The sequence below is a fragment of the Amia ocellicauda genome, chromosome 11 (assembly GCF_036373705.1).
Source record: "Amia ocellicauda isolate fAmiCal2 chromosome 11, fAmiCal2.hap1, whole genome shotgun sequence".
Lineage (NCBI taxonomy): Eukaryota > Metazoa > Chordata > Actinopteri > Amiiformes > Amiidae > Amia > Amia ocellicauda.
The window spans coordinates 23755091-23816038 of record NC_089860.1 but is presented as its reverse complement, the minus strand read 5'-3'; the positions used below and the strand labels follow the sequence as shown (position 1 = coordinate 23816038).

Below are 60948 nucleotides of genomic sequence, written 5' to 3'. Positions count from 1 at the left end.
AGGAAATCATGGTGGAGTATTGAGCGCGGTGCTTCCTGTCTGTAAACTCCGTGGGTTGACATGGGGAAATCCTGAACCCTTATCGGCGCCTGATCAGCTCATCTGCTTTTCAAGCATTGCATCGCTAGGTTTCGTCCAGAAAACCTCACGGCTATTCTGATCATATTTCATGTGATATTATTTGAAGTTATTATGCAAATGAATGCAATCAAAACCTAATAGTAATACACACTTTGGAACAACAATGTTCTGTTCTTCTGTCTCATAAAACCAGTTTTATTTCGAAAATCAGCAACCATCCCTGCATGCATTAGCCTTGGGGAATCTGTACAATTGCGAGACCATTTTGTAAATGTGAGGTGGAGGAATTGTGGTGTCACTTAACTAGGAGTGAAATGCAGTAGTTAGATATGAATTGTATTTTTAAGTATTCACTTCCTTATTTTATGTAATTTCTTAACTCTGGCATTGGGAGGAGACTTTGACAAAATAAACATTCCACAGATAAATCAACACATCAGTAACAGATTAAACATATATACGAGTCGGGCATGGTAACCCTCCTAAACACAGCCATCGAGAGCATCTCACTCAGGCCTCGGGAAAACACTGCAACCGCACAGTGGCTTCTCTCACCCTCCCCGCCTCGAACAGGTGCTGTCCTGCTGTTGGAAAAGGACAAGAAATGGCCAGGGTTGTTTTGCTTCCACCCACACATGCCCAATGCTTAAAACTGGACAGGTCTGAAAGAGTGTGTGTGTGTAGAGTGGCAGTGTCTGAGTAATGCCTCACAATACCAGAGTTGTTTGGAGGTTGCCAATGGCAGATCATAAATAAAACAAACAGTGAATTTAAGATTGATACGTGAACAATGTGTGCCTTTTCTTCAGCAGTGTGCAGTAGGCATTAGCAGAGGTCAGACATTTTAGCAGATTCATACCTGTCAACACTGAGTGATGAAAAACCTTCAAGAAGTGCTCCTTCTGTTGACTGAACATCAATGTGTACACCCTCCGACAGGGTGCTAAAATCCCCCTCAATCTTAAGCAATCTGGTCTGAGGTTTGGACCATTTTGCTGTGATTAGCCTCACACTGAAACACTTATTTGAAACACTGGAGATTTATACCAAAAAGTATATTGCATACATGTACAAGGGGTCAAGTTGGGCGAGATGTGGGCTAATCGAAGCAAATACATTCCCCCCAGTAAAGATCAGACAAAACCCAATGTTATTTTGCAGCCCTTGACTAAAAACGCTACTGACAACTAAAGGTGAAGCTACAACCGAGGGAGGGAGAGGGGGGAAGGTGGGGGAGTTGGGTCTTTATGGTTGGTCTTTACCAGTAAAGACTCAGGTAACCCCCTTCCCCTGAACCAGATCCCCTGGGAGGATTCCTTGAACTGCACTCACATCTAATGCTCTGTTGCACGCTGCCAGCTCCCGATCGAGTGCTGTTCCTCAAATTAGCATCAGAGTTCTCTAATTCTTCATCAATCTTTACCTAGCTGGAAAATCCACAACACAATTGCAAGAAAGCATTACATGAAAGGTGTATGGGAATACCCCAGCTCTACCTGTGAAAATGAAATGCCATATGCAGTTTTCACTCAATGGCAAGTCTATGGTGTTTTAGAATGAGCACAGACCTACCTGCTGGTCACTGTCCAGCCCACATCCCCCACCCTGCACAGTGTGTTTGCTTGCAGAAGACTGAGCATTGCCCGTTATTCGCCTATGAAGTGCTCCTGCCCACAGTTCCCCTCACATGACTGGAGGCTTTGAGTCAACAGTGATCAGATGATGAACTGGTGAGTGGTGGCTGTCATGGGGAAGGTGAGGGGAAATTAAAACAAAACAAAAATAACAGATATAGGGAGTTTTATTTCTGGTGAAAAAAAAAGTCTAACTGGTAGAGCTTCACTTGCCACTTGCAAATGCACATGTCCACAGAGCTTGATTAGAGCTATTGACCTACTTGACCAAACATAATGGTGTAAAGTGTGTCAACTGTAAGTTTCCCTGGATAAGGGCATCCGACAATAAATAATAATAATAAAATAAAAAATTGGTTAGTCCAAGACAAGCTCTGATCTGGGTGTGTAAATTCACCCTGAAGTGTATCAAGTTCGGGGTGTGGGCGTCTTGCTCAGATAAATACATTTGGTCACTGGAGTCGAGGGCAAACATTTCCTGGTTCTGTCGGTTTTATGTTTGTAAAGTATCTGTTCTCACATTTCTGGTTCTACTCGTCCTCAAATAACAGTTAATCATCTGGTGAAAAGAGAGAGAGGGAGTGAGAAAAAGACGAACTGGCTCACTCCTCTACTCATTATGTAAGTACGTAAATAAAACAAGCAAGCAAACAAAACAACAAATACTGTCAGTGTCACTCCAGAACACTACAAAGCATCGCATTAGGGAAGCAGCTTGACGTTATTTTATTAACCACATTTTTTGGTAATGATTAAAAACATTGCTGTTCATAGCTAATTTAAAATTATGCTGGCTGTATCAGAGAATGACCTTTTAAAAACCACAGATGAGCATAGCTCAGAGCCAGAAAGAGGATGCTGCTCAGAAAGCAGACGGCTTGTTTTTCGAGAAGTTGCTCTGTGATATTTTAATACTATTTTAACACCTTTCAGTTGCTGTTATTCCCAGAAGTGTTGCTGCACGGCATAAAATGGGGGGAAAACAGCAGTGTACTGTTCTGTAGTTAATATCCCACAAATCATACATGTAATTCAACTCAAACAGATTAAAGATTTGGTTGAATTAACTAGGGGATCACAATATTAAAAAATTGAACCTTTGAACTGGCTTTGAAATTCTGTTTTTATTATTCAGATTTTTCTGTTTTTTTTAAGTCTAAATATCAATTAATTTGTAAATATATGTATATATCATATAAATATGAATATCAACTACAATCTTTCTCCATTTTCCATGCAGTTTTTACCTGATGCCTTAATAAATACTGATGATGACGACTATATTTACCAAGGTAAATTATACTTTACCACGTGTTTACCACAGTTTACCACAGTACACAGTCTTGTGGGTGACAAAAGCCTCACAGCCTCATATTTGTCTCTCTTGCACACGTATGACATTTCTAGTTATTTTACGACATTGGTCTTTTTGGGCTCGTATTTGCTTATGATGAATAGATTACAGCTTAATTACTGGAGGCGAATAATAATAATAATAATAATAATAATAATAATAATAATAATAATAATAATAATAATAATGCATACTTATACTAACATATATACTATCAGGGACATAGTATTATGCTACTGCCACCTAAACTATGCATACTACTCCTAAACTAAATTATACTGTTACTTCGTAAAACCGTCAACTATCAACGATATTAACCTGCATACTTCCATAAAAATAATACATAGGCCTATACAGTAGCCTATATCATGTATATCAGATGTACTGTTACATGCAAAATATTTTCAGATAATAATAATAATAATATGAACTATTATTATTATTATTATTATTATTATTATTATTATTATTACATAAAATGTTGATAATATTAGTATTATTTATTTACGCTTCCAAGTAAAAGCTTTGCAATTTCATAGGTTTGTCTGGACTCTTCAGGCAGGTTTTTAATTGCCTTCGTGCTCCCCCTGCAGGCTGTTTTTGGAAGCACAACGTTTTAAAATCTCCTTACCATCGTATATTGAAATTGTACATAAAGCAATTTCCCGTCATCAGATCTTCAGTTCATCTACCAGACGCGAATAGTCGTTATATTATTGTTATTCTGTAGCTAGGAATCAAAAATATAACCCGTTTAGTATCATCATTTTAAATATATATATATATATATGGGGGTGTCGAAGTTAGAACAATTCGTAATAATTTACAGGAAATAAATAAAGAAAAAGTAAGAAAGTAGGTCAGAGGGGAATGAAGGGCGATATTGGATTTGCATTATTCCAAAAAGTGTGTGGCTGCGTTCACCACACGCATACTTTGCACGTCTGCGCAGACTCTGCGACAAACCTGTACAACCTGCGTGAACTCAGCCGGAAAGACGTCACCGGGTCACGCATCCGCAGGCCAACAGGAACTGCGCAGGCGCAGAAGCGGCTTCAAAACAACCAACGAGCGCTGTGTGACAAAGACGCGTTTCAACCAAAGACAGAGCTCCCTGCAAGGGCAGCGCCACCTAGGCAGGGGGTGTGAATCGCCCTGAGTCATGTCATGAAGGATCTTATGAATTGTATACTAGAAATAGCAAAGTACAACAGAAATATTATATTTTAAAAATGGACAATTCAACAATAAAATAATATGCATGTTTTAGTGGCTAACCTAATTATGTGCATTTGTGAGTTGCACACCTGGCAAGGAAATCCATAATAATACATACAAAATGTTTTACATGTGTATTTCTTTCAAATTACACATTTAATGTGGATTCGAAACCAGCGTAAATATAATACTCCCGTCTGCAATCGTGAACGCCGCCTGTGTGCTGGGGGTGACATGCGCAGTTCTTATGGACACCACAGCATATGTGCCAAAGCACGCAAGGGACTATGGGACAGCAGCAGGACAGTCTCTTATTATGCTAACTTTACTCATAACAGTCTGCCAGAGTGCATATTGACGCATTGTATATCGCAACAAGATTGTGTATTGTTGCTGTTCTCCTATTGATTGAGTCACATGGGTAGATGGAGAAGTAGAGGCGGAAGAGACAGTCGATGCGTGTTCAGTGCCGACTGTTTGATTGCTATAACTATATAATATCTATCTTCTATACTGTTGTGCTGGTTCTGCACGCTTGGCCGTCATGAGTGGCTGGTGGTGCAGCTGCATCCTGACACTGACCTGCTTGTCTGCTGTCGTTGAGTCCAATTCCGCTCAGGTCGACAGCGCTCCGCCCTCTAAAATAGGTATGACTGCCTGCTGTTGGTCTGTTGGTCTGCTAGTACTCGTTTTTGTTGTTGTCTGTTGGTGTTAAGATTATGATTTGCAACCTCCGACCAGGAAGTGCAGTGCATGTCTGAGAGAGACCATGCATGCATGTGTCCAATGCATTCATCGGCACTGTTGCTGTGGTATTCAGTTGTGTCTAGTGTGTGTCCTGAATGCAGAGTCTGTCAACATCAGTGTTTCATGCCTTGTTTGGGGGGAAGGGGGGGTATCACACGAGAGAAACTAAAACAATAATGGCATCCACATTTCTCATGTATTATCATTAAACCAGTTCCTGCCAGAGTCACGTGGGTTTGTGCACCAATACAAGCTCAGCTTTCTCACTGACTGGGTTCTCTCCCCCTACATGGTGCTGATAAATAAATGCAAACTCAAACACATATTGTATGTACTGATGAGATCTCTCTCTCTCTCTCTCTCTCTCTCTCTCTCTCTCTCTCTCTCTCTGCAGCCATAGTGGGCGCTGGGATCGGAGGCACAGCCACGGCTCACTTCCTCCGGCAGCACTTCGGGCCGGAGGTGCGCATCGATGTGTACGAGAAGGCCACGGTGGGGGGGCGGCTGGCCACCGTTACTGTGAATCACCAGGAGTACGAGTCCGGTGGCTCCATCATCCACTCCCTCAATCTCCACATGCAGGACTTTGTGAAGCAACTGGGTGAGTCTCCGTCACTATCGCAAAATCTTTTGTGTCAATGTATTTTGTGTGTGTGTGTTTGCGTTATGAATATCTGTCTGTCCATTCATCCCCACCCCTGCAGGGCTCAAGTACCGTAAGAGCGTGGCGGGGAAGACGGCTGTGTTCAATGGGGAAGAGTTCATCCTGGAGGAGACAGACTGGTACCTGCTGGACCTGTTTCGCCTGTGGTGGCGATACGGCTTCAGCTTCATCCGCCTGCAGATGTGGGTGGAGGAGGTGATGGAGAAGTTCATGAGGTGAGGGAGAGACGGAGGAGAAGGTGGGCGGCCTGTCTGGGGGTGCGCTCTCTCCTTCCTTTTCATATTTTTATCCCCCCTCCTCTCTCTCTCGCCTCCCCCTTTCTGTCTCCCTGATGGGGCACAGGATCTATAAGTACCAGGCGCATGGCTACGCATTCAGCTCTGTAGAGGAGCTGCTGCAGTCCCTGGGGGGCTCTGCCTTCATCAACATGACGCGGCGCTCAGTCTCGGAATCGCTGCTTGAGCTGGGCGTGTCTCAGCGCTTCATCGACGAGGTGGTGGCCGGCGTCATGAGGGTCAACTATGGCCAGTCTGTCAGCATCCCTGCCTTCGTAGGTACGAGGGTGAGGGGAGGGGAGGTAGGGAGGGAGAAGTGGGCATGGAGTTTCAGAGCTGCTACTGCTATATTAATGTACCAATGCTTTGGATCTTTTAATTTTGATTTTATTTTTTGTAATGTGTTAATTTCTTGTTTCAGGTCTGTCAGTCTATTCAGAACTATTTAAAAAGCTTAAACAAGTCGTGACATCGCATCTGTGATCATGACCTATGACGTGATATATAAATGCAGCCATTGACTTGTCCTCTGACCGGTGCTGTTGTGCTCCCTCTGTAACAGGAGCCGTGTCTCTGGCCGGAGCCCAGGCCAATCTGTGGGCAGTGGAAGGCGGGAACAAGTTGGTGTGCTCTGGCTTACTGAATGCAGCCAAGGCTAATCTAATAAAAGCGAAAGTCACAACTATCTCCCCTCAAGCAGCAGGTGTGTGCCAGCAGGATTAACCTCCTCACATTTTGCACTGCATTGCTTTGTTTTGGAGGATGTGTCTTGCAAATACAGAAGGAATTAAAAAAAACAAATAATGATGAGGGATTAAGATTTCCTAGATTGGATATTTGTAAACCTTTTTTGTATGGTTTAAGTTTTGTTTGTTAAATAATTAGAACACATCCTGCTCTTGATTGTATTTCATAATCTAGGGAGGTCAAGAATATAAGAAACCAAACTCTTCATCTGCTGAAAGTTCCTGATTTGCACTTCCACACACTTCTCACACTGTAAACACATTTGTTCTTTCTCTCTGGAGGCGACGCGTTCCAGTACCGGCTGAGTTACTCGCCCGTGGACGAGAAGGGGACGGAGGAGGGTGCGGCGGCCGCGGCGGAGCTGTACGACATTGTGGTGGTGGCGACGCCTCTGCAGGTGAACGGCACAGGCCTGTCCTTCGAGGGCTTCGACCCGCCCCTGCCAGAAATCGGGGGCTCCTACCACCACACGGTGGCATCCATCGTGCACGGCTACCTCAACTGCTCCTACTTTGGCTTCGCGGACCCCAAGCTATTCCCCTTCGCCAGCGTGCTGACCACCGATACACCCGGGCTCTTCTTCAACAGCGCCGCCAGCATCTGCCCCGTCAACATCAGCGCCGCCTTCCGCAGGAAGCAGCCCCAGGAGGCGGCCGTGTGGAAGGTGTTCTCCCAGCAGCCCCTGGACAAGAAGGAACTGAAGAAGCTGTTCAAGTCCTACTACTCCGTCCAGGCCACCGACTGGCAGGCCTACCCGCAGTACGGCACCGCGCCTGGCCTGCCCCCGCTCCTGCTGCACGACGGCCTCTATTACCTCAATGGCGTGGAGTGGGCGGCCAGCGCCATGGAGATGAGCGCCATGGCGGCCAAGAACATCGCACTGCTCGCCTACCACCGCTGGAACCGGCAGCTGGAGATGATCGACCAGAAGGACCTGGTGCACAAGATCAAGACCGAACTCTGACCCCAGTGTGAACATGCAGACAAACCTAGACACAGGCACATACACACACACTCACACAGGCAGACACAGATGCACACATTCACACAGGCACAGGGGGACTGAGGGAGGGAACTGCTAGACAGTTGGGAGAGAAGGAAACCCAGGTCAGGCAGATGGGCGAAATTACGAAATTAGTAATTTGTCAGACTGTACAGGGAACAGAATTTGCTTAGGTTCTCCTTTTAGTTTTATTACTCAGTCAGCTGATTAACCCTTTATAATATGAAAGGTCACAATTGTTTCCTTCATTTGATGTAAGAAAATTGCATATGGCACAAACCATCAAGGAGCTACACTCAAACGGTAAAGTAACAGGAAAAATAGGCCGGAGTGTAAAGGGTTAAAGAGAAAGATGCTGCTTGCCAGCTGATCTACATGGCTAATTTACATTGCAGTCTGGTGTTACTGCCAATCAGACCATGGTGAGCTTCTGTACCGTGTAATTCAAAAACATACATTTCAAGAATCGGTGACAACTTGTTCCTTTGTCAAGTATCCTCACCTCAACATGAGCATAACATTTCAAATAAGAGAAAAATGAATCTATTCCTTTTCTTTAATGCATTAACAATCATTTGGCCTAGCGTATATATAGAAGCCCAGTGCGTGGAAGGAGAGTAGCTATGATCATGGTGGCGTTTTCACAGAATCGCAGGTTGTGTTTTCGTTACCTGTAATTTTTCAGCAATTTAGAATGATTGTGTATGTAAGTAGCACTTTATCAGGCAGAAGATTTTTCTGTAACTGTGTTAGTTTTCTTGAGCCTACAATATTATTTTTTCATGATTCTCTAACCCAGCTTACATATGTATTTTTGTGTGTAAAATGACTACTGAAATTAAATTTAAGTATGATTTATTTGAAGGAAAATCACTTCGAAGAATTGATATGTCAGATTGTCAGTAATTTAAACATGTTCTAATTACAGGGTACTCGTCCGCACTCTGCCTGTACTTCTGGCATTGATGCGGACAAACATTTTTTATAGGCAGTTTTAAAGTATTACTGACTGCATTTTATCCTGGTAAAATTAATAAAAGTATACAATATTATTTTGGGGCTAAAGGGACTCTTTTAGGAGTGATTGGCGAATGCAGTGACAAAGGAAAGTGCTTGAATAAATGGAGAAATGGTGATACAGTTTCAGCATTTATTGTCTCAAGCGTAGCAAAGATCACAGGTTTGCAAACATTGGTTTCCGTGGAAGACGATACTTTGGCTATGTGACAGTTTGTTTCACTTCTTGAAATTAACATGCTTTTTAAATACATATGCGAAACGAACAACAAACTACAAAAAAAAACATTTAGTGCAAGAATATCAAAAGTTTATGATCTGAATCATATACGCGAGGGTGCTCTAACGCTCAGAACGCAGTGAAACCCCCTCCAAAATATAACCCACTCCTCTTTGAGCACCACGGAGCTTGCTGGTGTTCATTCTGTGTGGCATTTCTGCGTCTGCTCTGGACACATTTCCGCTGTGAGGACCTTCCACCACTGCACTACTTTCCCTCTCGCTGTAGTTTAGATGCATTAGAGAAAAAATAAACAACAGCAGCTGGACCTTGATAATATCATAATTGGAAGCCCAAAGTAAAGCATTTTATAATCATTGCTGGAGCACATTGATACAAAATGAATTGTGTGTTTATATAGATCTAAAAGTAGAGCTATGTTTCTTTATGCAAGGAGTAACAAAGTGTTTCAAGTTAGTCAGCAGATATTAAAGGAATGTCAGACTACTAAACAAAGTGAATGTTCTGCATACTTACTAGCCCTTAAAATAGTCTCATTTATGTTAAAGTATAATTGTTGCCAACTAGAGGAATTGTATCCCTTAATTTTAGCATTTCCAAGTGTGTGCTCGACTTTCTAGTGTGTCGATTGAGTTATTTGTTGCACCTCTGGTGAAAACTGAGTGTGCTGATGGTGCAACTAACTTTTCTTGGTTTGACCAACTTGCTCTCTGTTAGTGACCTACTGTATTTTTATTTTCTTCCTACATCTTTGAATTCAGTCGTCTTTGAGGGGGTGTAGGAGAGGAGGATGAGGGATAGGGCACCCACCACAGAGGTGCACTTTTACTTTTGTTTTTAGTCATTATTGCGAGTTCAGTAGATTAGCTGCCTTAGCTTTCATGGATTATAGAACATGAGACCACAGGGTCTGCCATTGGCCCGGGGAAGAGCCATGCCATTTTTTTATAATAAAAATATTGGGTATTTCAAAGGCTGGTGAGAGCTAACTCAATTTTGTATCCAGTACTCCAGTTTAAGCAAGAGGGGTTGTGACTGGCTCTGTGGGAGCGACCTACTGAAGAGGAAGGACTTGTTGTGTGGTATTTATGATAGTGTGTGTACGGAGGGTGCATCTGTTTGGTCAAGCCTGAAGCAAGAGTGAAGCGTGATTGGGGGTTGTCTTCCACCCGAACTGTAGTTTTAAACTCCATTTAGTGTCCAAAGGGAAAGCTTTTTTATTTTATTTTTTCTGTTTCTTGGAGTGGCCCAACAACTGTCACCGTGTCAGACAATACAGGTGCAGCCCACCGCGATGTACTCCACCACTGTCCTGTACTCCGTGCCGCACTTCTTCTTCTTCTTCCTCCTCGGCTTCTTGCCCCTCTTGTCGCACAGCAGCCTGCGCACGGGGATCTTGGTGTAGATGGGCACGCTGTTCATGGTGCGGTCCTCCTGCATGGTGAAGGGGTTGATGCAGCCGGCGCATGAGCACTGGGCTTCGGGAATGTCCACCGGGATGCGGTTCTCGTCGTGGTTGATGCTGAGGTTGTGAGGATTTCGAAAACATGATGGTAAAAAATATGACCATAGGGCAGAGGGAAGGGGGTAGGGAGGGATAAAACAAAGCATTTGTTCTTTATATACATGTGAATATGTACAAATACATCTGTATGGGTAACCAGTACATCTCTGGGTTTGACCTCTGCACCTCTAGTGACTGCCTCAACACATTTCAACTGGTCAACCTTTTGGATCAAGAGCAAAGTCCACACTCTTCAGTAAATGTCTTCAGGTGTCGCTGTAGCACTAGGTTAGGAAAACAAACTTTGGATTTTCCCTTGAATACAGTTTAGGGGGATGTTATGAAAGTACTTGTGTTTGTTCTTTTTAAAACCCTGGGAATTGTTGCAGTTAAGCTGGAGCAGCAGTTCATTACAGCAGAATCAGAAGCACCTGAAGACCCAAGCCAGGCTGACTGCCACACCCTCCTCCACCCGTGCCCATTCACTCAGGTGTGCACTGCGCACTGGCAACTATCAGCACCACACCTGAATCAACATGCATTGCCATCCTACTTAAATCTATAAAGTATACATATACAGTGTATTGTGTATGTATACATATGTGTGTGCGCACGCCCACTGATAAATGGCTAGAGTATACACCATTGAAAACAGAACCACAGCACCAACAATACAACAATAACCAAACTAAAGCACATTTTTTGCTTTGACGGCAGCGGTGACGGGCTGACTGACCTGTACGACCAGGGAGACAGACTGCGGGTGTTGGACATCCACAGGCGCCGGTCCACCGCACACTTGTTCTTGGACAACGCCGAGTTGTTCAGCACTTGCGCCACCATATCGCCGATGCTCTTCTCGTAGTCTTCCTCCCAAGCCGGCTGCGTCTCGCCCGTCGCCAGGTCCACCACCGGCTTCACCCCCGCCAGGACCGGGTCCGGGGAGATGTTGAACAGGGTGCCGTTTTGGCGTCCCGGTGGGGCGCTCTTGTCCTTGACGCGCCCGGGCCTCTTGCGCGCTGCCCGGCCGTCCTTGCGCCGCTCCCGGGACTCCGCCAGCAGCACCAGCGCCGCGGACAGCAGGAGGACAACCACCAGCAGCTGGAGCCGAGGGGACAGGGGGACAGGGGACAAAAAGCAGTGCTTTATAGTGGGCAGGACGTGCATAGCATCCATTAACATCAAACCAGGTTTACTTAATCAGATGTGGTACATCATGTTCAGGTACATCACCATTTGGTAAGTTTCTTTAATATTTATATTTTCTTCAGGTATTTTTTTTCTTCTACTTCTTCTTCTTCCCCAATATGTTACGTTTAATTCTCTCATCAAAAAATACACATGTAGCTTATAACAGCCAAGACGAAATATATAGCAGTTAAATAGCCTACAACTTGCACCTGCATTTTCGTAATCTGATTTCAAGTTTTAAAATCCCCAGGTATTATTTCACATTTCTGTGGAAACCACCCGCATAACGGTTGGGGAAGTGGAACACATCCTAAACAATTTCCCACACACAACACATCAGAAACAAAAAGGAAATACACACTCACCTCGGGCTTGCGAGCGCAGGTCATTGTAACGCGGTGGAAACTATAGGGAGATTAATTCGGGAACAACTGAACATCAATCAATCGCTCGTAGATCACAGTTCCAGCATCTCGAAGCGCTTGCCTCGAAACCGGGTAACAAGAAAGAGGCGAGGAAGTCCAAATACAATGTAAAATACAATGTGTTAATAGTTGTGACCTATGTATAAGATATGTGACTGCCAATATGTCTTGGTGCGCAGAGGAGCGCTTCGCACGCAGTGTGCCTCTGTAGTGACAGAGAGCAGTGTTGGAGAGGGGAAGAAAGAAAAAAAGATGCACATTAATAAGTCAATGGAACTAATCCCTCTGAACCACGTGGGCTGTGACACACTGACTTACTTCAACCCCCCCATAAAAAAGCATTGAAGTGACTGAACTGTTTTTATAACCCATGGGGGCAAACTCGTTGGGCTGCCCGTTTACATTCCATAACAGCCTCGTCGTTTCCCACAGTTGGGTCACAACCAGAGGTTATTAAAAATGTTTTGTACCCGGGGCGGTCACTGTTTCATCTTTGGTGTTATTCGTTGTTGGTATATTGTGTTGCTGTTCTGTCCTGCACTGCCCCAAGACCACGATCCTTCCAAACTCCAGAGCTTATTTTAATTACCTACATTCTACAAGGAGAGTAAGAAGGATTGTTGCAATTAATATTCAAATAAAATGTAAAAAGCTTGTTGTTTGAAAGCGGCCGATATATATATATTGGTTTGACAAGAGAAGATAAACAATATGGAAGTATATAGAGGACTTAATGCAAATGTTAATGCAAAATGGAAAATCATTATGCAACCCCAAATTACAAAATATGTTAATTTTCTCATTTCGAGGCTTGGCTATTGTTCAATTATTACGGACTGACATTTTCAAAATAAATTAAGTTCCATGTTTATTATTTTAGTTTTTTCTTTATGTTTTAGGTTTCGCAATTGCCATTTGGCGCCTTTTTGTATAAAACCAACACTCACTTTTAATCCCCAAAGTCGAGAAAGGGAAATAGTGTTTGTGTTTTATATTGTCATGACCATGGATGGCTGGGGGGTGTTCTTTATATGATGTGTTCTTGTTTAGTTATGTTTTTGTCTTTCTTTCTTCCTTCCTTCTGTCTTCCATTCTTTCATTGTATTTTATTATTTTCTCAATACCGCCTTTCATGAAGATGAATCTAAACCTCCTGATCCGAGACAATGGCGCACAGACCAAACAAATACACCCCAGGAAACGCCCTTTTGGAGAGACTCCGGTGCATTATATGTGTATCACAAGGGCTTTTTTATGCCCTAATCCGGTGCAGGCCTGTGTCTGTGTGACCCTTTTCAATGCGTGTTGGCTGGGCTGCTGTTGACACAGCGCACTAAAGAGCACCTGCTCAAAGATCCCAGTGTTTTTATATCAGGGCCATTTGTTTGCATGTTCTTGAACTTTTCTCATCCTGAAGAAACCCCCAGCACACAGGTGACCGCAATAAATTGCCTCACACAATTTTTATCCGTGGCTTTGAACAAGCGTGCAACAACAGTATTCCCATTTCCTACAATTAAATGTAATTATAAAAATGCTACTATTAATAAGGGTATGCAGAAAACCCTGAATTAGTTCTTTATGATGTTTATTGTGTTTTGCTTTTGTGTCTGCTTCCTTGGGGGGGTCAGAGGCCTTCAGTTTCATGATTGCAAAGAAGACCGCGATCCTGTTCAGCATTAACCAAGACCCCGCGTCATTCTGCACCTGAATCGGAGCCAGTCTTTATACTGGCTGTCTGCATGGCACAGTCTTCTCTCTGCACGCTATGTTATGCATTATTTTGATGGTAGACAGGTTCATATCAGTGATAGTTTGTATCAAAGTAGTAGCTGTATAAGATATATAAGACCTTCAACTTTCAAAAAGGATAAGAGATGCTTCACAATGCAGTGGTTCACTATACTTCAGGTCGGATTATATCAACACTTGAACCCACTCGTTAACAGCAACCTGCATGAACCATTAGCTTTAGGATAAGGAATATCTAGGGAAGTGTTTAGTAGCAGTAGATCTTAGGAAAATAATAGGAAATAATGCAGGACTGGAGGACCCCCTATACTGTTGTTTTTTGTTCCATCCAAGCTCTCAATTACTTAATTGAAACCGTAATTTAACTAATAATGTCCTACATCAGAGCATTTTAATATTTTGAACAGGGTTTTAAGTGCAGTATAATATTGTATATTGGTATATTGAACCAACTTTTTATCACTTGCACACTTTACAAAGTCATATGTAAGCAAATTATTACTTCAATTAGTCATTGAGAGCTCGGTTGGAAGAAAAAACAGCAGGGAAGGGGGTCCTCCAGGAGCAGGACTGCGAACCACTGGCGTAGAGGATAAGCATTGATAGGGAATGGACAATATTACCGTATGTTTCTAAGTTCTGTCTGTCTAACGCCAAAGCTGTGAGAGGAGTTAGTGATTGTCTTAATGAAATAATAATAATGTAAAATAAAATTAGCATATAGTACTACTACTACTACTACTAATAATAATAATAATATATAATTTGATTAAGTACCCTTTAGATATAATTCGTGGGAATCAGGCCTACATCTAAAACATTCCCATTGTAATCGGAATCTGAATCCAAATGCCAAAATAAAGCATAAACAGTACAAATTCATCTCTACAATCTCAGTGGAGACTTCACTCTTGGCTGTGTAGGCTGCATCAGAGTGGGGTTTATTACTGACAATCTTGCATATATATATATATATACTCCACAAAAAAAGAAACAACCCTTTTTCAGGACACTGTATTTTAAGGATAATTTGGTAAAAATCCAAATAACTTTACAGATCTTTATTGTAAAGGGTTTAAACAATGTTTTCCATGCTTGTTCAATGAACCATAAACAATTAATGAACATGCACCTGTGGAACGGTCGTTACAGACGGTCGGCAATTAAGGTCACAGTTATAAAAACTTAGGACACTAAAGAGACCTTTCTACTGACTCTGAAAAACACCAAAAGAAAGATGCCCAGGGTCCCTGCTCATCTGCGTGAACGTGCCTTATGCTGCAAGGAGGCATGAGGACTGCAGATGTGGCCAGGGCAATAAATTGCAATGTCCGAACTGTGAGACACCTAAGACAGCGCTACAGGGAGATAGGAAGGACAGCTGATCGTCCTCGCAGTGGCAGAACACCTGCACAGGATTGGTACATCCGAATATCACACCTGCAGGACAGGTACAGGATGGCAAAAACAAATGCCTGAGTTACACCAGGAACGCACAATCCCTCCATCAGTGCTCAGACTGTCTGAGAGAGGCTGAGAGAAGCTGGACTGAGGGCTTGTTGTAAGGCAGGTCCTTACCAGACATCACCGGCAACAACGTGGCCTATGAGCACAAACCCACCTTCGCTGGATGTGATTTCCTGCAAGACAGGAATGTCAGTGTTCTGCCGTGGCCAGCGAAGAGCCCGGATCTCAATCCCATTGAACACGTCTGGGACCGGTTGTATTGGAGGGTGAGGGCTAGGGCCATTCCCCCCAGAAATGTCCGGGAACTTGCAAGTGCCTTGGTGAAAGAGTGGGGTAACATCTCACAGCAAGAACTGGCAAATCTGGTGCAGTCCATGAGGAGGAGATGCACTGCAGGACTTAATGCAGCTGGTGGCCACACCAGATACTGACTGTTACTTTTGATTTTGACCCCCCTTTGTTCAGGGACACATTATTCCATTTCTGTTAGTCACATGTCTGTGAAACTTGTTCAGTTTATGTCTTAGTTGTTGAATCTTTTTATGTTCATACACATTTTTACACGTTAAATTTGCTGAAAATAAAAGCAGTTGAAAGTGAGAGGACGTTTCTTTTTTTTGCTGAGTGTGTATGTGTGTGTGTGTGTGTGTATATGTATATATACTGTTTCCACACGACTAGCGCCACGGAAACGTACAGAATAATTCGATGCACCTATGCTATGTGCTATGTGCTATGTGCTATGTGCTATGTGCTATGTGCTATGTTTTCTTATATGTGTATACAGCCTATGTAATTTACCAAATACAATTCTTTAAAAATGTCAAAAGCAACTTACCAAATTGTCTGTGGTGTTGAATTGAATAGAGCATGATAAAATGATATTGTCGCATATTTGTTCAAATTAAAATGACTGAATAAATGAAAGTTTGTACGGTGTAAAGCAGGTCCCTCATGTAACCCCGTTTGACCCGCACTGCCTGGCGGATCCGCAGGGCGTCGCTGTTGCGGGCGCGGGGGGGGCGGCTCTGCCTCAACTCTCGTTCGACCTGCGGTCTTCTCGCGGGATTTCCGCGCCAACTAATGTGAGCGGAAGTGCTTCTAAACTCTCTTTTCCGGCGGCCATAGTGGACTGATCGGCAGGGTAAGATCTGCTGGAGTGAAATTGCTTCAAAGTTATCTGTGGCCATCCTGGTCTGTTCGACCGGGCACCGCACTGTACCCCTCGTATTGATAAATGGGGAATGTGATGAGTGCTGTACTGCCATTATTGTCAAGAGATGAGTAGTTAAACACAAACTGATCAGCCCTGGTGAAAGTCTGGGTCGGCCTGTGGTGGGAGACGGGGGCTGCATTTATTCTATGTGTTACTGTAGGCTTTAAATATCGTTGTAGAAACACCCCGTTTGCACGTAAATAGCGTTTTGTGTTTCCAATAAATAATAAAACCCAGAATGGCACCAGGCTCCAGCTACCCAGCATTAAACGAGTTCATTAGCTGGAGAGGTTTTCCCAGGTAGTTCCGCCTGTTTTCGTTATTTCAAAACTAGTTATAAAAAACGAGCTGAAAGTGTTGTGGAGGTTGATTCATTGTTAGTGGAGGCCAATAAAAACGACAGATCCAGGCCTTGTGTCGGTTGATTTGATACTTTTGGATAGATGGTTACCTCGTGTTGGACGCTTTAATTTGGCAATATGTCTGAGCACGGCCAGGTTGTAAGCTTCGTTTTTGGTTCTGTATTGGTACATCTTGTTTTAAATCCCTAAAACAATCCGTTTGTGTTAAGCATGTGATGTGCAGATGTTATTCTCATTTGCTTATTTCTTAAAACATACAGGCCTTGTTTTCATTATATTTAGGTGATATGTAACGCAGCAGTGATGCTTTTGGGTGTGTTGTTGTTAGTTTCAGGAAAGCGGTGTAGTTTTCATTTGTTTCACCCCAGTTGTAATAGCCAGCTAACTTCCCAAGTGTCGTATTTAATGGTATGTAGACAGTTGGTTTTGGACACTAATGGGGCCACAGTCGTTGGATTGCACATCTATCTGGCACAGTATTGTCTTGATCCATTTCCTGTTTTGTGAGCTTCAGGATCTTGGTGTATCGCTAACAAAAACTGCAGGCTGTTATTGAAAGGGTGTCTGTATGTGCAGATGTACTCAAGGTAGGCCTTGAAATTCCCAGAGCCTAGGGTCGACTTTGAGACTGCAGTTGGAGGTACCTGACATGCCTCAAACTTACAGCAGGGGAGTCTCATTCAGGCTATTCAGTGTAATGTCTTCACCTGGTTATTACAGCTGGCTCCAGCAGTTTGAAATCTGGTGTAGTTTGTTGGTGGTGTACAACATGAGCCTCTTTGTATTGTATGAACAAACCTGTATTGTATTGACTTCTCTCTCCTCCGTCCCACAGCCATCATGAAGCTCAATCCGTTTGTGACGTCGTCTCGCCGCAAGAACCGCAAGAGACACTTCAATGCCCCGTCTCACATCCGCAGGAAGATCATGTCATCTCCCCTGTCCAAGGAGCTCCGGCAGAAGTACAACGTGCGCTCCATGCCCATCCGCAAGGACGACGAGGTCCAGGTGAGAGTTTGGCCGCTTGTCCACGCACTTGCAGGTGCTTGGTCACCCTGCTCTGGGAGGGCCACAGCGCTCTTAAACCTTAGTTGTTGTTTTTTTTTTTTTTAATAGGTCTGTTTCTCAGATGTTCATGAACCGATTTTTGCCGTACTTCATTGTGTACAAATGTGTGTATTTGGGGGGGAGGTGGTCACTTGGTTAGTTATTACCTCATATTTGGGAGCTAAATAGTAGGGGTGTAGAAGCTGTCAAAGCCTGACATCTCATTCAGTAACATGCACCAGTTTTGTGTGTTATTGTACCCGCATGTTGACGTGTCTATGTTTGGCAGGTTGTCCGTGGCCACTACAAAGGCCAGCAGATCGGGAAGGTGGTTCAGGTGTACAGGAAGAAGTACGTCATCTACATTGAGCGCGTGCAGAGAGAGAAGGCCAACGGAACCACAGTACATGTTGGCATCCACCCCAGCAAGGTACGCGGTCTCCTCCTCCACCCCCTGCCCGTTTCTTAACCTGTAAATGTTTGGCATTAATCCTCAGTTCGGCTTCACTGAAAGATGGGTCTATTGTCTGTTCTCTGCAGTAGATCTGTAATGAATGTCTTCCCAAGTTGATTGCAGCAAATTGGACTGTGCTTTAGTTATCCTGGCAGTTTTTTTAAAGGTGCCCTCTCTCCGTTCTGCTTTTTCTGTTGCATGCAGGTGCTTTGTTTTTCCAGAGCTGAAACGGTTTGTGCTTTTCTGTCAGCATGAGATGAATGTGAGCGGCACGCTAAGAGATTTAGTAATTATCCTTGCCTCATGAAGTTGTAATTGCTTTCTCCAGAAATAGCAGCACTTATTTCTGCAGTTACTTACTCTGCTGTGAAACTTTAGATGTTTGTAGCCCTTGAACAGAGTTTAAATACACTTTGTATCGGTTGAGAGTTTGTGCAGTTTGGAATAGAGTAGCTACTTAAAAGCATCCTGCAAGAATGAGGCATCTCTAACATTTTAATTGGGCACTGCTTAATCTCCAAACAGTGCATTTTATTATAGTCGAGATTCCGGGATTCCTTTAAGAACTGTTTCCGCACAGTATGTTGTGTATGGTGTCCACAATATGCACATGAGGGTCTGACCTGGAGATCCGGGCGGCAATGGCACGCGTGTCTGACCGGTCTGTGCGGTTCTTTCTAGGTGGTGATCACCAGGCTGAAGCTGGACAAGGATCGCAAGAAGATCCTGGAACGCAAAGCCAAGTCTCGCCAGGATGGCAAGGAGAAAGGCAAATACAAGGAGGAGACCATTGAGAAGATGCAGGAGTGAAATGACCAACGTTTTGGTAAAAACAATAAAAGACTGTAAAAAAAAAAATCAAAAAAGGAAGGAAGTGTCTGTGTCATTACTGAAATTCTTTGGACTTGTGAGAATTTAAAACACTAAAGGATCTCAGAATTGCAGGCAGCCCAAGTGGGAGAGACTTCACTGGGAGGGCTCTGGTAAAGGGTTTACCTTATACCCAAACACAGGCTAGAAGGCAATGGTGAGTTTTCAAAAGTGCTCTTGAATAAGAGGTTATTGATCAAATGCAGAAGGAGGGATTGTGAGGTATGCAGATCTGGGGTACTTCTGTTTGGCATCAGCAGAGTGTGATCACATTACAGGCCCAGGAAAGACAACAGTGTGGGTCCAGTGCACACTTTCAACATTTTGTGAGTAAAGCCGTGTGAAATCTGCTACCTGACATCTTCCTGCAGGAGAGCGGATGATGTATTCACAACATATCAGCTGGGTGTAGTAATCTATTGAGATAAACCAATATGACTAATGTAGACTTAAGTATGAATAGTTAATGGTAAGAAACTTAAAACGTTTAGGATGCCTTTTACCTGTCCAGTGGTTTTGGAATTCAGGTTTAATTGGCAGCACCGGGTACTTCAGTATCTTGCTAATGGCGTAAAGGTTGAAAGCAGCCATATCAGTACACCATACACGTTTTTAAAATCCAGACTTGGTAAATTACCTTTAAAAATAACTCGGATGTGTGCTTCTGGAAGCTGTAATGATTGGGCATGCGCAGTTCATCCTTTCATAGTGGAAAAGTAAGCATACATGTTAAGCACTGGAAGTTAACAAAACATAATTTCCAATGCAGTTGTGTCTGCACAATCACTGCATTTCATCTAATAAAACCAACCATTAAAAGGGGTTTAACGAACATTTCTACAGCACGCAATGTACTTTGGTCTTGCTCGTGTTGCGCACATCTGCGCTGATCCACCAATGGCAGCGGTGGGATTCTGCAGATCTGCGGAGATCTGCGCTACACCAACGCGACCTATGGATGTGACGCATTAGCCCCTCGACTGCACCGCGTCATGTGACCTGCGCTTCCCCACTGCGGGCAGTTCCTGCTGGAGTTGCCGAGACTGGAGTTTCTTTCCGCACTAGTTTGTGACTCCGGACAGAAGAGTTGCTATTTCTGTTTCAAAGTTATTAAACCGCTTCTCCCCCTTCCCGAGACGGTGAACCGGAGCAATACCCGCCATGGAGAACCTCAACTTTGCCATCCCCATGATCGTGATGTCGGTGTTTTGGGCAATAGTTGGGGGAGTTCTGCCGTTTTTCATTCGGAAGGGGCCGAATCGAGGGTGAGTGTTATGCATTTTCTTCCGCTTATGGATATAAACCTATTACTTTGAAAATACAGTTGTCTGAGCGGGATCTTAATTTGTGTATTGGTTACTAAGTGAATATTTTATTAAAGGACCCTGTTGCTCTTCGTTAAGTTGGCTACACGTCTATCATTTCAGAGCGGCTTCAGTGTGGCAGTGTAATGATGGCCCAGTCTGTCGTTGTAAGCTTCATTAGTAGTAGATTTCGCGGAGTGGTTTAATGAGACGGGTAGTCTTAAAGTTTGAATAAGTCGCCCGTGTTTATGCCTGTTATTGGTCGCAGATTCTGCGCAGATCTGCAGAATCCCAGCGATCCCATTGGCGCAGCATCGCACAACTGCGTACATCTGCGCTACACGAACGCAGCCAGTGTTGTTTCGCAGCTGCGTTGCACACGTTGCTGATTAGTAACACAGAACACCGATTACACGACACCCAGCTTTACTACATTTACTGTCCTCGACGAAGACTCGGGCGTCTCGCAGTGTGACTTAGATGGGGCTGGACGGTGTTGTGAAACGGCGACGGCACTTCGGTTTCTTCAATGTCACATGATGCACACAAGTGGTTGCAATGTAGTACAGCCCGTAACGCTGCGGCTGTAACGTTATCACACATTAAAGAGCAGGGGGGACAGTCGCTGCATTGCACGTATGCTTCCCAGTTTCGCTGCTTTAAATTCTGCTCAACACGGGTCTGGTGCAGACCTATTGTGGAAACCATGGTTTCTTGATGTCCCATTTCGATAACGGCGTGAGCTGGACAGCCTCTCTTTTCCTTCCCATTTATTTATGGCCAGTGCTATTACTCACAGTGAAGATGATTCTTCATGGCTAATGTGAACTTGTGACTGATTACACGAGTCTTCCTCTAAGGCTGTGATCTTCCAGTTTTATTACAGAAACCATTTGAAATGCAGGACATCATAAACCAGAATTCATGACAGATGACATTTACCCAGGAAGCATAATTTGATTTTTACTGTCTGGCAACATTGTATAATGAGGACTGTCTAATGAAATGGTGCCTCGTATACACAGTGTAATATCTTTTTGACAGTCTGTATTAATGTGTCACTGCCATGCTAGTTTAGTTGGCATTATGGCTTTGAGATTAAACCTGTTAATAGCGGTCTTTTCCTTTCCACCCTGTTTACATGTATGTTTTATCATTTAACATTGTTTTCTTCAAAAATAAATGGTTGTGTGCTTAAAACAGACAAACCATTGCCACTTTGAAACATCCTTAAATGTTCTTGAACCAGTCTACGCCTGTCCTCTCCTCCCAGTGCATGGACACTGCCTTCCTTCTGTGACCACCATTCGGGAACAGCATCGTCTCATTCTCCTCTCTCTGTCTCTCTCTCTCTCCAGGGTGATCATCACGATGCTGATAACGTGTGCGGTCTGCTGCTATCTCTTGTAAGTATTCAGACTTCAGACTGAGAGGTTCAGTATCAGGGCAAGACAGGCCAGGCTGACACCCAGTTGCCCGCTTTCATGTGATGGCTACTGACTGCTTAGAGCTGGAGGGTGGAGGCAGAGCTAGCACTCGATTTTATTGCTCTTGTCTCCTGATCAATGGAGGGTAATAACAGCGGTGAGGCAGACTGTGATGCAGTGGTTTCACAGTCATTAGGGAAGGGAGATGGAGCTGGCAGGATCAGGATTTATGAAGAGCTTGGATGTGGGTGAAGGCCTTTATTTATTATTTTATATTTATTTTTCACTTGTCCACTTGTTTATCGTTAGACAAGCTGTTAATTGCTTCCTGTTATGTATGTTTGTATTTGTTTTGACATCACACTGATGACTTAGTGGAATCATGCACTGCAATTCACAGACTGTGCACCAGAGGGTAACAGAGCACAATAAATCTTTGTTTGTATGTATTTATAAAAGGACTGCATGAGAAAATAAAAAACTATTTTTTTCTTTCTGTGTAATATTTATGTAAATAGTTTTGTAATTGTCAGTGAGCAACCAGACTTGTCATAAACTTCAGAGGGTTTTATTAAACATTCTTGCTCTCCGGCGGGCTTTTGCACCCTTGAACCCTACTGGTGGCCCACAGCTCTGTGCAGGTAGGAGGGCACTCTTGTTGTGCACCACTACACAGCAGGTTAAACTGGACAGGTGAGAACTCACTTTGCCAGCTGACTCGAATAGAGTAATCCGAGCAGGCAGCTGTATCTGGAATGCAGCCAAGACACCCAACTTCTCCAACCCCAGGTGCTGTTTGAAATAAAACAATAAATAGAATGTTTTGTTATGACATGAGTGCCTGACTCTTCTGAGGTCATTCCACTCCCATTCCCGGCTCGTTAATTAATTTTGGCAGGTAAGCAGGTTAATGGCTAGCTGCTCCTCTAAAAGAAAGTGGTGGGGTGGGGAGGACGTTACTCCCACCTACTGGTCCACCGGTGCCACATCATGCACTGCAGAAGCTGTGTTTTCCTGATAGGCCTCCTCTCCCCCTGTTGTGCTGACCAGGCCCAGACTGACCTAGTTTCTGAGATGTGGCAAGCCCAGGCTCTAGGGTGGCACAGTTAAATCCATGTGTACTGCACTGGACAGTGTGCAGCCTGAGCCGTGTGGTGGGGGTTCATTTGTTGTGTTAAACATGTCATGACCCTAGCGTGCCTGTCAGGAGTTATTTAAGGTGGCCATGACTGGTTAAAGTTTGAAATAGTTTTGGTTTATGTTTGAATACATCTATCATCCTGACAAAAAATAAAGCTCCAATACAGGGATTGTTAAATTAATTCCGTATCAAACAATGTAATGCACAATTGTCACTAATCTCAAAAGGAGTCATGACACTCCTCCTGGGTTACAAGGGATTGTTTTGTGCGCTTTTGAAATCGTTGGCCTTGGGTCATACGCTCACAGTCTTCTGCAAACCCAGGGGAGCTGTATAGATAGTCTCAATCTCTATGGTTGTCCAGGTTTTTGACATGCAGTTAAAGGACAGAGCTGCTGTGCATCAGGAGGAATGCATATGAAAGAGTCCTCTGTTGGGGCACGATAGTGCCAAGTGTGATAGCTGTGTTAATTAAATCCAACTGCGATCCTAGAGGATCCTAGAGGCTTCCACAAACCACAGGTGCCTTCACTTTCAACAACTAAAATATATCTCTGGATTTATTTTTGTTTCTGTGTTCTTTCTTTTAGTTTTCCTGTATCCACAGGGGAATATTAAAACTGTCCTGTCCTGTAGCACTTGTGGTTATGGGCAATTGGGTCGGAGATCTAATTGGGTTTTATAATCAGCAGTAACTCAAACCTGTGTCCACAGTGTTTAAAGACATTTGTTGTCAGATTAAACAGTACAGTAAACCTAAGGATATTTTGTATTCAGACTTACATATCTTGTAGGTTACATAAGTAGTTGTATGTATTCATGTAAAATAAATATTTTATATACAGTGCATCCGGAAAGTATTCACAGCGCTTCACTTTTTCCACATTTTGTTATGTTACAGCCTTATTCCAAAATGGATTAAATTAATTATCTTCCTCAAAATTCTACAAACAATACCCCATAATGGCAATGTGAAAGAAGTTTGTTTGAAATCTTTGCAAATTTATTAAAAATAAAAAACAAAAAAAGCACATGTACATAAGTATTCACAGCCTTTGCCATGACACTCAAAATTGAGCTCAGGTGCATCCTGTTTCCACTGATCATCCTTGAGATGTTTCTACAACTTGATTGGAGTCCACCTTTGGTAAATTCAGTGGATTGGACATGATTTGGAAAGGCACACATCTGTCTATATAAGGTCCCACAGTTAACAGTGCATGTCAGAGCACAAACCAAGCCATGAAGTCCAAGGAATTGTCTGTAGACCTCCGAGACAGGATTGTATCGAGGTACAGATCTGGGGAAGGGTACAGAAAAATGTCTGCAGCATTGAAGGTCCCAATGAGCACAGTGGCCTCCATCATCTGTAAATGGAAGAAGTTTGGAACCACCAGGACTCTTCCTAGAGCTGGCCACCTGGCCAAACTGACCGATCGGGGGAGAAGGGCCTTCGTCAGTGAGGTGACCAAGAACCCGATGGTCACTCTGACAGAGCTCAAGAACAACCATCTCTGCAGCACTCTACCAATCAGGCCTATACGGCCAGACGGAAGCCACTCCTCAGTAAAAGGCACATGATGGCCCGCCTGGAGTTTGCCAAAATGGACCAGAAGGACTCTCAGACCATGAGAAACAAAGATTGAACTATTTGGCCTGAATGGCAAGCGTCATTTCTGGAGGAAACCGGGCACCGCTCATCACCAGGCCAATACCATCCCTACAGTGAAGCATGGTGGTGGCAGCATCATGCTGTGGGGATGTTTTTCAGCTGCAGGAACTGGGAGACTAGTCAGGATCGAGGGAAAGATGAATGCAGCATTGTACAGAGACATCCTTAATGAAAACCTGCTCCAGAGCGCTCTGGACCTCAGACTGGGGCGACGGTTCATCTTCCAACAGGACAACGACCCTAAGCACACAGCCAAGATAACAAAGGAGTGGCTACAGGACAGCTCTGTGAATGTCCTTGAGTGGCCCAGCCAGAGCCCAGACTTGAACCCGATTGAACATCTCTGGAGAGATCTGAAAATGGCTGTGCACCGACGCTCCCCATACAACCTGATGGAGCTTGAGAGGTCCTGCAAAGAAGAATGGGAGAAATTGCCCAAAAATAGGTGTGCCAAGCTTGTAGCATCATAATCAACAAGACTTGAGGCTGTAATTGGTGCCAAATGTGCTTCAACAAAGTATTGAGCAAAGGCTGTGAATACTTATGTACATTGTTTTTTATTTAATAAATTTGAAAAGATTTCAGACAAACTTCTTTCACGTTGCCATTATGGGGTATTGTTTGTAGTATTTTGAGGGAAATAATGAATTTAATCAATTTTGGAATAAGGTTGCAACATAACAAAATGTGGAAAAAGTGAAGTGCTGTGAATACTTTCCGGATGCACTTTAGATGACTACAGTAACACTGCCGTTTACCCTTCTGCTTTAGTTATGAACTCGGATACATACTTCCCCATGATTACCAAATAAATCCTCCTTTAAGAGCTTATATACCTATGATATGTTGTGCAATTGTCTGTGACTAGTGAATTTGTGCACTAGTGCATTTTAAGTGTGCATATTTCAGTGCTTCTCTCTCTGCCATTAACCCCCTTCTGTTTGTGAGCTGCAGACGGGGCATTGCTGACTTTTCCTACCGCAGCATAAAGCAGAAGGACATTCGAGAATAAGGAAGGTCCCTGTGGCCACCAAGTGTGTTGAGTAGTGCCCAGTGTATGTCCATCTTCATTGCAAGGCTTTTTCACTTTATAATTTATTTTCTTCTCCTTTCCTGCAGCTGGCTGATTGCAATCCTCGCCCAGCTGAATCCTCTCTTTGGGCCACAGTTGTCCAATAACACCATCTGGTTCCTGCAGTACCACTGGCCTTAAACCCCCCCCCAGAGCCCCTCCGCACCTCTCCCTGTACAGGTGAGGAGGACAGATTAAGCAGACTTGTTGTTGCACTTGCCTGTGGTTTGCCTTTATGCGGTTTACATTATGAAGTTTTAAAGATGGAAGCTCCTTTTAGTGCTTGTGAATGTGGGTGAGGCTGAAACTTCACTCTCCATGCACGGTAATTGGATAAACAAAACAAAAAAAATGGAAATGTGCAAAACTGAATGAGTGTAGCATGTCATGTTCAATAGTCAGAGATCTGCATAACTTTTATTTTATTAGAATATGCATCTTGTCTGGTGGCTCTTGCAGGGTTTGTGAAGCTACAGAACCCTGTACGGTACTGTAATCATTTAGAGAGAGATGGAGCAATTGGCCAGCTGTCGGAGTTGAATAGACACTTCCGGCTGCTGATTGTCTTTACAGCTCCTCTTCTCCTCCAGCCCAGTTTCGGACACCAGTGCTCTGCTGCAGCACCATCTTCGCTCATTCTTCCGTCTCGAGGCCAGCTCTTGCGGGTAGAACAAAAGCAAGTCGTAAGCAGTTTAGATGCACAAAGCTCCATTCAGCCCAGTTGTATGGCAGTCTTATTTCTTTCTGCTGAGTAATAGCCATTTTAAATTGGGTGAAAGGGGGCTGGCGTGTGGCCCAGGGCCTGAGGGAGGCTGGCTGAGACAGTGTGTGTTACAGGGCCGAGTCCTGTACTCGTTGTCTCGGCAGGCCTGCGCGCTGCACCCCGCCTCAGCAAGCAGGACGCCTCCCAGCCCTGCAATCCTCACACGCCCAGCATGCCGGGGATTGCACGGGGGCTCCTGCATGGAGGGGCAGGGCGGAGGGGCCGTCCCTGCACAGGGGGCTGAAACGGTGGCTGTGCAGTGTAGCCTGTGGATAAAAAAAATATATATTTTTTAAAAGTCCAGCCTTTGAAAGCTGCCCTGGTGGGGACGGAGCTGAGCTGCTGCAGAGGAAATGGTTCACATATCTGGGTTGTCATATTTTCTTCTTTTTTTGTAATTTTCTCTCCTCACAGAACTTTCTACTGTTTTGCTGCTCTCCTCCCACGAGTTGTTCAGTGTGACGGGATCATTCCTTATAGCTCCGATTGCCTTACCTGAAAAGAGCTGTGTGCCCTCCTTAAGGACAGTGAGAAAGCGAGCATAAATTACATTGAAGTATTTGTACAACTTCATCCAAGTCCTGCCCCCCCAACCCTCTTTGAGATGTATTAAAATTGTTAATGTACATTCTGCCTTTTATTCTGTGAACTGTGTGTCTTAATGACTAATCTGTGTGCCTGAGAATGTAGTGATTCACAAGGCACTGCCAGCGATCCTCAGAATGCATTGGTAGACCTGCTTAGACCTGGCAGTGGTAAATATTTATTTTATTCCTAATGTGTGAACCTCAAAATACGTTGTCCTTAACATTTTGTCTGAATGTTTTTCTTTTCTTTTTTTCCCCTTAATGAAAGCAATTAAACTATTGTGGAATTAAGTCTTGGTTCCATTATTCCAGTTTTACTTATGTGCATGTAATTTATATATGTATACACAACTGGGACTGGACTGAGTGCCTTGCTATTTTATATTCAATGCTTTAAAAAAGGCACTTTTTACTTTTGTTTCAGGATGAACAAAATAATATTGGGGTGGAAATTGACTGTAATGGCAACTAAGTATGATGCTTCTCTGTTTTTTGCCCCCCAAAATTGCATTGAAGAGAATGGGAGAGCTTCTGAACTGTTGAGGGCAGACCGTGTGGAAACCCCCTGAGCACGTGCAGGGATTGCAGCTGCAGGTGGCGGTTTCTTCTGTTGTATTTTTAATGGAGGAAGATTGAAGCTGTACTGAAATTGTGAAAAGGGAACTCCTGTTCAGTGGTGTTTTCTTGTTTTGCCCCCTCTCTCAGTGCATTGATCGTACTGAACAAAAATGTTCACAGCCGATGTTTACAATTGCGGTTTAAGATATAACACTCTGAAAAGGGGGGGATAAAATAAACATTCACTTTGTCTGCATGCAGAAGAAATAACTTCAATTAAGGTTTCAGTAATTTAAAAAAGGGTTTGGGTTAGATTCTAAACAAATCACCCCTGACGGTCTCCTATCGGATCTCTTAGATTCAGATATCAAACAACTTTAGTGTAATCTGCCCAGATCTATCAAGAACTGCATGTTTACAGTTGGCAATTTTTGAAACGTTTTCTTCCTGCGCAAAATATTCTCTCCCATTGTATGAACATGCAAACTGAGCAAGAAAGTATGTAGATATGCAAAACATTTAGTACACCTTCAAAATGAATGTGATTCTGCCTACATAGTGGTTATTTTAAAGTTTATTTAGATTTGAAATGCTGCATTGGAAAAGAAAATCAAAAGTCATGCTGGAAATGTATTTGGCTCAAGAATTCTACCACCACGTGTTGCATTTTTATATAATCTGAAGATGGTGAAGCTGGGCCAGAATCTATATAAACCAAGACTGGGATTTGTCAATGGGCTTGTCATTGTCTGCAACACCCACAGCTCTCTTGTTATGTAACTCTTGGGGGTTTAGATAGGAGAAGAAAAAGGGCTTGTCTGTTATGGTTAAGCCTCACATGATTTCTGATCCATGACATAATGTCAGGAGAGCTGGCTGGGTATGAGGGGCAGCTGATACATAGGTTCCTGTACAGGAGAAAGGAGCTATATTGGGTCGTCTCTTTAGAAACCCCCACGGGTGTCAGCGGAAAAGAAAAAGCAGGAAAAAAACTGCCACAATCTTAACCCCAAAACTTGCACCTTCATTTAAGAAATACATACAAATCACCACTGACTGAATTACAGCAACCACACTGGAGGCAAAGCTGTGTATTTTGTGAAGGTGTGGATATGCAGTCTGCTTGCTTGGAAATAACTTATTGCCTCTATGTAATGGATGAGCCTGCTTTTTAAATACAGTCACAGGTGTTCTGATCTAAATGCAGGAGGTTTTGTATTTTTGTAACTTGTGAATCAGGTCAATGCATCTCACAAAAGACTAGCATTTGAGCCTCTGTTGTCCAGCATGCTTGATCTGCACAACCCCACAACAATATCATGGAGTCAAACAGGCAAGGCAAGCAATATTTCTGTTATCCTTTTTGTGCATGCCACAGCTGCATGATGCAAGTCGTGAAATAAATGGAGTCATCTTGTCTTTATGTGTGATTTTAGTACAGAAGGACTTCAATAAAAGTGTGTCAGTGGAAAAAGAAAAACATCACTGCTACATGATTTTGAAATGTGGGGGTGGGTGTAAAGTTTGGATGAGAGAAAAGCAGTCATAAGAGCTTTGCAATGGTGACTCAGAAAGGTGGATGTATGAGGAAGCAATTATCACTAGGGGAAGGGGAGAGCTTGAATAGAAATACACTACATTGCTTTGTCTCTGTTTATAATGGCTTATACTAGAGGCCATGGGATTAATGGAGTATTTTTCAGGGCACCTTGAGCTTCTTGTCATACTGTTATTCTGCTGGAAAAAATTGTATTATAATTAAAGGGACCTCAATTTGTATTGAAATACATATACTAAATGATAAAACTGAATAAATGATTGTGTTCTATACAAATATATTACCTTTATCAAGAGCAGATGCTTTGTCTGGGTTTTACTATACTGCAGGAGTTTCGCATCATAATATCACACCTAAAAGAGTCCACATGCTATATACTTTGACATAGATTGCTAGAGACATACATTGCTTTTTGTCTCTCTTCAGGTGCTGGGAAAGCAATTCCCCATAAAAGAAACTTCGTAAGTATATTTTTATAACCCTACCCATGTACTCTTTCTCTCAAAATACTTGAAAAGCCAGCATTTCAGTCAGCACAACTTCCTCAAAGGCTTGTCAAAATATCATTCCACAACACAGCAATGCAATGAAAGTCAGGTGACATCTGATTTACATTGAGTCTGACCATGTGATTATCATGCAGCCTTCCTGACCTTCAGTCAGAAAATTGATTATGACTGTGGATGGAGGTGATATCTATCTTATTGGTTAGACCATAAAGTTTCAGGTGAAGCAACAGATGAAGCAGATCTGATCCTCCCGCACTGCGATCGGACACAGTGTATGCAGTTGCAGCCACTGGAGAGTCATTATGTCCTGTGTTCTGGGTGTAAACCAACCTGCTGACATTCCTGCAGATGTCTGAATCCAAAATGTATATCGCTGGGTGTATCTCAACAGACTCAACTGCTTACTGGTGGCTGTAACTGACAGTCGACTTTTGATGTAGGACATGTTACAAGCCACAGGAAAAATTAGATGAGTGGAATGGACTCAAGTTGATGTATTTTTTTTATGTATGTCACACACCATTTTAAATTTGAGAGAAAAAAACCGTGTTTTTTAATTCAACTTAAATGTGACCAAATATGTGTTTATTACAAGTGTCACAAAGGTTTCTATGATTTGAAAGTGATCACTTTTGTCAGAGCTTTCTAAGATGAAGTGCAAAATAAATAACACTGCTACCTATTATAACTTAAAAAAAAAATATATATATATATATATATATCATAATTAGATGACCCCTACATATATTATTTCAAATATGCTCTTTTGCAGGATCATGCATCCCAGGGGAAACAGAGAAGAGGATCACAGGAGAGGAGCACATACAAACATAGTCTAATCACTCGCGATTATAGAAGTCAGACGCTGATGCCAAAAAAGAAAACAAGTGTCTGAACATTCTTCCATGACTTTCCACGCATTTCTAACAGTTTCGTCACGGCGCTACAGCCCGATAGGGGGGCTTTCCGCGCTGCGGCGGCTCTGAGTTTTGGGGGCAATCCAGGTGACTCGCGGCCATTGGGCGGCCGGGCCCACGTGACGCGGCAGTCACGCGCTTTCCAGGAACCCGTCAGGAAGAAGAAAAACAAAACAAACGAGAGGCAGCAGCGTGGACTCCATGGAAATGGCACCAAGTACCGAGCGGTAGACGCCAATACGGGGATAAACCGCACTCGAGTATATGGGGAGTCTTAAGGTGAGTAAAGGGGTTACTTAGCAGTCTTGCAACTTGCCGTGCGGTGGTGTGCAGTAGGGCAATGTTTCTGCTTCTTCTTTTTTTTGAACGACTTAAAACACTTTTTTGTGGTATTTTTGTATGCATGCACGCATTTATTTATTTATTTTAAAAAAGCAGCACAAGCTGGTATCCTCTCTCGGCGGTACACGCCCCCCTCCTGCGCTACAGCCTCTGAAATGGCACAGTAACACTACAGGAACCTGCAAGGATACTTAAAAAACCCATCCCTGTTTAAATGTGTGCTCCCGGATCATTTTGCCCGTAGAAAGATCTAGCAACAAGGGAAAACATGTGTAATTTAACCGTGAACTGTGTGCAATTGATGTATAAATGTGCATATGAAAAAGGAAATGATGCTGTATTTCACATGTAGCTCTTGTATTTTGCGCTATTCTCCACGAAACGAGTGTTTATTGAACTGGCCGTGTGAGCTTTGCAACTATTTTACGTAACCAAATAGGCCCTTTAAAATGTTGTTTATACTTTTATCTGCCCATCCTGAAATGGGTGGGTGTGTGTTGTCAAAGACTTCGTACTTGATTGACAGCCTTGACGGCCCAATCCGTCGCTTGGGGAGGCGGGGCCTGGGCAGACGCGAGCCAATGGGGTGCGAGAATAGCGTGAGTTGTGGCGAGAGTGAAACCGGAGTTAGGTTGACGTTTATTTGTTTGTGTTGGAGGCCATGTTGAGTTCAGGGCTGTGTGGGAGTATTAGTAGGTCAGCGCTTAACAGGATTGTGTTTTAGGCACAAAACGAGGGATTATACAAAATTAAAGCAGGCTGCTTCTCCCTGTTATTGTCTATACAGAGTGCATACAGGTATCATACATGAAAGGCCCTTATATTTGATTAGACAACACACTGACATCACAATGTTTTGTAGGTCATATGGCTAGATATGCCGTAATCAGAACGCTGGACATTGTGTGTACAGGACAGACACGGATACTTATCATTATTGCCACGTTTTTCTCACGCAGAATAACACTGTAAACCAGTTATTATGGAGAATCGTGGATTCATGTTTAAATGCATGATGACTGGAGAGGAGTGTTAAAATCTTGGAAAAAAGCAAATCAAATACAGGTTGCAGAGCACCGTAAACAGACCTACTAGGCATGCGCAGAGGATTACAGTTTGAAGCGAGGCGGTACGTCTTGCTACAAGTAAACAGACGGGATATCCGTCAACTTTCATTCTGAGCCGACCTTGGCACAATAGATGTTTATGATTATTTCTATCTGTATATCATGGGATTGTTTGTTTGTTTATTTAGGCCTTGTCTCGACATCCATATATATTTCTGCACATGCAATAAATGCATGTTTGATTCTTTTTGTTTTGCTGGTACTATTTCGAGGAGTGCGGCATCAAAGTGGCTTTCTGTTTCTGTCAGTTTGCCGCATTGTGCCAGTGTCTGATAAGGTTAGGGTTTGGTTCAAGCTTCGGCCAGTAGCGATTGAATTCAGTAAATGTCACAGGCCTGGGGGAGGGAGTATAATTCCCGTCTCCGAATCCTTTGTAGATTTAAATTTAACATCATGATTATGATATTATTATTAATAATAGGTCAGATCACAAACAAAATCGACGTCCATAATACTCTTCCCAAAATAGGCGAAGGGATCCCTACATGTACATACATCCTCTTCATTCAGGCAGTAGAATTGGAAATCAGCCATGTAAGCTTCCTCGGGTCTGTTTCTGAGCAATTAAACGTACCATAGAGAATAAATAAATGCATTTGTTTCATGCTCGGTTTCTATTCAATTAATTGGTGCTTACCTGTAACTTACTTGGAAGTCTTTATCACTTTAGTATTAGTATTAATATTAGTATTATTTGTAGTCACATCAAAGAGAACACATTTGAGAATGCAGCATAACCATAGACCTCCCAAGAGCAGCACATTTCCTTGACTTGTCACAGCAGTTTCCACAGCGATCATTGCCTGCATTTGATTAATCCCCACTGTAGTGTTTCCATTATCTGTGACTCAGCATGACACAGAGACATCACCTGCTGCTCTGTCAAGCAGGCTTTAAGCCGAGCCAAATTGGTCAAGCAGGGATTGTGTTCTTATGGAGGACAATGATGTAGATGGCTGGCTTAGGTAAGGCAGAGCTTTTGTGATGCCTTTTCTGGTTACAGTTGCAGAACAAACCACTAGAGGTTCACAGAGCAGGGGAAGTCAATGCAGGCAAGAAGCCTGGCTCCTGTCTGGCATCAATTCATACTGAGTAGTTATCTGATTCCCTCACCAAAAGGAAACCCATGCATGAAAATAGATATCTGTATATACACATGCATCAACATTTTACATATGATTGTATGTTGCATCAAAATCACATGTTTAAAAATACTAAGGATTGACGTTAAAGACAGAGCTAGAATTCACAGAAAAGGTAACTGGTAAATTCATTTAATTATTTTAGTTATGATTTATTAAACTTACTAATATTTATATGAGGTTGTGTTATAACTCGTTCAATTAAATTTGAAAGGCTCTTGTATTTTTGGATTTAACAAACAAACAAAATAGCAAGCAAATTGTTGATTGCCTCCCTTGACTCTTATTTAAGAAATCAGTGGCTAAATGTGTTGAATTTATGGGTTTCAAGAATTACAAATAAAAGAGTGAGACCAGTCACTGAACATAGTATCTGTGGGGTGGGAAGGCAGTGCAGTTCCTTATTTGCTTTCTACTTCAGTAAAACAATTGCAGTCACAGATTTCTTCAGAAATGTAATGTAAAGCATGACAAAAGGAAAAGGACTTTGACTGTGGATTACATTTCTCAGTCAAGGTCCTGTCTGACTCATTTGAGACTCTAGATGATGTTTAAGAGGCAGCAAAACATGTATGAATGAGACAGTTTACTTCGTTACCATTCCAAGACAGCACGCTGATTCTAGAGCACAGTCAGAACAACGTAGAAAGCGCTGCCAGTATCCCAGGAACACAAAAACCAAAGACAATCTCCACACAAATCAGTGTGTGACACAATATCATATGCTGTTTACGACTGCTTTTTTTTTTTTTTTTTTGCAGATAAACTTGCAAGGAAAACAAAATGGGCAAGCACTAGGATATGAGTTAATTTGTTAATTACCTATTGTGTAATTATGCCTTGTGATGACTTGAGATAGGGTTGTGGCAGTCAAGTGAAGCTCATTATTAATTATTATTATATTGTTGTTATTTATTTCTTGTCAGATGCCCTTATCCTGGGCGACTTATGTGTTGCACAGCATTTGTTTTGTTTATTATTTTCTATCCTGCGTTATTACTCAAAATTCATGGATTTTGACAAGGGTGAGACATTGCAGCTGCATGCTCTGTAGCTACATGCTTTTCTTTTGCTGCAGAAATGCAAGTGCTGGCAGACACACGCAAATGAGACACATTTGTATGAAACTGAAATGCTGCACTCCCTTTTAAAGGAGAGCGAGAGAGAGAGCGCACTGAAGCACTTCCTGTTGATAGGACTCTGTGTTTGCTTATCTCCCAGGCAGCAGTGTTTTTGCTGGGTGGCAATGATTCTCTTGTTTCATTCCACAGGACATGTATGCTACCTGGTGCCAGGCATGTGGCTTGCAGAGGTGGCAACACATAGGCTGCAGGAGGAGCTGCCTGCAACTGCTTTACAATGTAGAACAGACACGGAACACAGTTCACAGTTTTGGACTACTGTAAATGGCAGAGCAATGAAAGAAATTTGTTTTGTTTTTAGATTTATTTTTAGATTCGTATTCAGGGGAAATGTGATGTGATCTGATTTCGAATAAAAGGTGGTTGTGCAGCGCATGATATGTGTCTTAACTTACCCGCACTATGAGAACAGTTGAACATTTTAAATGATCATTGCATGAGAAAAATGTCTCTGAAATCCTTGTCAAGGTACTTTTGCGCATTTTTGTTTTGGTTTTCATCCAGGACTTCCCTACAGTATCCTTCAGACTCTTGGGTCACGTGTTGAGTGACATTGATTGGGGTTCTATTTAGACACCTTATCTCATTCAGTATTTAAAGAATGTTTTCTCAATGTCTGCCTGTATAGATTAAGTTGAACCGAGTTATGGGACATTGTCTTTTTCAGTTTGTTTAAATATTGGCTTTTGGATGGGGGTGATGGGGGTGTGGAGGAAGGGGAGGGGGTGTGGGAAGAGAAAGTGGGAGGTGGGAAAATGGGAAGGGGTTGGAGGGAAGGGGAGGTGGGATGATGGAGGAGAAGGGAGGGGGAGGGGATGAAGTGGTGAATATGTGGAAATGGGGAGTGGGAGGTGGGATGTTGGAGGAGGCAAGGGGAGGATGTTATTATTTTTTATTATTTGATTTCACCGTTATCCAGGGTGTCTTACAATTGTTGCAGTATATGATATTATTTTCACATTTTACCCATTTATATAGCTGGACATTTACTGGAGCAATCTATGTAAAGTACCTTGCTCAAGGGTACATCAGCAGTGTTGGGGGGAAGGAGGGAAGAATGGAAGGGGAGGAGGGTGTGTGGGGTGATGGGGAGGAGGAGGGAAGGATGGGAAGGAAGGAAGGAGGGAGGGAGGACGGAAGGAGTAAAGGAAGGAAGGAGGAAACAATGAAGGAGGAGGGTGGCATGATGGTGGAGGGAGGACAGAGGGGGGAAAAGAAGGGAGGACAGTGGTTTGGGGTGGGGGAAAAGAACGGAAGACGGAAGACAGAGGGGTAGGATGGGGTAGGAGCAGGGTGTTGACATGGAAAACCTGTTTGGGTCAGTTTTTCTTTTGTTCCCCACATGTGGACAGCAGTGTCACTAGAGGGTAGGGTTGCTTAATTAAACTTTTAAAATCCAAATGTAAAGTCTCAATATAGCCTGCCTGCAATGCCCTCCAAAACATAGGTAAGCTCTTATGTCCTCCGTCTGTCTGTGCTTGGTAGTTGTGCCACAAATGCAGGCGTGTGAGGGTGCTAAATGTCAGTGAGTGTGGATCTCTGTACGCAGTGTAGCACTGTTACCAGGGAGCCAGTCGGAGTTCTGTGTTGCAGAAGTGGCGGACTATAGTTTTCCCTTTATTATCCCATTCAAAACACTTGCTCTGCTGTGTGCCTGAAAAATCTGTGAAGATAAACTACTCGAAGGTCACATGATGGTGTTTTCTGTGGCCCTCACTTTTAATGTTACTCGTTGTTGTTTGTTATTATCATCATCATCATCATTATCATTATCAGGTTTATAATTTTTTCTGATATTTTTACTTTTCTTGCAACAGCTTTGGCAGCTGTAGATTTTAGGTTACAGTAAGGCACCTCCAAGGTAGATAATGGATCATTCAATACATTTAATTGCATGTGTGGTGATCTCTATTCTATATTCAGACTGTGGACCCTTGTGACTGTGACTGTGGCTGTAAAATCTGCAATGATAGCACAGGGCCCTGTTTACTATATTGCTACTATTGCAGCATTTCAGCAGTTTTATAGGTCTCCCAGGGTAGCGTCTGCTTCTGCTGTCCATGCTTTATTGTCTTTTTCATGTTCCAGTGAATGCCTTCCAGGTATAAGGCAATCTGTTTAAATCCTCCCACAATGTCTGTGAATCTGTGACGTGTTGGGGAAGGAGGGGGGCGGGGGCGGGGGCGGGGGGGGGGTGAGTGAAGTTAGCCACGTTGCTTTAACAGCCAATAACATGATTAGAGAAACCAGTGATTTGAATGATTTGAAGCTGTTGGTTATGATAGTGTTCCCACCTCTCAGCTGCACTGCTTTTTGTCTTTTGTATTTTTTACCCTGACAAATAGTTGTGTATAGTGGTTTAAGCTTGCCACTCTCTCCAGGCAGACTTTCTGCAGTGGAATTGTGCCCCTGTACTGCACACCAATGCACTCGTTCTGTCCTCAGTTCGCCTGCTGTCTCTGTTATTTACTTTGCCAGTTTGTACAAGCCGAACAGACTGGTTAACGAAAACCTTACTTGATTCCTATCAAATTTGAAGCATTAATTCTATCATCAGGGCAGCTGTACAGTGTGGTTGTGGTATGTTTCAATGACATTTGGTTGATGACATTCTGTATTTGCTGTGGAACATTTTGCATTATGTTAAATACAACAATGTAAGGTGTTTTATTTATGTATTTTTGAATATACAGCAATTCTGCAACTTATAATGGCATTATATATGGGAATTTAATATAATGGATTTATAATGTCATTCCTATTAGCCAAACACCTGTAAATAAGATTCATATTCTGTACTGTTAGCAGAGATACTGTTTTGTCAGGCCTGAGAGATTTGACACTGTATACCATTGTATTACATCAATTGATTAGCTACCCAATTTAAAGTCCTATCAACAGCCTGAAAGTCTGTACATGCTGCACTTAATGCTGCTGTAGGATTCAATTATAATTTGTGAATAACACCCATGTGAAGATGCTGAACACCTGCTCGAAATAAAGAAAGTTGTTGCACTGAGACACAGTCTAGAAGTCCAGGTGATGACACTCCTGCAACACTGGACCACAACCTTGGAGTGTATGGTAGTCCTTTTTATAAGTAGCCGAGACCACCGTGGCGATTTGTTTTCATGGTGGGAACCTCTTTAGGGCAAGAGGCTCAACAGTGCTGACCCATACTATGTACGTCCTGCACTTGTAACCTAATTAATCTTCGGACTCTCTTCTTTCCATTCCTGTGAGTTTTGATGAATGTGGACTATTTCACCCCCCCCTACAGTGAAATAGGTAAGACACTGCCACACTTTCAAGCGGTGGAGAGTTTCCTTGCATTATACAGCAGGTGTGGTGCTGTAATACTCATCCAAAAGACAACAGAGCACCACTCGTTACTGAGACTGTTTTCCAGTGGAGCATGTTGGCAGGCATGCATTATGCAGTTACAGTGCAGTACAGTGTTGCTCTCTCATCTCTGTTTCCATTTATGTAAACATCGGCCATGACAAAGTGGGGTAGCTGGGTGTTACACTGATTTGTTGAAAATGGCTGAAATAAAAAAAACAAAATACAAAACAATTCCAGCTTTTGTTTTTAATTGTCAACAGTAGGCTTTTCTAAGTAGCTCTAGGAGGCCTTGTTATTAACATGTTACTACTGTGGTGATAATGTGTTCAGAATCAGTAAACATTCACCCTTTTGTCTTCCATTAGTTAGGATTTCTAGATTGCTATTCCAAATGAGTTTACTTTCAGGTGAAGAGGTGAAAAACCTAAATATTTTGGTGTACTTTATAGCTGTGTTTTTTGTTTTTTTCTGAAACCTCCATGTGTTGGAGTGACCATGTAGGGTTTTTTTGGGCTCTTCCCTGTGTATTTGATTATCATTGGTATGTACGTCGCCCTGGACAAGGGTGTCTGCTAAGAAATAAATAATTATTATAATGTTGCTGGATCGGGATTGAGTGCAATATTGATAAACCATTTAGTCCTTTATGTTCTATATTTTTTGTCAGACTTTGTCAGACAAAATATATATTATGAAGGAGGATAAAACTTACAGTATATAATTACTGAAACCGCTGATGTTGGGAAGTATAATATTGTGTATTCACAAACGTGCAGAAACTGCTTCTATTTTAAATGATCCGAAATGGCGTTCTGCTGTTGCCGTGACTGCAATGTACAGTGCAGCAACTGTGTTCCACAGAATCAGCCATCCAGCTTCTGCACTGTGCATCATTCTTGCTCAGCCTTCCACAGGAAAACTATTTCAGTGACTTGCTCTCCCCCTCCCTGCCTCCCTCTCAGTCTCGTTCTCATCCACTCTGCACCCTCCCACCCCTGTGTTTCTGTCTCAGTCAAACCAGCTGGATGCAGTTTCATTCAGCTTTCTTAATTTAGTGTTATTGTGCATTTTAATATTTATACGACGAGGCAAGCAAAGACCTCATGCGTTGTTGTACCCCCCCCCCAACGCTCTCAGGTGCTCAGAGTTAGACCTCGCATCTTTGGAGCTCAACAGGAAATTAATTTTCCTCAATTTTCAGCTGTCTATTGTACTGTACAGTTTGTGATCTTGTGCGTGTGCATTTACGCAGATGCGTTATTATTTTGTAGCCGTTTACCAGGCATACATTCAGTCATTCAGTAAAAGGTGCAGTTCTCAGTGGTGTCAAAAAATGTATTTCTGTGATTGATGCGGAAAGTAGTTCCATTAATCTGACAGCAGCTCCATTAAACTGACATGACCCTGGAGTTTATTCAAGGCAAGAGCTTGTGCGCTACGTAGGTAGACAGAGGGCCGGAAATATGTAGTCTGACCTGTGAAAGGAACCGTCTTTTAAAATAAAATCTTTACACAAATCTATAGCTTTGCACCAGAGAAAGGTCTTGTCATGAGCTGAAAATCCTGTTCTCTGTTCTGACTCTGAATTCTAGAGTTACTTTGTTCACTTGCTTTTGCTGTAGATTAGCCTTAACTGTAAACTGGTTTGGTTTCCCAGTTAGGACGACTACTACTACTACTACTACTAATAAATAATAATAATATTATCACATTGATAGAAACAAATAGCAACTGTGTTTTTCAGTCAACAGTAGATTTATAATGTAACAAAATAAATAATAAAGAATCAATAATGTGTTTTAGCTTTATTATCAAGTTTTCTTCTTATAAAGAGCTGCCCCCATTTGAGAATGACTGGATTTGGGCCGTATTATATTTGGATTGGCTCTGAAGTATTCTGTTAGGGTCTCACTAGGCTGGGATTGCAGCCATTTAGATTAATGAAAGGGGGAATAAAGCCCTTTGAGAATAAAAGATGAAATGCTTAAGAGAACTGAGAATTTCAGAAATGTTCACCAGACCATAAGCAAAAAAATAAAATAAAATAAAAAAGAGGAGAATTTAATTATTTCCTGGTTCGGCTATTCATAAATTGTGCCATCAGAAATAAAATCTGTGGGATACATAAGAATATTTAGTTATTCAGAAATATTCAGAAATGTGGCCATTTTGAGCGCACTCTGAACAAGTTGATGCCAGCTGTTCTGTTCCTTTAAGTAGTCCATTGATTGGGATTTCAAAGAAAAGGTTCAGTATGCTTTTTATACTGTCTCTTAACATCCCAAATGACTGCCTCAGAATGGGAGAATTTCCTTCTGAAGTCTTTAAAAAATGTGTTTAAAATCTTTAGGATAGATGAAAATATTCAGTGGTGATCACAAACATATTCAATGCAAATGTGGCTTGTAAGCTCTGAAAATGTTGCCACTAGAGTTAGAAATAATTATTTCATTAATCTTCTGTTTTTGATTTTTCCTGTGTGTTTAGTTTCAAATGTGCCATATTTGTCTACTTTGTTTGTTGGCTTGGTTGTTGTTTGTTTGCCTTTTGCTGTCACTGAAAGTGTATCTGGAAGTAGAACACTTAATTTGTGTCTTAGTCTACGTTTAATAGCTGCAATTCACCACACCTTCCATCAACATGACACCCTGTTCACTGTGCAAAACAATAACTTGTGTGAACGTTACTGAAGGCTCTCCGACATTTAGTTTTCAAGTGAAAGCACTCTGATAGGCGGCGTTTTCTTATTAATGGCTCAAATATTTCGATGTGCAGTCGAGTCCTGTGCATCAATTTATTTCAATACCAATTGCTTAGAAAAATACTATTCTAAATCTTCATTGTACAGCGACTGCTGTTCCAGAAGGAAGTTTAATCATTTATTTAAATACTGTGCCTAAATGGTCCAGCCTCTTTTGCAAAACTATGCAAATGTGGCAGCTGGTGGTGTAAGAGGAAGGTCATTTATACTAGCTCAGAAATGGCTTGCACTCTGCACGTTTGAAATGCAGCATTTGACTGTGGAGTTTATTTTTCCAGTGCCTGTGCAGAGGGGGCTGTGTGAAAGAGCAGCGTATGGTGATAAATATCATGTTTGACTCAATTAGCGCTCTATAAGGATGTGATGTCAGCAACCGCAGCACCCGACACTGTCTGATGGCCTTGTTTTTGTTCGTTTTGTTAAGTGCTGGCCAAAACTGTTTAACAATTAATTAAACAACTTCATTGAATGCACCATTATGCATAATAATAATAGCCTCTCCCCTTCTTTCCACTTGAATAATTTTGAGGAATTAAAAAAACAAACAAACAAAAACATTGCTGTTAAAAATAGCTAGAGGTCTTGAGTGCTGGGTCTGTTTTCCATCAGATTAATACCCATGCTTTGAGACTGATACTATTTTTTTTCTGCTGCAATGAAATGCGTTGTGGAAAGTGCTTAACATGTTGTTGTTGATGGTGGATAAATCTGTTTTGTGGACAGGCTGAACTGTTTCCCTCTTCACATACTACTGGAGTTGTGAACGAAAACGTATGAGTGAAAGACCCAAAGCTCCTGCATATCTAAACCGAAGAACCATCCCTGACGGGTATTGATGTCCATAATCACAAACCAGTTGAAAGTCATTAACCCCCCCCCCCCATATATTAGGATTGTGTTTTAGGATTTATTTATTTATTTCTCTCTCTCTCACTATTTAACCTTCCAGATATTGTATAGAAGATGGCTTATAAACTTTTGTTTTAAAATTTATCTTTATCCCCCCCTCATTGTTTCATTCTTTTCCCCTTTTTAATAGAAAACAATCAACACAGGAGGACCAGACAAGCAAGCTTTATTAAGCCACTGAGGCTAGAAAAATACTCTTTTGTGACTGAATTAATTGATTACTGCCAATATAAAATAAAAACTGGAAACAACTGGACCTGAAAAACAACAGCAAAGATTCAGATTAGACACAGAAGATCTGTGCTTGGCAATGCCTCAGGTAAGAGATCTGGGTTTGGAGAGCTCAGGTCTCTCTTTGTGACTTACCCTGCCTTCTCTGCTAATTAATTTACAGTTTTTCTATTTTAATTTACTCTTCAAGGACAGTAGGCTTTAGAAGCTTTGAGGATTGCATGTTTCTCCGCTAGGCACCATTGCTGCCTTTGTACAAAACCAAAGCAGTTGCTCCTGATTATGTAATGGCCAATAGAATGCTTTGGAATGACGTACGCACATTCTTGGTGAGATCTTAGGCAACTGGTATTATTATGCTGTAAACGAGTTAATCTTTACATTGCCAAGGTCTTAATGCATTCAAGTAAGAAAATGTATCAAGGTGGTTGATGAAAAGGCCAGTCATTGATGTAGTACTTATTGTATATTCAGTTTTAAGATTTCGGATATACTATAGAGGAAATTCTTTATTACATTTTCTCTGTCAAAAGCAGTAATGGATATGTGGTTTAATAGCACACTCAGCTGAAATGGTAAACCACAATAGCAGAGAGAGAGGAACAAGCAGTAGATTCTGTTCAAGTTTTTTTTTTTTGTTCTTGCCTACTTTATTTTCTTTTTGTGAAAAATCATGATTTTAATGATTTCTAAACACACTACATTTACACAGTAGCATTGAAATAGAGGTAGAAGACAGAGCTTTGGATGAAAATTACTTCTGGCTCTCAAACTACATACCATGTCAAACTTGTCTCGCCAGATGTAGTCCTGCACACACTGTTACTTGTCTTTGAAAATACTTTATTTATAGAAAAGCCGACATTTTGTTTTACTGGCCTTCCTGAAAACACAGGAAAGTTAGGTTAAAAGAAATGTCGGCTTTCGTATCAATAACATTTCTGGGGGAGAGAAGCAGTTCCATGTGAGACTACACATTTTCTAAAAGATGTTTTCCTTGGGAGCTGTTTTCACCATCACCACTCAGTAACTGTTAACTGAGTGTGTGTGGATAATTTGTGTCAAATAACTTGCATTGCTTACCACTAAGCAAAAAATACATTAAAGCATCTTAAACATGTAAACAAATAAATGTTTTATTTTTATATTTTTATGTTTATTTGCTGTGTAGCATTTAGTCTGTTTGGTGAAAACATTTGCATAACTAGATTGAAGAAGCACTGTTTCAGGTTCTACAGAGTCAACACCCAGGGGCTGAATAGTCAGATAGGAAGGATCGACATTGGCTCAAATTACAGTGTTTTTAACAGCAGGTAGATGCAGTACATTTTTCAGTTGTCATGCTTAAAAGTCAACCCTAGGTCAGAGCATGTGGTCAAATGCTTAGTAACCCAAAGAAGTTAATTTAATGAGTAGTAAAATACTACCTATCACAGTTAGAAAATGGAAATGGAAAAATATCCTGAAGATGAAATTGATTTCCAGGTATCTTTATCATTGCCACTGACAATAGACCTTACCTTAAGACTGAAGTGCCCAATGAGGGGCAAAGAACAACAAAAACAACACCATAAAGTAGGCTCATTCACGTGTGAAGGACCTACACACAGCTGTGGCATTATTTTGTGCATGTGGTCCATATGAAGACATTTCAGCTAAGAGATGGCTGGGAGCAATTTGCTCAAATTGTGGGTGTTCATTCTGCAGAGCCTGGAGTTTTTCTGCAGCGCTAAGAGTGAAAACAAAGAGTTACCATGCCCAGAAGAGTTTGACTTCAAATGGGCAAACATCAGCTCAAAGCATGGGTGGTTGCTGTGACGTTTTTTTTCTTTTCTTTATTAGTACCACAAATGGAAAAATGTTTGTTTGCTTATTAATTAATTAATAAACCTCTCCATCGTTCCCTCTCCTAGCCTAGCATAAGTGGAATGGATCCTCCTTTTGGGGATGCCTTTCAGAACTACAGCTTTGCTGACCAGGCACTGACCAGCACTGATCTACTGGCGAGCAGCTCCGATCCTGATTTCATGTATGAACTGGTAAGCACAGAACCATTACGTTTTTATATGTAGATGCCTTGCAGTCTCTAAGAGAGAGTGTCTGTCTCTCTGGTAATAAAACAGTCAGTGTGATTGTTGCACATGTTAATGATGGAATGTTTTGGCAAATAGTACCAGCTGCTCTGGAAACTGCCTTCTTTGACAGGTCATTCATTTGTGTGTGAGTTCTGGGATTTTGAGATGCTGAAGCTAATGTCGTCCCCTTCCCAGTTAGGTTCTCATTGGGCAGTTGGTCTGAATGTAAAGTCCTGATTGATTTGGATTTTTCAAGTTTTTGTTCTCTCTTTATATTAGCCAGAAGTTGATTAGTCTCAGTGATGTGGTAGTTATGAAGTTTGGTATTTTTGTATGTTTTATGTAGAATAATAATAAAAATACCTAGGGTGTTTAAAAAAATGTGTATGTTGGGAGCATAAAGGCTTATTCTCTCAACTGATTAATACGTTTTATGGTCTGGTGGAGAACAGTGGTCGCAATCCTCATTTCTTGGGTGTTCAGGATGATTTTCTGTTTTCATGTTTTGATAGAATGATGGATTTCTGTGTTTTCTCCTCCCCTGTCCAGGACCGAGATATGACTTGCAGACAGAGTCCGAGAGGCAACATCATGTCTGTGGGGGACTGCAAAGAGATGGAAGGCATGGACCACTTTACAGAGGTGGACAACGACCCCACTTGCAACTCCAATTTCGAACACTGGGACACGTACTGGGAGGACTTGACCAAGTACACCAAGCTGACCAACTGCGACATCTGGGGGACGAAGGAGGTGGATTTCCTGGGTCTGGATGACTTCTCCAGCCCTTACCAGGATGAAGAGGTGATTGGGAAGACGCCCACCTTGGCGCAGCTCAACAGCGAGGACTCCCAGCCTGTGTGCGACACCCTCTACCACCCCGACCTGATCCTGGGTCAGAAGCCGCATACCCTCACTCCTTCCATCAACAGGAAGAAGGCGAGCTGCAGGCTGGCAGCCTCCAGCTCCACGATGGGCAGGAACCCGCTGCCAGATTACGCAGAGGGCGTGCAGAAAGCTACCAGGCCTGTGCCTTCCAGCACGGAGACAATCTCCAAGGCTCAGGCCCAGAACCCCAAGGTGATGTCGCTGACCTCGGACAGCAAGGACTATGTGCGCAAGGCCAAGGTCAGGATTAATGCGGCTCCCCGCAGACCGATGATGGATGCCGCTCCTGCACAGGCCAACCTCACCATCGACTCCTCATTCGCTGAGAACCGCAACACACCTGTTCCTACCACCAATGCAGCTACAGCCACCACCACTGCTGCTGCCGCTGCTGCTACTGCTGCTGCTGCAGCTGCCACCACGGCCTCCCCCACTCCTTCTGCTGCGGCCACAGCAGTGGCTTCAGCCGTGGAGGACAAGAAGTTGGAAAAGCCCAGGGTGGAGGTGGCCCCAGTTCTGGAATTCAGTGCCCCAGCCGTGGTCTCCCGAGAACTGTTTCCAGCAGCAGGGGGCAGTCAGGAGCTTTTTCCTCCGGGCACCCTGGGGAGTGCTGAGGCCTCCCTGAAAAAGGAGGAAGAGCACAACTACTCCCTGTTCGTCACAGAGGCCAAGCCGGCCGGCAGAGAGGAGCCGGAGATGGAAGAAGAAGAAGAGGAGGAGGAGGAGGAGGAGGAGGAAGAGGAGGAGGAGGAGGAGGAGGAGGAAGAGGTGGATGAGCCAGATGAGCCAGACTTGGAGGAGGAGGACCATGATGAGGGCTTCGGCAGCGAGCACGAGCTGTCTGAGAATGAGGAGGAGGAGGAAGAAGAGGAGGATTATGAGGACGATAAGGACGATGACATGAGCGACACCTTTTCCGAACAAGGTACTGTAGTCTGTGTGGACTTCGGCTGGTCGCTCGACTTTTGATATACCGTGTTCTCAAAGCACAGATTAGACCAAATACAGTATGACGTGGGGAATCAGTTCAACAGTATAATTGAAGGCTTCAGTGACATCACACCCTGAAGGGTTGTGCGGTGGTTGTAGAGTGACAGGATAGCTTTGCGAGAATAGAACGCACACGTGTGCATTTACATATACAAGTGCGTAAATTGTGAAGTATTGCATCGCATGGATTAACGGCTTTATGGATGAAACGCTTCTTATGCTTTTGTCCTTCCCAGACTTTGAACACCATTTCAAGGGTTATAGTGTTGGCTGGTTTATTGGAAAATAAACACCCACGTAGCCATTACACTCCTGTGGTAAAAAGCGAAGGGAATTTTATTATTTTAATTCATAGTAGACTTTTATTTTTGTATTTTTCCATATTAATGTATTTATAACAAACGACAAAATTGCAGCTAAGCAAAATAAATTGTGCTCTTCTAATCCAGACAGGCTTCTTTCTATAAAAGCTTTTGTGCAGCTATCTTTCTGGAATATCTTGGTCACATTTAGCTTAAGTGTCCTGATTCATTAAACATTTGAGTTTTAAGAGAATGTTTGGACAGAACCCAAGTGTGTGCAAATATTTAGCTTATGAAGTCAGAATTAGTTTTTTTTTCTCTCCTCCCCTTTCTTGATTTGATGTTAAATTTAGAGAAAGATGTGTACGGTGAGTAATCGCCTGAGCAGCAGAGATAATGTAAAGGGTGAGTGAGTCATGCTGCAAGTTGGCCTCGGTGAGCAGACTTGACAGAGCAAAGCAATTGTTCAGACGGAGCCGAGCTGCACCAAGACAACTGGACTTCAAAGCAACACATACCACCACAGAGCCCTACTGAATATTGGGGGCTGTACTAAACCATCTGTATAATAGGGTGACAATACATTTTTCCTTAAAAAAGCAGTTTAGTGTAATGCCTTTAAAACGGCACTGATGAAACTGAAAATCACTGGTACAATTCTTTTACTTTAACAACAACTGTACATTGGCACAACCTTTCCCAAAATAAGGTGACAAGCACAAAATATCCAGCCCCTGGTATAGAAGCCATTTGGATGTAAAATCTGGAATGGCTGAAAAAGCTAATTCCCAGATGCATGAAATCTACAGTGTAAATGGTGCTCATAACTCCCCAATAGTGAGCCGTGCTTCCATGTGGGACCATACAGCAGGCATTTCCGGGGTTTGAAGATTGGCCCAGCAGGAGCATCACTGGCACTCTGGTGTATAAAGCTTGCAGGGCTGTTGGATGTATCATTTTGCCTGGGAAGTGTTCAATGAATAATAAGTGTTGCTCTGCAAAATCTGCGAATAAGATCTGTTTAGTTTTTCTGTTGCAATGGAAGTAGCCATGACCTCCACAACAACCTATCATCATATTTTAATCGTTACTCATTACTAGTATTCTTTGTATATACTTGATCTAAACCAAGTTGTTCAGTTTTAGTCCAGGTTTACATAGGAGCCTTTTTTTGTGTTTAGGCCTAATTGTTTCTCTATTATTAGGTTAATGACTCAGAGTCCACTCCAAGCTGCTTTATTAATGATGGTCCAGACTTTTTGCAAAGAATTGCTGTAGTAGCTATGAAAAAGTTTGTGTAGATGGAATGGAGACACTGGCTTAAATGCCACTGCGATATTTAACCATTTTCTTGAATAATGCAGAACCACTCACCTTCCTAATTAACAAGCCAATCAAAGGGCCTTTGTAGGTTGGTCACAAAAGACTTACGTGAATCTTGTTTGCCTGATGAAAATGTTTTAAGGTAGTGTAAGTTTTTATCTGTGTGTTCTTTCAAGGGAAAGATTATGCACAGAGCATCAGCATAAAAAAAAAAAGCACATTTCAATAAAAACACAAAAAACGTTGGGCCTTGCAACAAAACAGGGTATGTGTAACAGGACATTTATACTGTCCTTGATGCAGGAGTAGTGTGAAGCTCTCCTTCCGTATTAGGCTACCATTTTGTTTTTTTGTTTGTTTCCCTGTGGTGTGATGGCCGGCTCTCTTGTCGTTCCTGCAGGGTGTGACAATGACGCAGTGGAGGACATGAAGGGTGTGACGGCAGGTTTCTCCAGGAAGAGGGGCAAGCGCCGATACTTCTGGGAGTACAGCGAGCAGCTCACCCCCTCCAAGCAGGAGCGGATGCTAAAGCCCTCTGAGTGGGACAGAGACACATTGCCTAGCAACATGTACCAGAGGAATGGCCTGCATCACGGTAAGAGCAAGGGCTGGGCAACAGTGGATTTGGCGGGGGTGGGGTGGTGCTCAGTGTAGGATTTGTGACTTCATCCAGGCTTTTAATTTGAGGTTAAAAAGTAACATAATTCTCTGTTTCAGCTTCTGCGTCTGAGTTTTTCTTGTTTGCCTTTTAGTGTTGGTCCTGAGTGTTGAGTATGGAGAAGAGAAAAAAAAACATCATCCACATTCCTTTGGTTTTTATTTTAGTTTGGCTGTGTTCCTGATTTGGTCACCTCATGAATGTAATAGAAGCACCTGGCGGGATGTCACTGGTAGCAGAGCTGTTAGTCGCCGGTTTGGCTTCTGTGGCTGATTTGCCCCTTTGCTCTGACAGAAGTCTCCCTGTTCCAACAGGAAAGTACACGGTCAAGAAATCCCGCCGCACGGATGTGGAAGACCTCACTCCCAACCCCAGGAAGCTGCTCCAAATTGGGAACGAGCTGCGCAAGCTCAACAAGGTGATTAGTGACCTGACTCCAGTGAGCGAGCTCCCGCTGACCGCCCGGCCACGCTCCCGCAAGGAGAAAAACAAGCTGGCATCCAGGTGAGGCAAAGAATCCATTAATAGATAGAAATAACAATCATTTGAATGCTAGACCCTTTAAGGACATACAATTTGGTGACTAAAAATGGCTTGTTTTGAGACCTTTATCAATTTTGGGTTAGCTGACGTAAATTTCATGATGGTTCTTTGCTTGTGTCTTCTCCCACAGGGCATGCCGCCTGAAGAAGAAAGCACAGTATGAGGCCAATAAAGTCAAGCTGTGGGGCCTCAACACAGAATATGGTAAAACTCCAACATTTCTCTCAAAGTTCAGCAGAATGAGGAACTTTTGGATTAGTGCAACTATTTCCTTTTTCCCCCTCCATCTCAAGCTATTGTTACCCATAGTGCTATTTAAAATATGCATGGAACGCTTCACGTGGAGTTTTCTCTTTTGATTAATAAATAAGTGTTTTATCTGGAAGAGAGGCTCAAGAAAAAGGAGCATAAAAAAATCACTGAAACCTTGGAAAGATGGGAAGAGAGAAGTGAGATAATGGGAATGTACAAATTATTTAAACTAATTTGTTTCGACTTGCAGTAAATGTTCTTTTCTCTCTTTTAAAGATCGTATTCTTTTTGTGATTAATGCCATTAAAGAAGAGATCGTGAGCAGGGTGCAGAATCTGAGAGGGGACAAGGGAACAAAAATGGTTGAAAAACTCGACCAGCTCATTAAGGAAACTCTTGGTAAGAAATCTGTCCATTTTGCAGTTGAGATGCACAGTGCAGGGATTAGGTAGGCAAGACAATAGTGTCGTCAATCAGCTGATCAGTCTGCATTGAAGCTAGGTGAAATATGTCTGAGCTAAAAATGTCTTTCCAATCTTAACTCTTCTACACACACTAAACCCTTTTAAACGTTTATAGAATAGCCTTTCCCTTACGGAACTGAGAGGTGGGAACACTGTATTACTTTTGCACCTGGAGAAAATGTACACTGCTGTATCTCTCTCCAAAGAGTGATCAGATGGATTGTCAAAATAATACCTGTAACACACAGCACTATCCAAGTGTGCGCTTTCCGAGTCCTTCCATTTAAATGAATGAATGGAAATTTGACCGTTTGCAGGCTATGAAATTATCTGTCTTTCACAGCTGGGGCAAATGTAAATTAGTATTTAATGTAATTATTTTGTTTTTCTGTCCATCAATTCTTCCTTCATTGTTCCTTTGCGCATTGTTCTTTCTGTACAGTGAGGTCTCCAGTGGCCAGTCAGACATCTGAGTTTGTGAACCAGATCCTGGAGAACACGGCGAGGGGAGATCCTACTGGGGGCCTGGTGGGGCTCCGCGTGCCGACCTCAAAGGTGTAGCGAGCGCCAGCGAGACCACAAGAGTGCCCGGAGCAGACGACACCATTCGCACCATCCGTGTCATGCACTGTAACACTGTTATGTTTTGCATGTTAATTTACATCAAGGAATACACCTACAGACATATATATATATATATATATATATATATATATATATATATATATATATATATATATATATATATATATATATAATGAACGATATAAATATATTTATATAGACTAAAGTGTACATCAGAAGATAAAACACAAAAACAAAACAATAGTACAGTACAGCATACTGGATCTCTGCATTAAGTGTGTTTTACTTGCCATCTTTGCATGTGGTTAGTAAACATCATTTTGGATCCACCACTTACAGATTCCAAAGCCAGTTCTAAATCCCTGAAGACCCTGTACCTTTTTTGAGAGGGGAGGAAAAACTAAACTAAACGCCACATAAAACAAAACATACAGACAGGCGAACATCAGTGCTAGGTTTGGGCAATTCCTGTAGCTTTTGTGAAACTACAGGAATCAACCCTACAAAAATAAACAAACATAGAACAGCAGCAACCTAGAAAGTGCTATAATGAAAACTTCCATTGTGGACATGGTTGAAATAGAAGGAGCAGTAAAAATTGCATCTGGTTGAGATCGGGGTGTAAGGTATTTAAGCAGGGAATGCTGGGATAGTCCAATTGTAGTTTTTTTTGTAGAGTTTTATGTGCTCTGATATTTCCTAGAAAGTGTGAGGGGAGAGGTGGCATCATCCCTCGTGGGGGGAATGTCTTTAGGGATGGAAGTCAGGTTGGGGGCTGATGCAGCCCAGTAGTGAGTGGTAAAGTTTAGATTGTATGGATGAGATGCTAATGTCAAACATTTTCTTCCATACACTTTGTTTGAAATCACTTGACATTCAGACTTCGTAAACTTTGTGAGGGTAGAGGTGTAGGGGTGGAAAAAGTTTGAAATTCCTAAGTTTAAAATAGAACTTCATATGTGTATGTACAAAGTAATATTCATTGTGCCTTGTATTTAAGATAAACTGAAATCCCTGAGGTTTAAAAGAAAGTATACTTTTTACAAAAGGAAAAAGTCTGAATGATGTATAGATGGGTATCTTGTGGATTAGTTATGTATTTTAGCTCTTAAACTATTTTGAATGTACATAGGAACATGTGGAAAATGTAGATATATGCCACAGAGTCTGTGCTTTGTATAATAAGATGGCTCTGAAAAAAAAGAAAAAAGAAAAAAAAACGAAAAAAAAAACGCGCAACTTTGTTTTTTCGGTACATGGCCGGGGAAAAAAGAAAATGACAACTGAACTATTTGCACACTATATTTTGATTGTTTTTTGTACCAAAGACAAATGCAACAAAAATGGCGCATAGCCAGTTTAAGTAAGGTTTTGCACAGCTTACCTGATACCGCATTGAATGTAGAAAAAGGGGTAGGGTCAGGGATATTCATTGAACTGTGAATTTTAGCTTGGGTCCAATTATCTACAGAAGGAGCATTCATACACACTTTACATAAGTTCGCTGTTCCTCTCGTTGGCTTCTCAAGTAGATAGGTTGATTTATGAAAGAGTTGGGGGATTTTTTCCTTAAGTAGAATTCTGCAGTATGTATTCTACTGCCTTTTGTAAGAAGAGACATTGGAAAGGTGAAAATATGAAGCATTTAAATGTATAATTTTATTTAGCATGTTAGTAAAATATTTACCAGAAATAACCAAAAGGTATAGTATTTGTATAGTTTATATATGTAAGAGAAAATAATATATATATATATATATATATATAATCTATTCCTAAGTTGCCACTTTTTCAATTAATGTATTGTTGAGCATGATACATTTCTAAAGATCTATCTACTTAATATTCAGAGATATAAACGACAAAAAAAAGAAACTTTTATATATTTTTGTACAGGTAGCCTTTACCTTTTTGTTGATGTTGCAGATTATTCCATTTAAAATCTATTTAAAGAGTAAAGCTTTCTGCTGTGTGTTTGCACTGTATAGTAACCTGAGGTTATCTTTGTGTTTTAGTAATGGAACCCATAGATGCTATACTTTTTTAGAGAAAGTGAAAATGAATCGCACAGGTTAAATATGATTCTGGTTTCTTCGGTCCTCTTGAGAATATAGGATTAAATATTCTGTCTTAATATTGAACAAGCACCAAAATGCACTTTCTGTTGTGGGGAACACTGTCTAAAACTCTAGGGGAAAGGAAAAAATTAAAATAATGTTGCTTCACGAACACCTGTAGGTATCCTAGTTTCGCAGGGCTTGTGCATTAAATCTCAGGGGCATGGCTACGCATTGTATGTCCAGTCCTGTTCTTAGCAATTAAGTTCTGTAATGACTGTAATTCAATGTTAAAAACCATCCCCAACTCATTGCCTTTATAAGCCACGTGGATTCATACTGTGGAATAGGCTGTTCATCATTTTTCAAAATCCACTTACTCAATTTTGGCATTTTAGTTTTTAATAAAAAGTATAATTGTCAAAATAAATAAATAACACATCCAAATGCAAACATGATGCACCTGTCTCTGTGAGATGTTCAGCTGACATAGTGACTGAATTTCACTGATCCATTCTGATAACATCTTGCAAGTTATTGATCGTCTGTAGTTCAGAAAGGATCTAGATACAGGGATGTCAGACTCCAGTGCTGGAGCCTGCTGGTTTGTAACAGGAGCTTTCAGTTACTAAATTCATTAAATTATTTTCTCGAGTAGGCTTATCTACGATATGTTTTAGTTTTACAGCTGATAAAATGTGTTGATTACTCAAAATATTGTCCCCACTGAACATTTCAGAGTCTGCAGAGAAGTGTTAAATACATCCAGTTAATCATTGAATTAAACTCATTAAGGAACCAAGAGCTGGGCTGGAACAAAAAACAGTAGACCCCCCCCAGCCCTCCAGAAATGGAGTTTGACACCCCTGATAAAGAACATTTTATTTTTCTTCTTTCCTATTCTTCAGAATCGTTGTTCAGTCTGGCTGCTAAAACAAAATAAATGGGACTGGAAACAGGGACAAAATTTATGTTTTTGGGGGGGATTTTTTTTTAAAATTTTATTTAATTTTAACTTTTTTGGCAGCCTTGCAATGGAGCTTGTGCTATCAGCATGCTCAAACTTGCTGGCAAATTATGCTCCAATATTATTATTTTGTAATCCACAATTCAAATAACATTTGAGAAGAAAGTAAATATTTACTTTACACTTTGTATAAACAAATTGTAATTTGCTTCTTCTGGAATGGGAAGGTAGGAGTCAAAAAAGGAATTAATATATAAGTACAAAAAAAATAACTGGCTATTAAATGTATACTAATTTGCAGATGGTCTTAAACTTCTACAACAAGCTCCAGTCATGCTCAGTTTTTAGTGGAAATGGCACTAGCTAGTATTTAACAGACTGTTGTTTCTCATTCAGCACATTTCCCTGCTGCTATATGATCCAGTGCTTTACCCTTCTGTTTGCACATTTAATAGCTAACAATGTGCAATTCCCTGCAATGTGACTCATGTAACTGAACAGAATACAGTTTGCCAGCTAGCAACAATTTTTTTTCCCCCCAAGTAGTCATTTAAGAAGGGAGAAGGAGGGCTTTTCTCAGAAACCAGAATTCTATTTAAGTGCATAGAATATCTTTATTATTATTATCATTATTATTATTGTCGTTATGTTTCTTTAGCGTAGTCTAGATTGTCTATGCCGTCCATAGTTCGTCATCTTGGTCGTGTTTTCCACTTTTGTAAATAAAATGAGCGGTGATTTAACTTCTAAACCTTGAGTTTATAAAGTACAAGAGAGAGATTAGGAGATACAAAAAAGCACTTTGTTTTAAAAAAGTATACCATGTTTTGTATATTCCTTCCATTTGCTGCTAAACCTGGGCTAGTCTGAATGCTGCAGCAATACTTGACTTATTTGAACCTGGCAGGATAGCATAAGAGTGAAGTCAAGATGAGTGGACAGCCAACCTTTGTATTACAAGGTTCTTATGTTCCAATGACTTTGTCATAAGTCTTTTGCCTTCAGTAGAGTTTTCCTATGGAAATCAGAGTCTGCTTGGGGTTTTCTTCAGGTTGATGTACAGAGTCGACACGTCTCTTTTGGACGTCTCCATATTAACTTTTTTTTTTTTTTTTCTTCTTCATTTTGAATTTCTTGTTCATTCTATTGGGGGTGGGGGGAATCTAAATCTAAATGTGTCCAGGTATTTTTACGGAAGCTTTCTCTTGTGAATGGTTAAACGAGGAAGAAAAAAAAATCTTTGTACTGTATTTTTAGGAGGTTTGCAATAGGGAGACCAATCAAAAGCCCTTTGCCTTGCTTGCCTCATTCCATTCACAAGAAATAGCCACGAGCTTAGAGGTGAAATAGTGTTGCTTTGGCATCTTACGCCAGGCTTTCAAAGGACTGTTGCTTGATGCAGTTCAGCCAGCTAATATTATCAAAGCAATGCTATTTTATTTTGTAAACAAGAATATGAATATGAATATATATATATATATATATATATATAATCTGTCAAGTGTTTATGAGAATGAGTTTGATATCATTAAAATCTATTTGCCATGGGCTGTATAGCAGGATAATTATTGCTGTTGTTACAGCTCTAGTAAAGTGTTCTTGCGGGTTTTCACATTTAACATGATGAACGCAAGCTGTGCAGCTTTACATTTTAACCAGGGGACTCTGTGGCATTTAAGCAGTTTAGAAAATGGTTGTTAAATCAAACCCAGTAACTTTTATTTCTGCTTCGTCTATTGACCTTAAAAATTTTAAAAATAAATATACAGTATAAATATATATTCTATTTAGTTTTATCGCAAATAAAAGATATCCTTAACAGAGAAAACAGAAGATGTGTACGTGTTCAATTTGTATTATTTTGTATTGTTATTTTTACTTTTGGCATGCTTTCCAGTACATGGTTCAGTTTGTAGTGTGTGATAACAATGCTGATAATTACCAGTCTACTGTTGATGGTGCACTATGCAGATTTTACTCTTGTGAGTAATGCAGTACACATTGCTTTAGTTTTCAACTTTCCAAATGAATGACAGGTGCTTTTACCTGTATGCTTGCTAGTCCTATGGATATTAATACGGTCAAACCTGCAAATTACAAGCTAGGTCAAGGGACTTCCACATGTGGTCTTTTGCAGATGTGACTTAAGTGTACTGTGTTGCTAAATATCAAGAGTTGAAGGCATCTCAAGCTGTTTGATAAGCACTTAGGGCAGTCTTGTAATACATGCTTGCAAATGTCTTAATGTTGTTAAATAAAATTGTGCTTTCAGGCTTTTTTAACCAGTGAAATGCTGTAGTTTTTTTTTTTTCTTTCTTTCTGACTATAAGCATATGGGCTTAAATATGTGGATTCTGCCATTAAATGTGACTCATTTTTTTAAATCTGCTCCACTTTTTAAAATGTATTTGTATTTCTTTTTCTTCTTCTTGAGTAAGTACACCCAGATATTTTAATGTATTTGGTACAGCATAACTTTATAGTTTCTTCATACAATCCATTGCTTAAGGCCACCAAAGGGTAATACAATTGTTAGTGGAATTAAGTGTTGATACAGATTATGTATATGAGCTAACAGAGCTGTCAGATTCCTGCAATCTGAGTTTCTCTGACATTTTTTCCAGAGCAATGAATGCATTAAGATTTTTCTCTGTGGACACACTGTGGGCACACTGTGGGCTAATTTGCCCCTGTAATTAATTTTGGATAGTTTGTCCAGACTGCAAATAAGATCCCCAGTGTCTGCGTTCAATTCTACTAATACATGTGTTTCAGTTTGGGGATCGCAAGTGACAGAATTAATTAAATAACGTCCTAGATGTGCTGTATAACATCTTTGTATCAATGCTGGTGAAACTGTCTTGAAAAATACACACCTTGATTTGTGATCATGTGAACTTTGGGCACAAAAAGAAAAGGCCCTTTTATTTTTGGGTGAATTCAATATGTGAGTTCATATGCTCTCTGTTTGTGTAATGCCACTTTCTCCAACTTTTTATGAAAACATAAAAATCCAAATTGACTCTCAAACTACCGAACTGCAGTGGGTTTCACAAATTAAACCTATTGATCATCAATTAAATAAACAATGCCTGCTTTATCAGGTGCCTTACTTAAGAGATGGAACATTATAATCTTCAGTTGTGTTTTTCTTTTTTTGTTAGTGTTTTTTAAAATGTTTTGGTTTTGTTTATTTTTACAAATACAAATATATTCTGTTTCAGCCCGTAATGCCAAGAATTTTGGACTGAGTTTTGACCCAGACAGGTCTTTTGTTAATCTGTACTTGGTCTATTTTAGACAAAGTTTTCAGTGAAAGTTCAGCCCGAAGTTGAATGTAGTCTTCCGCGAAATGATCCGATTAAAATAAACAAATGTATATGGAGAAAAGGCAATGATGTGTCCAGTGTGATAGAGTGATGCTATCCAAAGAGTGTTGCAGTTACGATTCACAATATTTTAAACTTTTTCTCATTAAAGTTTTCTGTATGTTCTGTAGCTAACTTATTTTTTTGTAAACCAATATTTTGTATTTCCTTTTTTTTTGTATTTATGGTCTAAATCTGTAATTTATTGCACAAGTTTGAATTTTGATGAATATTTGCCTTTTGCAATTTTCCCTTTTTGTTTTCCTTTTCAATCTATTATCATTTCCTTTCTCTTTTGTTTGGTGGGGGGAAAAAAAAACCACAAAAACAAAAAAGTCTGTTCTACTTTAATACAGCAAACAAAACCAAGAGGTGGAATAAACCGAGAGGTTGAGATGATGCATTTTGTACCGATGCTGTAGCCGAGTGTCTTGTGTTGAAGGACAAGGCGAAACCTTTAATTTTGTGTCCCTTCACAAATGAACAAGTTTATGTGCCTCTTGAGTCCATGCATTCATCACTTTGTAAAGGATTCCTTTTTTTGCATTCAGCCGACAGGTTTCAATACAAAAGCACATGGCCTTTTGCAGATGTTCCCTAGTGAACAAAAAGGTTAGAACTGTAAATGACACGAAATGGGTTAGCGTTCTTTTCTAAGTGCATCTGTAAAATACTTGCAAAACAACTACTTCTTTTTCAGATCTGTTTGGGCTTGCAGTATTTTAACATTTTCTGCCACAAGATTTGTAGGTGTACAGTAACCTCTGTTAAATAAATAAATTAAGTAACATCTGACAGACTTCAAATTTCAAATACCGAAGCCCAACATATCTGTGGCCTGATTGACATTAAGGTATCTTTAGTAGTATCAGAGAATACAGCTGTTTGCCAGAAGCATAGTAACTCAACAGGACAAAAATAAGCCTTTAGATAAAACCTGATTTTCAATTTTGTATTTATTTTCTTGCTGCTGAATATAAGTGGGGGGGGGGGGGAAGGATCATAGGATTTATTTATTTTTAATTCTGTAACCGAGTTTTAGAAACACCTGAAGTTTACAGAAGAAAGTGGAGATGCCTCATTCACCCCCGAGAATGTTTTAACACAATTCATAATTTGTCAGTTACACATTTGATTGAAATGCATAATTTTGGCTGAGCGTCTGTTGGGGTGTGGCAAAATGTAGGTGTGTTATTGTAATCATAAAGGTATAGAACTCCCTACTAGTAAACCCACACATGATACAACCCCTGCCTTAATCTGATAGTGCTACAGCTTCCTCGATTGACATATCTGTAGGAACCATTTCAACTCCCATGCTATATGAATTCGGCCCCCCGGCTTAATAATGTTTGACATGAGTGCAGGAAATTGTTATTTTCTTCTGTTCTTCAAAAATGCATTGATGTCAATCTGGGTCATGAATATTCAAAGGGCATCGATCGCTTCATCTACCAGTGAGGTGACACATACTGCCTGACACATGCAAATTATATAGGGACCACCCTACAGTATCAAATAAACCTATTGTTCAAAGATGCCATTGTTTTCAGTACCCTGCAATGAATTACATTTCCTTCCAAACTTTAAGCAAAGTGAAAAAACTATAACAATAAAGCAGAAGATAGCAGAATAATGAAATTTGTCTTCAATAAAAGAAACAAAAAAAAGTATTCCATACAACATTTAATGTGGGCAATCAAAATTGTTACCACTTTATAAAAGTAATTCATGCCCTCACTCAGATGCTTGTGAAGTATGGTATATACTACTAGCTGACTAGCATGGGGTCTATTAATAAGTAGTACTGTTGTGTATATTCCCCAAGTGTAACATTGTTTCTCATTAGAAAGGCTGTTCTTCATTGCTAAATGCTCTGTAATAGATCTTTGGTGACATTATAAGCAAATCTGCAGTTGTGTATCCTGCTGAAACTAACAATAACTTGATCCTAATAGTCATGTCTGTCTTTGTAGCTCACATATATGCCTGTTGAACACAATATCTAAACGGTTGTTATATTTCTGTTGTTTAATTGTCGTGCTGGGTTTTTCCTTTTTAATTTTCCTATTGTTTTTCTGAGGCACAGTTATCCTAAAATCACTGGATAATAAAACCTTCTGTGTGAACAGAAGTGACTTTGAGAGAGCTCAATCTTCATCGATTTGAGAGCTAGAGATCAGTTGCTTGTGTAATTGTGCCTCTTTTTTCATTTTTTTAAATTTCATTTATTTTATTTTATTCACAGCATTGTATCAGCCAGGAGTTGGTACCACAGTTGCTTGTATCCATGATAGTCTAATTCCATTATTGTTTTTAATACGAAAAATAAACATTAGAAACAATACCAGCTTTTGTGTCTTTGCTGCTTTCCTGTTACCTGCTCCCTTCATATGTTACACAGTCCCTCATGGCACTAGTTTAAACATTCTTTCAATGTTAAAAGCTCCCTGGAAAACCAAAGCCCTTGGCACTAAAGACACAAGCCCCCACCCAAAGAAAAGCTTCAGTCTGAAAAGCTCAGAGCTCAGATGCTGAAACAGGCCATTGGCAGAGAGCAATTTGGGGGGACGATTAAACAAATGGCATGTTCGTTCTTTTCATGTACAGGGATTAGCTTTCTTGTTTCAGAGCTTAGACTGCCAGCCACCTCTTTGTGCAGTTTCCTCACACAGTCCCCTGCTAGCTACAGCTCTGTGAAATCTGCCCGGTTCTCATCCAGATCATTTCAATCACCCTTACTTGTCACAAGTTCTTTAGGAAGCCGTACCTTTTGGTGGTGGGTTTGGTGTTCAAATATTTGGTTTACAGTGCACCACAATATGCGCTTCAACATGTCAAGTATGTATTTCAGTTAGTATGATTATTATGACTAGGCTATGATTATAAACGGATCAATTCATGGAAAATGGCCCTAAGGGTAATAAAACTGTTTTTACATCATACCACACTACACTTCACTGTGTTTTTGCCACAGTACACCAATTATACCAGTCCACCATACTGCTGTTAGCAATGTGATTGCATTGCTATACACAAACCCATCATTTCTCTGGGAATGCGTGTACGCCTGTGATTTTTTTGGGTGTCTGTTGTGTATGTGTGTATGTGTGTATGCATGCATCCTGGTGTTTGATCATGAGTTAACTTAGCGCTACGGTGTGAGTTGTATGAATATAGCCACGTATGTTTAAATCCGTTGATTCCTAGCAACTAGTACATAATAAAGGCAAATGTCTCTGTTCACGTTTCCACTTGTCATATGACATAACTAACAAACCTTGCACCTTTCAATGAACACGATTCGGGTTGTGTAGGAAAACTTATTCCTACCTATGAACCACGGCGTAAAAAAAAATAGAATATGTTTTGAAGCGAAGTGGGATTAGTATTGTCAAGACAGTGCTGGATCGAAAAGGCGTTTCCTGACGTGCTTGAACCTCTCGGCGTGCCGTACTGCACTTTCAAAGATGGCCGCTTCTCCGGATGTTCATGTCCGTATTTGTGGACAAGAAATAATCAAATACGATTTGGAAATTAAAGCGCTCATTCAGGTGAGGACCTACATTATTTATTTATTTATTTATTTATTTTTTAAAGATAGTCCCAGTCAAAAAGTTGCCCCAATTACCGCAGTAAATTCCCTTGTGTATCACAGTGTCCAATACATGTTGCTTTTCGATTCGCTCGCTGCCTACATGGCAATCAGCTGTGTGGGCTTAAGCCATAGTGAGTCATAATCATATCTGTTTAGAAATGGGACGAAGACCTCGGAGATGCTGCATCATTTCATACTCTGATTTAATCCAAAGGTCGTCCTTGCTGTTTAAGTGAGAAGTCCGTGTAGTTGCAACGTCAGTCTGGTCAGATTAAGCTCTATAGTATATATCTAAATAACGCGATACGTATGTTATTTTTTTTCTCTCTCCCTCTCTCTCCCTCCTACACTCTTTCTTTCTTTCTTTCTTTCTTTCTTTCTTTCTTTCTTTTGTTCTCTCACTTGATATATAAAGGACATCAGAGAATGCCCGGGTCCACAGACCGTGCTCACGGATTTAAACTCCAAAGTGAAGGAGAAATTCAACCGGCTCAGACTGAGGATCCAGGTGAGTGTATACTATATATAGGCTGTATTATATAAAGACTGATCTGTCAGCACGCCGCTGCTATATACTCAAACATATCAAAGCACAGTAGGGGGGACTCCCTCCCCGGTTTTGTATTTCCCTTGCAAAGTATGGACATTGTGTTACCTAACAGATTGTGGCTTTAAGGGGCAGTCTTGTGTCATAAGTGTCACTTTGGACAACGCTGACATGGCTGGATAGGGATACACAAACATGGTCTACACAAGGCAAGGGGTGGGTGTAATAGCTGTTGTGTGCATGCTGCCTCATTACCTAGCAATATGTCCCTCTGGGTAGGATCTGGAGCAGATGGCCAAAGAGCAGGATAAGGAGTCGGACAAGCTCGCTATATTGCAGGAAACGGAAGCTCATCGCAAGCAAATGCTGAGGTGAGTTAGAATGAGTTGCTGAGGAGACGTGTGCTGTCTTGCCTCCTCTGTTGCATGTTTGATATGTAGTTTACACTGGGTTCTTAAGGTGTCCGAAACTAGCTGACTACTGATGGTGTTTCCCTGCAGTGGAGATTTTTCTTGTCTATGTATTTCTTTCATTTACTATTCTTATTATTATTTT

General features: G+C 41.4%; 6 protein-coding genes across 7 annotated transcripts in view; 5 read left to right on the top strand and 1 right to left on the bottom strand.

Moving 5' to 3' along the window:
• Positions 1-4543: 4543 nt before the first annotated feature.
• On the top strand, positions 4544-8859 carry pcyox1l (prenylcysteine oxidase 1 like). The gene is made up of 6 exons (XM_066717041.1): positions 4544-4934; positions 5429-5635; positions 5739-5913; positions 6041-6252; positions 6536-6676; positions 7002-8859. Exons 1-6 carry the CDS (start codon positions 4832-4834, stop codon positions 7682-7684), a joined length of 1521 nt encoding a protein of 506 aa, XP_066573138.1. The 5' UTR covers positions 4544-4831; the 3' UTR covers positions 7685-8859.
• Positions 8860-12349, bottom strand: LOC136763213 (interleukin-17B-like). The gene is made up of 3 exons (XM_066717043.1): positions 12042-12349; positions 11222-11586; positions 8860-10503 (listed from the first exon to the last, which is right to left on the bottom strand). The coding sequence occupies exons 1-3, from the start codon at positions 12063-12065 to the stop codon at positions 10248-10250; spliced, it is 645 nt and encodes a 214-aa protein (XP_066573140.1). The 5' UTR covers positions 12066-12349; the 3' UTR covers positions 8860-10247.
• A 4037-nt stretch (positions 12350-16386) lies between these two features.
• rpl26 (ribosomal protein L26) lies at positions 16387-19269 on the top strand. The gene is made up of 4 exons (XM_066717039.1): positions 16387-16464; positions 17734-17906; positions 18235-18375; positions 19081-19269. Exons 2-4 carry the CDS (start codon positions 17739-17741, stop codon positions 19207-19209), a joined length of 438 nt encoding a protein of 145 aa, XP_066573136.1. The 5' UTR covers positions 16387-16464; positions 17734-17738; the 3' UTR covers positions 19210-19269.
• Positions 19270-20269: 1000 nt separating this feature from the next.
• On the top strand, positions 20270-27526 carry LOC136763211 (V-type proton ATPase subunit e 1). The gene is made up of 4 exons (XM_066717040.1): positions 20270-20534; positions 21932-21979; positions 25933-26065; positions 27063-27526. Exons 1-3 carry the CDS (start codon positions 20431-20433, stop codon positions 26024-26026), a joined length of 246 nt encoding a protein of 81 aa, XP_066573137.1. The 5' UTR covers positions 20270-20430; the 3' UTR covers positions 26027-26065; positions 27063-27526.
• Positions 27527-30795: 3269 nt separating this feature from the next.
• On the top strand, positions 30796-49965 carry crebrf (creb3 regulatory factor). Of its 2 annotated transcripts, XM_066717038.1 has the most exons (9): positions 30800-31056; positions 41676-41864; positions 43690-43815; positions 44401-45664; positions 47755-47949; positions 48327-48516; positions 48686-48759; positions 49084-49206; positions 49714-49965. In XM_066717038.1, the coding sequence occupies exons 2-9, from the start codon at positions 41856-41858 to the stop codon at positions 49830-49832; spliced, it is 2100 nt and encodes a 699-aa protein (XP_066573135.1). In that variant the 5' UTR covers positions 30800-31056; positions 41676-41855; the 3' UTR covers positions 49833-49965. The 2 variants fall into 2 exon arrangements, with proteins under 2 accessions (XP_066573134.1, XP_066573135.1); XM_066717037.1 differs by lacking the exon at positions 41676-41864 and having other exon boundaries at positions 30796-31056.
• Positions 49966-59695: 9730 nt separating this feature from the next.
• The window catches only part of LOC136763208 (vesicle transport protein SEC20), a 4412-nt gene continuing 3159 nt past the window's right edge, over positions 59696-60948 (top strand). The window contains exons 1-3 of the mRNA XM_066717036.1: positions 59696-59802; positions 60262-60354; positions 60673-60764. Coding sequence (XP_066573133.1) covers positions 59719-59802; positions 60262-60354; positions 60673-60764 — 269 coding nt within the window. The 5' untranslated portion in view covers positions 59696-59718. The remainder of the gene's footprint in view (positions 59803-60261; positions 60355-60672; positions 60765-60948) is intronic.

What these genes read in the sequence shown, in the direction of transcription:
- LOC136763211 (XM_066717040.1), top strand. Translation starts at nt 20,431, where the DNA reads ATGGAGAACCTCAACTTTGCCATCCCCATGATCGTGATGTCGGTGTTT. An exon ending in CGGAAGGGGCCGAATCGAGG is followed by an intron (nt 20,535 to 21,931) that starts GTGAGTGTTATG and finishes CTCTCTCTCCAG; the next exon opens with GGTGATCATCACGATGCTGA. An exon ending in GCGGTCTGCTGCTATCTCTT is followed by an intron (nt 21,980 to 25,932) that starts GTAAGTATTCAG and finishes CCTTTCCTGCAG; the next exon opens with CTGGCTGATTGCAATCCTCG.
- rpl26 (XM_066717039.1), top strand. Translation starts at nt 17,739, where the DNA reads ATGAAGCTCAATCCGTTTGTGACGTCGTCTCGCCGCAAGAACCGCAAG. An exon ending in GCAAGGACGACGAGGTCCAG is followed by an intron (nt 17,907 to 18,234) that starts GTGAGAGTTTGG and finishes TATGTTTGGCAG; the next exon opens with GTTGTCCGTGGCCACTACAA. An exon ending in TTGGCATCCACCCCAGCAAG is followed by an intron (nt 18,376 to 19,080) that starts GTACGCGGTCTC and finishes GGTTCTTTCTAG; the next exon opens with GTGGTGATCACCAGGCTGAA.
- pcyox1l (XM_066717041.1), top strand. Translation starts at nt 4,832, where the DNA reads ATGAGTGGCTGGTGGTGCAGCTGCATCCTGACACTGACCTGCTTGTCT. An exon ending in GGACTTTGTGAAGCAACTGG is followed by an intron (nt 5,636 to 5,738) that starts GTGAGTCTCCGT and finishes CCACCCCTGCAG; the next exon opens with GGCTCAAGTACCGTAAGAGC. An exon ending in TATCTCCCCTCAAGCAGCAG is followed by an intron (nt 6,677 to 7,001) that starts GTGTGTGCCAGC and finishes TTCTCTCTGGAG; the next exon opens with GCGACGCGTTCCAGTACCGG.
- crebrf (XM_066717037.1), top strand. An exon ending in AAAAACAAGCTGGCATCCAG is followed by an intron (nt 48,517 to 48,685) that starts GTGAGGCAAAGA and finishes CTTCTCCCACAG; the next exon opens with GGCATGCCGCCTGAAGAAGA. An exon ending in GGGCCTCAACACAGAATATG is followed by an intron (nt 48,760 to 49,083) that starts GTAAAACTCCAA and finishes TCTCTTTTAAAG; the next exon opens with ATCGTATTCTTTTTGTGATT.
- LOC136763213 (XM_066717043.1), bottom strand. Translation starts at nt 12,065, where the DNA reads ATGACCTGCGCTCGCAAGCCCGAG. An exon ending in CCTGCGCTCGCAAGCCCGAG is followed by an intron (nt 11,587 to 12,041) that starts GTGAGTGTGTAT and finishes CCTCGGCTCCAG; the next exon opens with CTGCTGGTGGTTGTCCTCCT. An exon ending in CTGTCTCCCTGGTCGTACAG is followed by an intron (nt 10,504 to 11,221) that starts GTCAGTCAGCCC and finishes TCACAACCTCAG; the next exon opens with CATCAACCACGACGAGAACC.